The following is a 55,443-nucleotide window of genomic DNA, read 5'->3' on the forward strand; positions in this document are numbered from 1 at the left end:
AGAAAATAATAAAATATAATAATAATAATAATAATAATAATAATAATAATAATAATAGCTGTATAGGCAAATAGGTCGTTTATTTATAATTTAATTGTATTTTGTATTCTGTTAAATCTCTACAGGTGAGCTTGCAGTCGGAGGGGGGATTCTGTTCACAGCACTGGCAACCCACGCGCTTCGCCTTTCTCGCGATGTTTTGCGAGAGTTCCGAGTTCAGCGCTCCATGTGGATGAGGTTCATGACTAGAAGAAAAAGAGCTGGAAGTCAGAGAGAGGAGCCGCTTCAGCACCATCGCCTCGAAACTCGCCTGTTCAGAGAGCAGCGCTGACCCGGGAGGGAGGGACTGGCGTTTTTAATGGAGTAACAGCAGGAGCGGAGCGGGACATGCTGAGGATTGTTCAGCAGCTTCATGTCTTCACCAGCCAGGGCTTCAAACCAGCTCTCCCAGTCCGAGGTGGGTTTCCACTGCTGCTGCTGCTCTGCTCCCAACTAATTAGACCAGCTGATCAACCAGTGTAGGTGTGGGTTTAATGATTTAGTTAATCTTCCAACGTCAATCAGCTCGCTGAACTAGCTGGTTGACCAACCTGGACTAGACTACCAAGGTGGTTGACCAGCCTGGACTAGCTGAGCTAGGTGGTGGACCAGCCTGGACTAGCTGAGCTAGGTGGTTGACCAGCCTGGACTAGCTGAGCTAGGTGGTTGACCAGCCTGGACTAGATTACCAAGGTGGTTGACCAGCCTGGACTAGATAACCAAGATGGTTGGCCAGCCTGGACTAGATAACCAAGGTGGTTGGCCAGCCTGGACTAGATAACCAAGGTGGTTGACCATCTTGGACTAGACTACTAAGGTGGTTGACCAGCCTGGACTAGATAACCAAGGTGGTTGACCATCTTGGACTAGACTACTAAGGTGGTTGACCAGCCTGGACTAGATTACCAAGGTGGTTGACCAGCCTGGACTAGATAACCAAGATGGTTGGCCAGCCTGGACTAGATAACCAAGGTGGTTGGCCAGCCTGGACTAGATAACCAAGGTGGTTGACCATCTTGGACTAGACTACTAAGGTGGTTGACCAGCCTGGACTAGATAACCAAGATGGTTGGCCAGCCTGGACTAGACTACTAAGGTGGTTGACCATCTTGGACTAGACTACTAAGGTGGTTGACCAGCCTGGACTAGATAACCAAGGTGGTTGGCCAGCCTGGACTAGATAACCAAGGTGGTTCGCCAACTTGGACTAGCTGAGCTAGGTGGTTGACTAGCTTGGACTAGCTGAGCTAGGTGGTCAACCACCTTAGACTATCTGAGCACAGTGGTTGACCAGCCTGGACTTGATAACCAAGGTGGTTGACCAGCCTGGACTGGATGACCAAACTAGTTAACCAGCTTGGTCAAGTTGGTCATGCTGATAGACCAGCTGAACCATCATTCTTACATGAAAACATAAGCGTGTCCAGCTGGTTTACCAGCATACGTTTTCACTTTGGTGACCACCTTGACCATCAAAGACCAGCTTAGACCATCTGAAACCAGCAGCCAGCAAAAGCTGGTCTTGAGCTGCAGTGTTCAGGCGGGTTGTCTATGTGCTGTGATCTTCTGTGTGCTCCTAAAGGTTGTGGCCCCTCAGAAAGGCTCTGTGGCTTTCTTGTGAAGTGCGCGAGGAAGAGGATGATGATGGCGGCAGAGGGGCAAAACCCAGCTCAGATCCCTGTGCTGAAAAGAGCACCAGACAGCCCTGTTGAGGAGAACGATCACCAAGTTAAGAAGCTGAAAACGGATGATGACCAGGCTTCGGATGAGAAGAGGTTTCCGAAGAGGAAGGTCGTCCTCCTCATGGCGTATTCGGGAAAAGGGTATTATGGAATGCAGGCAAGTCGGTGATGCTGAGATGATTGGCTTGTTTGCTTGCCTGCTTGCTTTGTGTTAATTCTCCTGCTATTTTTTTTTTTTTTCCTTTAGAGAAATTCTGGAAATTCACAGTTTAAAACCATAGAGGATGAGCTTGTCACAGCACTTATCAAAAGTGGATGCATCCCGGAGAACCATGGAGAAGATATGAAAAAGATGTCTTTCCAGAGATGCGCGAGGACCGACAAGGTGAGGATTTGAAACGATGCGCAAATCCCTCCATGTGGTGTGTCCAAAACCATGCAGTAGCTTCCAGTTCGACAAATGCAGCTAGTTTAGGGTTCCCCCAGCCCACTGCTGACACTCAGTATCTCCAATAGAATGGCGTGGGCTGGAGGAGCTGCATATGGGCCTCAGTTTAGCAGCTTGCCCAATAGCTTTACTTGCCCAACTTACCTTGGAGGGTGTAAAGCCTCCCAGCATTGTCCTGTGGAGCATTGGAACTGTGTACTGTGGAGCAACGGGGCATCTTCTAATACTATTGATCATCTAGCATCACTACATGGCCTTGATGGCTCTTGTGTTTGCATGCAGTCAGATGCAGTCTCCAGACCTTTGAACATTCAGTGTATGTGAGCTAAGAGACTTTGTCATTATTCTCTGCAGGGTGTTTCTGCAGCAGGTCAGGTTGTGTCTCTAAAGCTGTGGATGATCGACGACATTCTGGAGAAGATCAACAACCATCTCCCACCGCAGATCAGAGTTTTAGGTAAGGTGGTCAGTAGTGCTGGACAATTCAGTGTTACTGTTTTAAGGTTTTACACGTGTATCACAGTACATATTGCTAGTCATATGTGTATACGAGTGTTACAGATATTTTTTCAACAAAATAATTGTGGTATTAAATGTCCAGCAAAGATTGGATTGACCCAAGGTGACCCCAAACTGGATTCTTACTTATCTGGCAGGGGTGATGCCATGATCACAAAGGTGGTTCGCCCTTGCGGCTGCATAATTTGGGGTAGTGGGGTACTGCATTTAAGCTCTTCCCTGAAAATGTATACAGGCAGTGGTGGCTCAGCAGTTAGAGCACAAGGGGCTATTGATGACCAGGTTGTGGGGTCGATAACCAGGATTGACAAGCTGACAGTGTTGGGCCCTTAAGCAAGGCCCTTAACCCTCTCTGGTACCTGGGCATCGCAGCAATGGCTACCCACTGCTCTGGGCATGCATGCTTACTTTCCACCGTGTTTGTTTGCTCGCTCGTGTGTGTGTGTGTGTGTGTGTGTCTCTCTTCATTGCTCGGATGGGTAAAAGGCGAAAAATGGGTGCTAATTAATTAATTTATTTATTTGTTTGTCTGTCTTCTGGATTAGGTTTGTTGAATGAGGGAAAACACAAAAATGGACGGGGTGTCTTGGCTAGACGTCCATAGCAGCCCATAGTGCAGCAGAACTAAGCACAGCAGCATGTGTGGAGAGAAATGACTGAAACAATGACTGAGAAATGACTGTGGTGTTGTGTGTAAATGCACCCTGCTCACTTAGCACTGGGGTTTGCATCCAAGAAATACACAGTTTGTTTGGACAAACAAATGTCTGAATTACGGGGTTGTTTAAAAGTCAATCATAAACTAAATTGTCATTTTTATGTTGTTGTCTAAGAACATGGTTCTTATAATCTTATAGTCTTATAATGTTCACCTGATTGGGATGTGAAACCCCTCAAATTAAGCTGACACTTCTGACAAGGCACACACTTATATTATTTAAATATATATTTAAATGCTGATATGCTGCTGTAGACATAATTAAAGAATTAAATTGATGTCCAAATATTTTTTAAAATAATCTGATTTGTATTGTGTGTAAACCAATACGAACCTTCTATAAGTAACCTAATTATAAAGAAAGCATGCGTTTAGCATCCCTGGGGCTTTAACCATGAGGTGTTGTGAATTGTAAAGTAAACAACAGTGTAAAGTTTACAGGGGTAGACTGTAGGCTGCCTGTCTACAGGGGTAATGCTGCTTGCCTGATATAATGCTAATGCCGCAGTATGTCACGCCCATGGATCAAATATATTGGTAACTTTGAGAGTCAATATTACTGAAGATCACGGCATATCCAATATGGACGATACGTCCTCCAGCACTTCTGTGCTGTTTCGCTATTTTTCTGATTTTGTCTCCTTTATTGTCTCGTCATCTGACAGGATACAAGAGAGTCACAGGAGGCTTTAACTCCAAAAACAACTGTGATGCCAGGACGTATTCCTACATGCTGCCCACAGTGGCTTTCTCTCCAAAGGACCATAACCAAGAGGACACGTCCTTCCGCTTGGACACGGAGACTTTTCAGCTGGTTAACAGGCTGTTCGCTCTCTACAAAGGCACCCACAACTTCCACAACTTCACCTCGCAGAAGGGTCCGCGGGACCCTAGTGCCAAACGCTACATCACCCACATGTCCTGCGGGGATCCTTTCGTAAGGCAAGGAGCTCAGTTTGCGGTCATAACTGTGCGAGGGCAGAGCTTCATGATGCACCAGATCAGGAAGATGATTGGTCTGGTGATCGCGGTGGTGAAGGGCTACGCGAGAGAGGAGATCATCGAGAGAAGCTGGGGGGAGGAGAAAGTTGACGTGCCAAAGGCTCCTGGACTCGGCCTGGTGCTGGAGAGGGTGCACTTTGACCGCTACAACAAGCGCTTTGGAGGAGACGGCCTTCACGAGACCCTGGAGTGGACCCAAGAAGAAGACGCCATTGCTGCCTTTAAGGAGGCCCATATATACTCTAGTATAGTGGAGACTGAGTCTCAGGAGAAGTCCATGGTCAGTTGGATGGCAACGCTGCCCATTCATGACTTTGAGGCCACTGAAACAGGCAAGCAGGAACGCAAGGTGGGTATTAAATATGGTGTTTTTGTTTTGTTTTGTGTAGATATGGGCAATCACATCTGCGGCAAACCTACAGATGGCATTAAGTGTAGTCGTCCAGTCTGATACGAACAAATGAAAATGAATAAAATGTCTGTTTTTTCCACAACAAATAAATATTATGCTTTTTTTCAGGATGAAGATGAAGATGGAAATGCGTCTGACTAAATCATTTGAAGAACAACCTTCTTTATTTAAATAAACCTATGTTTTTATTTTCCCATACCTCTGTGTAAATGATTTAGTTCCACTGTTTGCTATATATTACACTTTTGAAATAAACTTTTTATTTTATTGGCGTTGTATATTTCATGAGGGAGAGAGAGATACAGAGACTTTTATTTTGCATATTCACTGTTGGAATTATATGAGGACTCAGTCGTCCAACAGGAAAAACAAATACATCAAATAAGTGGCTTAAATTAAGATTAATAAAATATTTCTAAAGTAGATGATCAAAATTAATGTCTTAATAAAGTTATAGAAATTGATAATGTATACTTTCTGTTTTAATGCTTGATAGAATCAGGCAGTGGCTATTAATGACAAGGTTGTGGGTTCAATACTGGGCAAGCTACCTTGATCAAGGCCCTTCACCCTCCATGCTCCCTGGGTGCCACAGCAAAGGCTGCCCACCACTCTGGGCATGTGTGTTCACTGTCACTGTGTGTGTTTGATCACTAGTCTTTGTGTGTGGGTTTACTGCACGGATGAGTTGAAGGGAGTGGCAAACACAGATGGTGAATATGGGGGTCTGTCTGTCTGCATGGACTTGTTCTTCACCTGATTTACTTTTTTGAATGACTAATTTTTTTTTCAGTAAAGTTGTTCTTTGCTGTGAACTACAACCATGGCAGTTGGGCTCAGTGGTTAAGAGCACTGGCCTTCTTTAAGGAGAGCTCTGGAAACTGCCAGGCTATGTAGGTCTATGAACCTTAAGTAAATGTCTATACTTAAGGTTTTATTTATTAGGTAATCTATTTTTTACACTGCCGTGTCTTGATCTTTCACAGAATAAGGTCTTTATTTTCTAAACAGGTTTAAAAATTGCTCAGTAAATGAATTATGAATGATTGAATGAATGAATGGTTGGTGTGGTGTGGTGTGGTGTAGTGGATAACTACACCATCTTCTACATGACAGACTGGGTTTTGACTCCAATAAGAGTCCTCGATCAGGACCCAGGGCATGCTCAAATTACGTGGCCGCTTTGGGCCCCAAAGCCACCTGGGGCCGAAACGGTGTCACACAGCCTATGGAATGATGAAGCGTCTGGTGCTGAGGTGGTGGTATGGAGGGGCCCCAAATGCAAATCTGTTCAGGGCTCCATAAAGACTTGGGCCGGCCCTGATTAACCTACCTGTGTAACATTATTCTAATAGAAATGTATGGATTATTGTGTATATCAAACTAAACGCTGATCTTGTGAGTGAAGCTAGCAGATATCCTCCGGCCGCTGGGGGCGCTGCAGGCCGCGCCGGTCAGGCGCTCCAGCGTGGTTCCGCTGAGCCCTGGCTATCATGGCGCCGTCCAGAGAGAACAGCGTGAAACAGGGCGATGCAGAAAACAGCAAAACTTCCTATAAAAAGGCAATAAATGGCAAAACAGAGCTCCTACTCCAGAGCAGAAAACATGCCAACGAGATATTCGACGTGCTGGAGTTCCTTCAGGTAAGACAACAGGAACCTGGGCTGTTTTGAGAGCGACACATGACTGAATTCCTCTGCCTGTGTGTGTGTGTGTGTGTGTGTGTGTGTGTGTGTGTGTGTGTGTTTTTAGTGTTATTAAGAATTGACTGGCTGTTAAAGTGTTGGTTGGTGGTCTCACTTGCAGTCCGAGAAAGAGAAAGAAGTGCTTTTTGCCATCGCAGCCTGTCAGAAGATCTTCTGCGCTTTGTTGGAGAGAGGAGACCTGTATGTTGGGCAGCTTCCCAACGAAGAAGAAATAGTGGAAGGTAGGAAGATCTTCAGGTCTTCACCAAGCCCAAATTCCTACACGTTCCAACTGCTGACTGACACCAGCATAAAGACCAGGGATCCTAGTCTGGACCTCAGTCCTGGGTTCTCCACGTTACTGTACTGACACCTGTACTGTCCCTCATCTTGCCTTTCTGATGAACCAGCTCCCCTGGGTCATCAGGTCCCAGCCATCATCCAGAGTTACTCGAATCTGGTCATATCATCTTGCAAGTTCTCTGAAGAACGTTAGATCTTTGAGCATATAGATGCCAGTAGAGAGACAGTTCTCGTAATGATGTGAAGGGGTGTTCAAATGTTTGTGGACACTCCATCTAATTAATGCATTCAGCTGCTATAAGTTGCACCCGTTTCTGACCGCTTCTGTTTTCCCAGTAGAATAGAGCCCTCTGGAGCAGATCAACATGACCCTATTGGCACCTTGCCTATTGCTAAGCATGGGCTAGAGGGGTGTAAAGTCCCCCAGCGTTGAGCTGTGTATTCTGCAGTGGTGGATGGTGCTCCAACCAATATTTTTGGGGGGTGAAGTGGGTAGTGCTGATCATCCAACACCTTACCCTCGCTGAAGCTCTTGACACTGAATGCAATCAAATCCTCACAACAATGCTCCAAACTCTAGTAGAAAGCTTGCTTGCTTATTTATTTATTTATTTATTTATTTATTTATGATAGTACAGACAGTTAAAACCTAAACCCTTGATTTAGGAAGAAATATTGAAAGAGCAGGCGTCTCAATACTTTTGTCCATGTATCTTGAAAGTGGAAGGATCTTTGGTTGTGTGTTTGAAATGTGATTTATTTTTTTTTGTACTGCACACCACTTCACTGCCCTTGTGAGCCAGCACGGGCAGAAAGTGATCAAGGCAGCCACCTTTTGTTTTGGACGCAGCCTGAGAGTAACAGCACTAGTCCAGTAACATGTGCAGTAGTTTATACTACTGTGTGTATACCAGTGATTGTCCTGTTACAAGCATGATGCATTAAAAAGGCAGTGTATGGACATGTCTGCAGTTATTCTAATAAGCCCACACACCAGTAATAGCTAGCAGTCTCAAATTCTGCTCTAAATGTCTCTAAAGTGCATACTCCATTGCAACAGTAGGACATTATCCCTGAGTTTTTATGGGTTTTGCTTTTTAATCATTTCAGGAGATCGTAATGCAGATGAGAAGTACCACATATTTGTCAGACATCGCTACAACAATTGTGTGGAGTTCCTCCTGGAGAACATTGGTCATGAAGCGTTCCAGGTCAAGGTGAGTGAGCTGAGCTGCACTGATCATCATGCCTGAGATGATCTAGGTCGTTCTTGTCAGTACATTCATCTTTTTTTTTTTTATTGTAGGAGGCTGCTCTTTGTGCCCTAATGAAGTTTGCAGCAGCTGAGGGGAAACGCCCTCTCCAGAAGCTGGAATGGAGTGAGCACTACAACTTCCCCATAGAGCTTATACTGGTGAGTCCTCCAGTGGCCTGCATGTGGAGGTGTGGGTGTGAATGGGTGTTGTTTACTCTGGAGTTTTACACTGAGTGTTTATTTGCAGGCAGTGGTGCGCTGTCTGCTCTCGGAGACGGAGGACATGGCTCTGCTCATCTCCAGGTTCCAGGAGTTCCTAGAAATGGATGATGTGCGCTACTATGTGATGAGCTCTGTCCGTGACAGCATAACCAAAGTCATGGAGAAAAACAAGCGGGTATGTTGTATTATTTAGTTCTCTGTATTTTCTGCTCTGTGGTTTATGTGGATGGATTAAACGAGAGGTTGTCTGTTGTGGTTCTAGAGGATTGAAGCCCAGCACAGTTAGTTGGTTCAACACCTGATTGAACTTCAGTTACCGGTAGAGCCTGATGCTGAATGATAATGCAATGATAATGGACCCATTTATTTATTTATTTATTTAATTTTTAATAAAAGACATGATTGACATTTTTATACAAGATTTGGCATGTTTTAGGATCCTGGCAGGGCTTTGATCCTATGTCCAAATGTGACGCCCCTTCAAATGAATGCATTCGGCTACTTTAAGTTGCACTAATTTCTGACACAGATGTGCAAATGAGCAGATCTCTAGAGCAGATAAACATGAACCTTTTGGTGTCATGCCTAATTGCAGGTGTAGGGTAGAGGGGTATAAAGCCCCCCAGCATGGAGCTGTGGAGCAGTGGAACTGTTCTCTGGAATAATGGATGACGCTCCAGCCAATACGTTTTTGGGATCCAACATCCTGACCTCTAACACATTTGTCACATTTACATCCTTACAGCAATGCTCCAAATTCTCCAAAGTCTCAAAAAGCCTTTCCCCCAGACAGGATAAACTTTTTAATACCATTGATTTGAGAAGAAACAACGAAGGACCGGGTGTCCTAATACTTTTGTCAATACAGTGTATTTTCTGGGCTTTGTAGATTTGTAAATGTGTTGAATCAGAGAAATTCTAAACATTGTTGGAATTCCTGAACTGGATTTAGTTGGATTAGATGAGACTTTCCTTCTAACCTTTTATTATTATTATTATTTATTTTATTCATATATATTTTTAAGCTTTAAGACAAAATCAATAGAAGAGAATGTAAGCCTCATTATCTATCATTTCTAGGCTGTGATGCCCGTGTACCAGACCAACGTTTTTACATTGCTCACGAACATCACGATACCCAGCAAGAGTTCAGACATCAACAACTTCCTCATCAAGCAAGACAGTGAGTTCTCAATTCTGTGCAACAATGATTTAATCTTTCCTTTAAATGCTTCCGAACAAGCTAACACTGTTACCTTTTCAGCCAAACAAGAAGACTGGAAAGCTGCCAAACTGAAAGTAAGTGGAAGCTCTTAAAGCGGTCATTGTTCACCATGTTGTGTCTGAAGTGACCCAAAACTTGACTGAATTTTTTTTTAAACCTTTTCTCTCCACCTCCTCGTGAAGGAGCAAAAGCGAGCATTTGAGCAGATGTGGTTGACCTTTCTGAAGTACAAGGTAAGGTCAAACACCCATACGTTGGCATTAGTATTAGTGCGATGAGTGTGGTCTCTGCTAGGCTTTGAGGATGAACACTCTGTAACCAGGCTTTATGCTTTCTTGCAGTTGCCTGGAGGCATGTATAAAAAGGTGCTGGTCATCCTTCACGAATCCATTCTGCCCCATATGAGCGACCCCACATTGATGATAGACTTTTTGACCGCAGCGTATGATCTTGGTGAGTCCATAGTGGTGAGACTACACTGGGCTGAACACATGGATGTTTTCATTTTTAAATGCTGAGTGCAGTGTAATAACTTAATGATATGTAAGAAGTCACAAGCTATTATTAAGGTCAATTATCTAAGATTTTGAGGGTTTTTTTTCTGTGAGCTCATGACTGTATGTTCGGCTCATTAGTGTTGTAATAGGCCTCTTATTAAACTGTGCTTGTGTGTCTGTGTTTGACTTCAGGTGGAGCAGTCAGTTTACTGGCACTGAATGGACTGTTTGTCCTCATCCACAAGCACAATCTGTAAGTATTTAAAGCAACAATATGTAAGTAATGCCTTCAAAATGCCTTCTAATAGGGAGAATAGTGTCTGTATTGTTGGCAATGTTGGGCTTAACATCTGGCTAACTGCACTATGTAACTTTGGGGAAGCGCTGCATAACCCAAGTCTGTGTATGTTTGTGTGTAAAAATGTTATTCTACACCCTTCTTTCACTTTAAGTGATGGTTCTGTATCTTTTTAAAGTCCAGAAATGCATGCAAGCGTGTCGGTTGCCGCTTCCCACCTGTACAGGGAGCCCAAATGCTACTTTAAACCACCCAAATTAAACCGTGTATTGTAAATCCATTCTTTTCTGCTCTCGATTGTGTTTCTTCATAGTTTTCTAATAGGTCATATTAATAAACTGATGATTTTCATCATTTAAAACAGAGATTATCCTGATTTTTATAAGAAATTGTACAACCTCCTGGACCCTTCAGTGTTCCATGTGAAGTACAGAGCACGGTTCTTCCACTTGGCCAACATCTTCCTCTCCTCAAGGTAAATCCGCTCCCTCCAACCCTTCAAAGTGACAGTGCCAGCTGAATACATTGTAGCTAATCTTATAAACACTGCATGGTCTTATCATTTGCTCTGTTCCCTTGTTACATGTTACATTTGGCTTTGTTTCTACAGTCATCTGCCAGTATATCTTGTGGCTGCTTTCGTCAAGCGACTGTCTCGCCTGGCATTGACGGCGCCTCCTACTGCCCTGCTCGTAGTCCTGCCCTTTATTTACAACCTTATTCGTAGACACCCGTCTTGCAGAGTGCTCATCCACAGACCCAGCGCAGCTGATGGTATGTATCTGAAGTTAATTACTTATTACACTAATCGCAAAAAGGGATCTATACAGTACTAATAATGTTTTTAGAGCTTGTTTATGACTGGCATTAACATACATTTTGGGTCTGAATCTACTGGTTCTGACCGGGTTCTGATTACGCTTGTCACTAAAATGAGTTCCTAGTGTGACCAGATGAGATGCGATCTGATCCGATCCGATCCAATAGGACAAACTCGGTACTACTCTGTAGTAAGTGCACAAGCACTTGCGCGCACCCAGCGCAAGGGGGATGGAGGGGGAGAGAGAAGCCAAGATTAAAATGACTCCATTTGACTATTTAAGCTTTTATTGGACGCCGTATTTTTGCTTGTCTGATGAAATCCGATCACAGATAACACATTCAAATGTGGACGAGATCTGTCTCTGACCACCCCTGAATGTGGATTGAATGCTCTTATTCTAATCCAATCACCGTGCGTCTTGAGGGTGTTTATCCGAACGTGGTCCGATCACCAAAACGCATTAGTACAGGTGTAACCGGCTCTGTGACTGTTTGGTTGAAAATAGAACAGCCTACAAAAGCTTCTTCCCACCAATCTGAAGAAACTTTTATCCATGTAAGGAACCATTTAAGTATTTAAAGGTTTCACAAGAACAATATAAAAACTCTACCTTTACTAAAAAACCCTTTTTAACTTTTTAAGAGTACTTAACTGAATTGCAGTGTTCTCTTTTCCTCAGCCTTGTAATTGCTGACAGATGCCACATCAGGTTATATGAAGAATGTTTGACAGACTCTTGTGCTTGTGTTTCTCAGAGCTCTGTAATGACCCATATGTGATGGATGAGGAGGATCCTGGCGAGTGCCATGCTCTAGAGAGCAGTCTATGGGAACTACAGGTGAATTAACAGCGTCTTATCTCCTGTTCTTGTCATACTCTCACCCTTCACTTATACTCTCATGAGTATCTGTGTATAAGAATGAATGCAAGCCAGCTTTGATTACTGAATATGAATGCAGAGGGGTTACGAGCCAAATTTACATCAAGCACCTCTCAGTCTAGCTTTATTCGCCCAACGTTAAATTATTTATCTTGACCCGTTCAGACGCTGCAGAAGCATTACCATCCAGATGTGTCCAAGGCAGCCAAAGCAATAAATGAACCTCTATCAAGGCAGGAAGAAGATATCAGCGAGCTGCTGGAGCTGTCCACTTTTGAGGTGAGTGATGAACAGTAGTAGTCATCCTAATAATTAAATGCTTCATAGACACTGTCTGCATTATTTTGCATGTAAAATAATGTTTGTTTTTTTAATAGCTGATGGAGCGAGACTTGAAGAGCCAGGTTCAGCCAGTGCCACTGGAGTTTGACCCAGCCAATGGCCTTCTGCAGAGCGCCAGAGAGGTTCTGGGAGTGCACTTCTGTCTGGAGTAGGCACCTAGTCTAGCAGTATCTGGATTACTCCCTGTTTGACACTTTTTCTCTTATTATTGTAATGTTATTTTTTTTCTCTCTGATATTTTTCAATGTTTTGTACATGGAAATATGTTTCCCTGTGTGAATAAATCAGTTGGAAACATGTGTTCATTGACTGAATCGAGTAAGTGGATTTCCTTTATAGTCTGGATAGCTTTTTTTAGACTGCTGATTTTGTATAAATATGTGGAAGTGTAAACATTTTTAAGCTCTTTTGGTGACTTTATTAAAATCCCTTCAGTAAAAGGAAACATGGTGTCGTATGGCACTATGAATATGGAGACCGGAATGGACAGAAAAAAAGATTTACTACATAAAATATTAAAGATGTGGGAGACTTTAGACATTGATGGCAATTATGGGCTTTCAGTGATTTCTGAAGAGTTCTTTTTCTGGGGTAGAATAATTGTACAGTATACAATATGATGCACGGTTTTTATTTTTGGAGCTTCACTACTTTTAAGATGATAAATAAGATGCTCTTCTCTATATGTATTTCCCTCTCATGCATCTTTTTAATAAAAATGTGTTCTTTATCAGAACAGTATCTGGTACGCCCCGTTTCCCACAGTACTTCAGAAGGACGTTGTACTATAAATGCAACATTTGCCATCCTCCTACCTGAAATAAAGGCCAGGATTGACATCTGTTATTCCACATAATTAATGACTTCACTAATTGACATCCTCACTGCTATACTTCTAAACAGCCCCTTTTAATTAACAGTGCAGATACTCAGAATTAGCAGAATGCCTATTTGTTGGGTCTGTCTTTTCTCTATTACTTTACTACACCTACAAGTACTACTACACTTATACAATTATTTGCTATGTAGAAATATCACTTCTACCAAAAACAGTCATTTATCAGGTTAATCACGTTGGACTGCTGTTTTGTTTTTTACCACAACTGTACAATAACAAATATACAGAAAATACACCTAGTACTTGGTTAAACGTTATTCAGCAACTTGTGCCATGACCAGATGCCTATGGTAGCCTTCAACAAGTGCCCGCCAGAGTTCTGGTTGGAAATCTGACCACTCTTTTTGGCAGAATTTTTACTTTCCATCAGGTCAGGACACCTGAGAAGGTGATTCCAAGATCTGGGTTATCTACATTTGATGTGTTTGGGGTCACGGTCCTGTCGGAATATCAATTCACAGAATTCAGGGGTTTAGCTGATTTAAAGGTTTAAGGTTATGTTAACAGAAGAGGTAGTCCTCTCTTATTATTCCATTCACCAAGTCCAAAACAGGCCAGAGTATGTGGCCACCACCACCATGCTTAACAGCTGATATAGCTGTAGTGTTTTTAGGGCTGAATTCCTTTGTTTTAAATATATAGGTTTTACTTATACTATGAAATTGTCAGATTTCTCACAATATTAAACACATTTAAGCACTGTGTGTGTGTGTGTGTGTGTGTGAGTGAATGTCCTGAGCTGGCCTGCGTGAGATCAGCTCCGCTCCGGTAGATGGCGCTAATGCCACACCGGCACCGTCGCCGCAACTGGCAGGTCGCAGCAGTTGTGCAGTGTGTGAGAGGAGTGTGTCGTGTGTGTCGGGTGTTTTGAAGTGTGTCGGTGTTTCTGCTTCTTATTCCTGCTCTGTGTTCAGTAATGGCTGCTGAACGACTCTCCACAATCCCAGAAGCTGATATTGACCCGAGCGGCGTGTTCAAATACGTCCTCATACGAGTTCACAGCACAGAGGAGGAGGCCTATGTGGACATAGTGCGAGGCTACAGCTGGGCGGAGTACCACGGTATTTAACCAAACTTTACACCCTTTATTAAACCAGCATCACTGAATACGAGCTTCTGCCTTCATCAGAATGATCGACCAGGCTCTGTGTGGTTATCCTGCTCCAGCAAATCAACTCATACATGTCTGTTCATTCATCAGGTGCACTGAGTTTCCCCCAAAGCCTCTTAACACAAGGATGATGGATTAAATGGTGGAGAAAGCATCAGATTATACACTCTCTCTCTCTCTCTCTTTCTCTCTCTCTCTCTCTCTCTCTCTCTCTCTTTCTCTCTCTCTCTTTCTCTCTTTCTCACTCACTCTCTCTCTCTCTTTCTCTCTCTCTCTCTCGCTCTCACTCACACACTCACACTTTCTCTCTCTTTCTCTCTCGCTCTCTCTCTCTCGCTCTCACTCACACACTCACACTTTCTCTCTCTCACTCACTCACTCACTCACTCTCTCTCGCACTCACTCACTCTCTCACACTCTCTCTCTTTCTCTCTCTCACACACTCACTCACTCACTCACTCTCTCTCACACTCACTCACTCTCTCTTTCTCTCTCTCTCTCTCTACCATTCCCACCTGCGGTCTATCAGCTGGGTCAGTTAGCTCACACTGGACCCAGATTAGCAAACCTATCTCAGTCTTTCCAAACTTCCCACCCTCTGTCAGATTATTATCATCATAAAATCCAGCTCAAAACCAGCCTGACCTCTGGTGACAGTTGTGTAATAATGGCAATTGTGGGCTAGAGGAAAATATAAAGCCCCCCAGCATTGAACTGTGTTCTCTGGAATGATGGTTGGTGCCCCTTCCAATACTTTTGGGATAAGTTCGGAAGTTGGGGATGATGAGGTGGGCTGGTGATCATCCAACATTCTGTCGCTGATTGTCCTCATATCCTCACAGCAGTGCTCAACAATCTAGTAGGAAGCCTTGTTCCCTGGACAGTAGAGACAGTTACTCCAGCAGAAGCAGGATACACTCCTATTTAATACCCCTGAGTTTAGAGGAAACAGTGAATTGGCAGGTGTCTCAATATTTTGTCCACATAGTCTAGGGTCCTACAAACAAGAGGATGAAACCATGGGTTTCCAAGTGGGAACCAAGAACCAAGTCTCAGAAGGAGAAGGCCCTCTCCTCAGGTTGACACCAGATCACAAAACAACAGCTCTGTAATTGAAATATTGGCCAAGTGAGTCTGAACATTAGACATTGTTCAGATTGACCACGGCTTATCTAACAAGAATCATCATTTAAAGACATGATTGCTACGAGGGTGTGGTGGTATGAACCGGTAAGGAGGACGAGTGTACCTGTTTTAGCCTAAGATCACCTGTAGACAGACTACAGACACAAAAGACACAGAAGATCCAGGTCTGTTAGATACACACCATAGCTGCATAGCTTCTGAAGATGTTTCTCTGTGTTTCCTTTTAAAGCTGATATCTATGACAAGGTTTCTGGGGATCTGGAGAGAGCAGGTGGTGTGGACTGTGAGTGTATAGGCGGTGGAAGGATCAAGCATGACAGTGCAGAGAAAAAGATCCATGTCTATGGCTACTCCATGGTAAGTGAATCTCCTATCAGCTAACGTTAGCTCACACTGGTGAGCCCAGATTAGCAAACCTCTCTCAGTGTCTTCCCAAACCCAATATTTACCCACTCTCTGTCAGATTATTATGCTAATAAAATCCAGCTCAAGACCAGCTTTTGCTTGTGATTGGTTTCAGATGGCCTAACCTAGTCCTCCATGGTCAAGGTGGTGGAAAAGCTGGTCGTCCAGGCGAAAACATATGGTTGACAAGCTTAGCCGCTGATCAGCATAATGGATGTTTTTCATTCGATGGTTTAGCTGGTCAATCAGCATGGCCAGTATGACCAAGGTAGTTGACAAGTTTGGGCAAGCTGGTGATGCTGGTCTTGTCAGTCATCCAGCTTGGGGTCATGCTGGATGCTAAAAACCGCTTGGTGATAATGGTCCTGTTAGTTAACCAACTTGGACTAGCTGGTTGACTGGCTTGGTCAAGTTGTTCATGCTGGTAGAAAGGGTGGCTAGACTGATGGGAGTTTCCGTTTTCGCAGTACGTAGTTTTTATGTGATTTGATGAGTTCAGACAAACAGACGAAGGAAAACGGTAATTGTCACAAAAACGCTGTGATTTTTACGGTTCTGCACTAAATCCAATGAAACTGCACTAATTATAGCCTCTTAACTCTGTTCAGATTGGATTAGTTTATCACGGTGGAGCCAGTAATAAATGTTTTACACATCTCCTCAGTGATAACACTCTCAAATCCGGATGGCAGTAAAATCGTTCCAGGGCAGGCAAGTTTCTCATGGGTCGTATTATCTATGAACCCAGATGTTTGGGTCATGGGTGGTCATGTGATCAAAACTAAAAACTAGAATTTGATGATGTAGTGAATATAAAGTCATTTATAAAGTGGTTTATAGCTGTAGCTGCCACTATTATCTCCCCTTCAATCAGCCTGCAGGATCTGGCTTTTCTTTTTATTCCTGCTAATGTTCTGCCAGGGTAGAGAGGGTGGAGGTGAGGCTTCCCAATGCATCAATCCTTTAGCAATACAAGAATTCTGTAATATGGATATATGTGCATTAGGAGACTACAGCAAGTAGCAGCAGTCAGGAAGCTTTTCTTATTCAATGCCAGACAACATCTGGCTGGAGAAACATGGAGATGTAGGAATAACCACCCTTGGCTCGGATGTCACTAGTGAGACGTTGTGGCATGGACTGTATTAGGTGAAGGAAGGTGTTTATTACAGAGGTTAACTGCTCCACAGTGGTGTGCACAATTGCTCTGCACCACTCCCAAGAGTCATTGTTCCCCTCAGTCATCACTGTTATGCTGTTGGGAGGCACCCAATGTGCTGCACACCCTCACTACGGCAGCTGTAGAGCTGTAGAGTTAGCTCTTTCCGAGATGCTACCACCCTTTGCCCACTGTTGCAGTCATTTTAGAATATTATGACCACCCCTGGTTTGGCATAAATTCAGCCTGGGTAGCATATAAGAAACTGCTGACTTCATGGGATGTTCTAGAGCTGCTGTAGTAAAGGTGTACCGAGAATGGACTTCTTGCGCATGCTCCAAACGTCATGACCGTGGTGCCCCAGAGGAGAATGGCCACTCCAGCGTCTGGTACAGAGCAATAAACGATGGGACCTGTTGACCTCTATAATGAACACCTTACGTCACCTAAGACGGTCCGTGTCCACGACCTCTCGCTAGTGTCATCCTAGCCAAGGTTGGTTCTCCCCACTTTTAGGTAGGTGGTCATAATATTCTGGTAGGACTTTGTGTAAGCATCATGCCACTGCTGAGTTTAGTATCAGATCCAGAAGAAACCCAGCCAAACCAGTCTTTTGGAATGAAGCATGCTCATATGATTAGTGGTGACAGTGGTGTAATCATCACCATTGTCCTCTCTTATTACACAGCAATGTAGTTTCTTGAATATTTTGTCCCACAGAAGGTGGACGATCTGCTGACTGAACTGTCTCTGTTTTCAGGGTTTTGGACGAGCAAATCATGCAGTTTCTACAGAAAAACTGAAGGTGCGATACCCAGACTATGAGATTACCTGGGCAAATGAAGGCTACTGATTGTGACAGGTCAAGATTTTATCATCCTGGTCAGTCCAAGGACAGCCCGTTCTCTGGGAGATCGACTGTTCATACGAAAACAGAGCCTTTCTCAGCCTGCAAAGGAGCGCAGAAGTACTCACACCACATGTTTACACTGGATGGAGCCAGTTTCTCATCATCAACTGCTGAATTCATTCTGAACCTTATCGACACTCTTATTTATATCGGCACTGTCACACCAAAAGCTTGCATGTCCAAAATGTCAACTTTGAATAAGAGGATTTTTTTTTTGTTTCTAAACGTTTAATGGAAGTTAGTGTAAAATGATTTTATTCCAAGTCATTTGGAATTTCTTTTGGTCCATTCATCATGAAGTTTTGACACAATGTAAAATAAAAAACTCTCTGATTCACAATATGTCAACTGTAGATGTGGAAACACTGCGAAATTGGAGATACAAGGTTTTTGTGTGACAGAAGCAGTACATGTTTTGTTTACAGCTAAGCTGCCTTTTCATTTTGACATTGACCACAATAACAGCTTGACACATTTTTGGAAAGTGATCTTGCGATGTGATGAAGATGCTAAGTGGCTAGGCCAGCGGTGAAGTGTTAGAAGTCATTGACCAGCTTAAAAAAAAATGAAAACACTCATGTTGTGCAACAATGAGCCACTTTAGATTTAGAGTAGAAAGTGTTTCAGTGCAGATCACCACTGGCATTGTGTTTTAGTCAAGCATTAGAGCCATATTCCTGTATGGGCAACTAACTAAATCAGTTCCTGAAGAATAAACTGTTAATTCATGAGTGTTTCAGTACTTTAATAACACAAATGGAGACAAATGGGTACACTGTGATATACTCTCTACACATTGATAGGACAGGAAAAAGTCAATTTTTTACAGTGGACCTGTAAGCTATTGGACAATACACACCGGCATGTAATGCAGTGCTGAACCATGGACCGATTCTTTTAAGGAATCGTAAATGGCTGTAAACCTGAGGAAGTTGCAAAATGAATTGAATGGTTTATATCTATTCTGTCAGCAGTTTCAGCAGGAAGTCTTATCACATTCATCCGGTCCTATTTTACTCCGGCCCAATCTGAAGGTTATCTTTGTGTCCGTAACAACAGCTTTTAAAGCTTGCCAAGGAATCCAGCCTATAGACTAATTAAAACCGAAAACAGATTAGTGATTTTAATGGTATTTTCAAAGTGCTTAATTGTACTTTTGCAACTATAGTGACCCGAATCATCTGCAGTGACCCCTTCAATAAACATTTATTTTGCTTTCCACACCAGTGTTTTCTTCTCATTGCATGCCTCCGCATGCCTTAACCTGGCCTTAGATCCAGCTCTTTGACAGTGGTAGTGACGTTGGACGTCCCTGTACATTGCCCAAGCAGTGAAGAGTCGGCGGTGTGTTTTAGCTGGGAGATTTACAGCAGTTTTATAGCAGGACAGCCAATGCAGCTGTGTACTTAAGGGTATCAAGTCCAGGTGTTATCTATGTGGAGAAGCTGGAGGAGCAGATGAAGGTGGCCTGCAGAGCACACAAACACAGTGTCTCTACAGGATGAAGGGGGAATGCATTCAGCTCCTGGCTCTGCTGCTGATTGTTCAACAGGGTGAGTTATTCTTCCAGGTGTGGGTCCTTTTTAGCAGTCAGACAGAGCAGTGTTCGCTGTTTTAAGGGCAAATCTGCTGAATTGAGTATCATAAGTGGTTAATGTTTTCTGAAGAAGTCTCAGTTAAGATATTTGTCTGTAATTGTTGAGTAATTATGGACGTAGGGCCACTCTTGGACCAAGACTAGGCCTACGCCTCGATTAAAAAGGGTTTTATTAGTAATGTATATCAAGAATTTATAAATAGTTACAAGTGACTAGAGGAGGATGGGACCCCTTATGAGTCCTGGTTCCTCTCAAGGGTTCTTCCTCCAGCTGTGAGGTAGTTGTTCCTTGCCACTGTCGCCTATGGCAGCTCACTGGGGATCTTAGGTTTTCATGTCTTGTTGATCTCTTGTCCTCTAACTGATTACTGGTCGTGTAAAGTTGCTTTGTGACGATACCAGTTGTGAAAAGCGCTGTACAAATACATTTGATTTGATTTTGAATGGTGAACCACATTGCCATTGCAGTTTAGTCCACATTTGAATCATGTATGGAGAAACCAGGTGAAGGGCTACTTAATAAAACCACGCTGTTTACTGCCCTTACTGTAAGTCATCCTGACCTCATCTGCCTGAGCACCACTGATATAAGCTGTTCTATCAGAGAACTTTGACTGGAGCTTTTCCAGTTGTGGACGATCTGAACTTTGAAACAACCTGTCTGGAAAGTTCCCAGTCTTTCTATACTTGTGGTACATTCATATCTGTGGGACAGATACAGTATATTTCATTAATTCATTTTTATCAATATATGTTTTCAGTGCTTATTAGCTTAATATACGATTATTCAATATATAATTTTAGCTAAAATTCTGACCTGAAAAAATGAATTGTTTTGTAAAATAAGGTCGAATTAAACATGGCTCATTTATAGCTCTTGTGATTTTCTGTTATTAGCAGTTATTATCTTAATATAGAATTACTATATAATCATTCTGTAAGAAAAATCATTTTCTGCTAATAACCTTACCTAATCAAATCAAATAAAATAAAAGCCTTCGGGATGTGGAAGGGTTTGTCACAATGTTCCTATCACACATGATGTCATTTCCTTCAGAACCACTAATTAAATGTTCACAACTTATATAAAAAGAAAATGAGCAATGTAAGAAAATGCAGTTCCTGGGATATCACATGCCAGCTAATTCCAGGCTTCTGAAATATTAAAAATGTCAACTATGTTACCCAGCAGTAAGGAAAGGTAAGGTAACACAGAGGACTTTAAGTTATTACCTCTTTTTCTTTACCTTTTAAGGCATTGAAATAATAAATATTGATGAAAATGCCTCAAAATTATATCCCATTAAAATTATATGCATATTAAAGTAACCTACATAATGATTATTCTGTAACTTAATGTCTAGCAAATCAGACAATATTGCTCAAATGTCTTTTAAGAGCTCAACATTTGACATAACACAGCAATGGTGACAAAAAAAATGGGCCCTAAAAGTAGTGGATCCTGCTGTAGTGAGGTCATCTTTGAAATAGTGGCTGACACACAAAACCTGTCTTTAAAAAAAGGTGTTTAATTTCCAATAAAAGTTAAAAAAAATATGTAATTATAAGTTTAAATGATATATTCCAATTAACTGTGGAATATTTAGATTGGTCCATTCATGTAAAAGAAACAACTGCCATATCCACGTCCAGTCATGTAAAAAAAAAAGTGAAAAACCCAAAAGAATCATAGGGTTAAAATCATCTTGGCTGGTGGAGAGTGTGTTCAGGATGATGCTCACTGTACCATCTTTGCACTGAGGTACTTTTGGGAACGCCAGCTCAGATTATTCAGTGGAAAAGGCATTTTTACTTCTACTATATTGTCACTGATTGCTTTGGAAAAAGGTCATGAACTCTAATATTCTCTTCTAATCATCGCTGTGGATGATGATGATATAACTAATAAACCAGTATTTGCTCTAGTGTCTGATCTTCTATAGATGAAGCTGAGGGACAAGGCCTGATTACATGCTGGATTAACGCCTCTGTTTGTTTCTTCTTCACATATTCATTGGTAGCCGTTGCTCTGGAGAGCCGAGCGTGTGCAGGGCCGAGATGTGATTTTGTGTGTGACTGCACAGACTGCAGCGATGAGCAGGACTGTGGTGAGATACGAAACCATCTCATATCTGAAACCAAATGATGTGTGTGTTGGTGGCGGTGTTTCCTGAATCTGAAGGAACTCTCTTCCTCTGTCTGTGGTTTATGCCCTGCTGTGGGGGGGCAGGTTATCGGGTGAACGATTTTGCGTGTGATTTTGAGGATGCTGGAGCGTGTGGCTGGACAGACAAATCGATTGATGCCAGCTACAAGTGGGAGAGGCGTCAGAGGGGAGACCACCTGCCCAACAGTGGACCATCCTCTGACTACACTGTTGGCACTTCTGCAGGTAGACACATCCACCACAGTGCCTCATTATAACACTGTTAAAGATTCAAGAAGCTCCTCATCTCACTCTCCAGTCCATGCAGTCCACTCCACCTTGATGTTTTAGAGCTGTTTAGGTGATGCTAACAATGCACAGTATGTCCAAATGTTTGTGGACACCCCTTGAAAATGAAAACATTCAGCTATTTGCATGCATTGCTGACACAAACACACAGCTTGTTTAGACCCTGTAAAGAGGCACTGCCAATAGAATAGGACTCTCTGGAGCAGATAAACATGAACTTATTGGCACCATGCTGCCTAATCCCAGGCATAGGCTACAGCATTGAGCTGTGGAGCAGTGAAACTGTGTTCTCTGGAATGATGCTGCACCATCCAGTACTTTTGGGATAAGGAGGGGAGATTGGGATGAGGTGGAGGTGGTAATCATCCAACATCCTTATTTAAAGAATAGTGGGTTTTTTAATAATTAAAAAATGGTTTTAAAAAATTATTTGTCTGATGTTATGCGCATGAAAAATTTGGAATATGGTCAATTTATTCCTTTGTTGTGATTAGGCTGGTTCATGGCGGTGACGGCAGTGAAAGCAAACTCTCCCAGCACTGCTGTTCTGATGTCTCCTGTGATTAACCAGTCCGCCCACACCTGTCGCCTTCGCCTACGCTACTTTATATGGGACTCAGGTATACACACAGACTAGCAATATCATCTTCTGATTTTATCATTTGATTTGTGTGTGAATGTGTAGGCCAGTACCAATAATTGACTAATATTGTATTCATATATATTCAGTGAAATGATATTCATAACTCTGATAATCCCACTTCCAGAACAAAATCTTGTATCTCCTATTTTGTGTGGTTCCCCAAAAATGACTTGTGTTCCATTAGAAATTATGCAAAATCCATTACTGCCTCTATACTCAGTTCCATCTTCATTTACTCTTCTTATTAAAGACTTAATTAAGTTATAAGTCCAATAATTATACATTTCTGAGCTACCATGTTGACCAAGCAAATGAAAGCACAGAAGCTTGAGAAATGCATAGATAATTGAGGCTGTGCGAGTAAGTTGTTAATTAAATAGACATTACACTGCTTAAGCCATCCTTTATCCTTTAACTGCCTGTTCCAGGTTATACAGGCCTGGGAGACAGCTTTCTCTGGGCGTCGGTGTGGCAGCCTGATGGACAGCATGCGTTAATGTGGAGGCCAGAGAACACAAGTGTCCGTGCGTGGAGAGAGGCCACCATCTTCTTGGGTCGCATCGCCGGCCCCTTCTACATACAGCTTCACTCACAGCGCCAAGAGGGTAGGAGTGGAGATATAGCCATCGATCAGCTGGAGTTCCTGGATTGTGCTCTACCAGGTAAAGCAGGACGAGGAGGGAGAACGCAGGAGTGTGTTGTGGAATATAGCAGTGGTTTCAGAATTCAGCTGTACACATAATTATACATTGAGTTTACACAATTTCTCATTTTTAACAGCTAATACATGATTATTGTGGTATTTAGTTTAGACTAATGATATTAATGCAAGCGTATACCCACCAGCCAGTAAATACTTTGCATCCCAGAATCATCACACACTTACCACAAATGAAGTAATCCTTAAAAGACTTGCTTATGTTGTGTCATTTTCCAAGTGAAACACATCTTTCTATGTATAACAATTTGCTTGATTTTAATTTGCTAATGTCTGTAATTCCATATTTTGGGGCCCACTGTAAAGGTGGCTCAAAAAAACTCTGCCCACGACTTTATACAGTCTATACATCTGAAACTGCATTTTAAAAACACCACAGTTTGACTCGAATATGGAACCTGAAAACACTGCTTACATTTACATTTAAGGCATTTAGCAGACGCTCTTATCCAGAGCAACTTACAAAGTGCTTTGCTATTTACCCAAGAAAGACCATAGCTAGTTTGAATAGACTAATAATTCAAAGATACCTCTAAGCTTTAGACTCTACTAAACACAGGTCAATAAGGTGACCATAGTACTCTACTATTCGTCCAAGTACTCTCGGAAGAGGTGGGTCTTCAGTCTGCGTTTGAAGACAGCGAGCGACTCTGCAGTTCGGACACTCAGGAGAAGCTCGTTCCACCACTTTGGTGCAGGACAGAAAAAAGCCTGGACGCTTGTCTTCCGTGGATTTTGAGGGATGGCAGGTCGAGCCGAGCCGTACTTGAAGCTCGAAGGGCTCTTGGTGCGGATCGGCTTTTGACCATTGCCATCAAGTACGGAGGGGCTGGTCCGTTCTTGGCTTTGTAGGCCAGCCTCAGGGTTTTGAATCTGATGCGGGCAGCTAGAGGGTGCTAATGGCCCCCACTTGTGGAAAACCTTCAGCCTGCTAAGCATGAGTGAGCTACAAGCAATTCTGGAGTGGATAATCGGGAGAGTCAGGAGAATGTGTAGTGGGCCAGAAACATTTTTGGGTCGTTCCCTGTGAGCTGACATATAAATCAACACATATAAACACAAGAACGCTCAAACAAACTGTACATCTCAGTTTAGGATTTTAATTAGCACTCCCCACCTCAAGACAGGACATATGACTCCTACCGTGTCTTTAAAGGCAGCACCTTGAAATTCAGTTTGAGGAGTGGTGTGTGGGGTGTGTGATGTGTGGGTAAGTCTCATTTACACTCTCAGTCTGTCTCTCAGTTCCTTCAGTAAGTGGAGTGTGTGGTGAAGACCATTTGCAATGTAAACGGGGAGGCTGTGTGGAGCGGCATGCTGTTTGTGATGGGACAGACGACTGTGGAGATGGAACAGATGAACAGAACTGTGGTTAGTGCCCTGATTTGTGCAGCCTCTTGCTGATGGTAGATTCTGTACTTTCACATCAACTGTAGCTGGAGCTCCTAGTAGGTCCCAAGATGGTAGTCTAGCATTGGTTAAGACCGCTTTACATATATTGGGGTCTGCTCTTGGGCCTGACTCGGCCATGTTCTCCACTTGTAAATAAATCCTCTGGTTTTTTGATTGCAGAACAGTACATGAGCTGTGACTTTGAGGCTGACTTGTGTAGTTGGCACTTAGCGTCACTTTCATCGCTGAAGTGGACAAGAACCAATCAGTTGAATTTTACCACATCTGAGCCTCTAAGAGGACCTGGGAGGGACCACTCCACCAATTCTGCTTCAGGTACTTGCACTGCAGTCTGATCATTTAGATGTGCTGTGGAAGAACGTTTGTGTTATTGTATACTTGTATGTATTTGTACTCGTAGGTCATTTCCTGTATGTAACCAAGCCAGCTGTGTTGACGAGTGATTGGGCATCTTTTCAAAGCCCTCGTCTTGCACCAACCAATAGCACACACCCTTGTCGTGTAAGTTCCAGGACCTTGTTCTACATTTTATTTTGTATATATAATATTTGTATGAGATCCACTTGGAGATCCATTTGGAACAGTGTATGTACTAAAAATGGACATCATTCATTTTTATTTGACGTTAATATTTCATTTTTTGACTTCACAGTTACCTCAAAATTCCTTAATTTGTGCAGCAATTACTAGATATATAGATAACTTTCTTAATCCCAGAGAGAAAGTCAGGTAGTACAGCAGCACAGAAGTACAGTGAAAAGCGAACAAGAGCAAAGTAGCCTCTCATTTATGTACAAATTCTAATAAGAATATTACAAAGCAGTTTACTCAAAGTGGAAGATGCAGTAAGGCGCATAAATATTATGCAGATGACAGTGCAGTAATCCATTACATGTACAGAGTATACCACCCTGGACTGGTGCCACCCTACCGTTTTCAGCAGCTGGTGTTATTGTTGGCAGATGGTGATGTACTCGCACCAGTTTGGTGGTGTGTCTGGGGGTCTGTCAGTACTGGTGGCAGAGAGAGAAATCTACCCAGTTTGGCAGCGCGGAGGCTCACTGGGTGATTTGTGGGTAAAGGCGGAAGTGGAATTTGTCGTCAACAGCACATTTCAGGTACGTGGTCTAACTTGCCACTATTTGCCACTGTTTATTATTAAAAAGTGTTGGGAAATAAATATAGTTAGAGTCAAACTTTTAATGGCCCTAGAATGTCAGACTGTATTTTCCCTGGCATAGGTGAATAATGAGAGGATACACAGATGGAATTTGTCTTTCGCCTTTAACCTATCTGTGCAGTGAACACACACATACACACAGTGACTGGGAGCACACATGTGGTGGGCGAGGAGCAGAGAGGGCTCAACAGTGGCAGCTTTCTGTGCCAGTGTCCACAGATAAAGGAATATGTAATGTAAAATGTAATATTATGTGAACTGTCATAGTTCTGTAAACCAGACAGTAAAATAGAACTTAATAGGCAAAATAACAGGGTGGTAAATAGGCATTTAGCATCAGATCTGAGCACTTTTCACCCCAACCGAAGTCACATACTTACTATTTATACCTGAAAACTGAATAAATAAAATACTGAATAAATGCATTATATGGCTCCTGTAAGATTTGTTCTTTGAGGAGGAAGTCTTTTCTTCTTTTTTACAATTTATCCACAGTCTGGCGCACAACATTTACATAAACAACAAAATGATTAAGTAGTGACCATAGATATAACAATAAAATCACAAATTATACAAGAAATGCTGATTTACAACATTTTTCCTTCTCATATAAAGTTAGCATCTGACAAATTGTCATGATGTAAACAGTAAAGTGAATAAAATCAAAAGTACTGTTTTTTCCATCTGTATTTTTTACCCTTCTACCATCTTTCCCTCCCCTTGTCTCTCGCTTTCCTGCAGATATTGTTTGTGGCTGCTATTAGGGACCAGGCATATGGAGGCATTGCTGTTGATGACCTCACGTTGTCCCCAGAATGCCGCTTGTCTAATGGTAAAAAACTCTACCTACAGTCTCCTCTGGAAAAATGCTGCTCTAATGTTGACTCACTGACATTAAATCTAACCCTAGCCTTGTTTATATCCTATACAATGGGGCCTGGTTAACTGACATATAACATGCACAAAATAACCATCCAGTTTAATCGAAATAGGTCCAGTTTGGTGATGTTCCAGGTGATGTTCCCTTTTCTCTTTTACATTAATCTCAATCTCAATATCTCTGCTACCAGATTCAATGCCAACGCCATCTTTCCCAAAACCACCCAGTCACCCCTGTGCAGAGGCCAGCAAGATCTGTGACTTTCAGAAGGACTGCACAGATGGAGAGGATGAATCACAATGTGGTGAGTGTATTAAATAAATAGTTAAATCACAAACCAACAAATACAGTGTGAATAATCTACAGTACATGCTATTGGTAATATTCGATTGGTATGTCTGTGATATTAACAATTTAAATCTCAGATGGATTTAAATATGATTTGTGTTTCATGATGCCTATAGGGGACTTTTCCTATGAGCAGGGTAGTACAGGCTGGACAGACGTGAGCATAGGAAGCCAAGGCTGGAAGCTAAACCAGGAACCCAGTAATGCCACGGGTAACACAGGTAAGTGTAAGTCTAGAGAGATTCAGTAGTTTAGAAACAGTGTTCTAAGCTGAGGTACTCTTTATTGAACACTACAATTGGCCATTTTTCTGCCTCTCTTTGATTTGAACAAACAACCTTGTACCTGCTGGTTTACCTCCATGTGCTGGCTCACCTCTCTTACCTGCCTTCTACCATGACCAGAAAGTTGTGGGTTCCATTCTCTCAACACTATATAACAATGTATATAGCTGTAAGAGATTTGAACCCACAACTTTCTAGTTACTTGATTACCTCTTTTACCTCACCTCTACCACAACCAGAGGGTTGTAGGTTCTAATCTCGCGACACAATATATACATATATATCTGTTAGAGATTTGAACTCTTCATCTTCTAGTTGCTACTCTTAATCTTCTCTTTCACATTCCCTCAACCACAAGCAGAGGGTTGTGGGTTCAGATCTCTCAACACTATATGTAAATGTAAGAGATTTGAATTCACAACAATAGCTCTGTTACCACTATATAAAATAGATATAATTTTTAATATTTGAGAGCTTGTTAACTGTACAGGTTTCATATAATTTAAAGAAAGCTGTATGAATGTAGGAGCATTTTCAGAATGATAAACAGAGAAGTGACTGGGAAAGCTCTAATACAATTAAGGTGAAATATGTCAAAAGGGTAATAGACTGACAAAACGTATTGTAAATAATAATTACAGAATATTATTTAATTTAATTTAATAACTTATTGTTGTTACAGAAGTACGTGAAGTATTAGAAATATTTAAAAATCAATTATTTTTCATTATAATACAGTGAACATAATGTTATATATGGTAATCTACTCTGTAACAGCTGTAAATATGACAGTAGACATGCAGTAGTATGGTTTTGTGTGTGTGTCTGCTTGTTGTCAGAGGTGTTCTTGTACGTGACTGATGCCCCTGGTCAGCAGCTGACAGAAGCCCAAACCCGTACTCCTCTCCTGGGCCCCTCTGGCCCAAGCTGCACCCTACAGTTCTCCTACAGCCTCACAGGCAGCAACCCACACACAGGTACTCTGCACCCAACTCTCTTGCACTACAGCAAATGCACTGCATAGATCGTTTTTTGTTTTTTTGTTTTTTTGTTTTTTTTTTTGGGGGGGGGGGGGGGCTGATTAACTGTTCCTTCTCTATCATTTGAAGTGTGTGCAGGTGTATTGAACAGTCTGTGTGCTCTCTCACTGCAGGTGAACTGTCTGTAGTTGTAGTAGACAGCGTGTTGGGCACTCTGCCTCGACTGTGGGAGTTCAGTGGGTGGACAGGGCAGAACACTTCCACATCCTGGGTAAAAGAGGAGCTCTATATTGGAGCCAGAGATCACCGCTTCCAGGTGCTGACTTTTCAGATTTTCCATATTTTTATGTGTATCTTTCTGCCTGAATTTTATGTTGATATGGTTGAAATAAGTTGATGGTTCCCAGCCGTGGTCCTGGAGGACCCCCTGTCCTGCACATTTTAGTGGTTTCCTGCTCTAACACATCACATGTACATTTACATTTATGGCATTTAGCAGATGCTCTTATCCAGAGCGACTTACAAAGTGCTTTGCTATTTACCCAAGAAAAACCTTAGCTAGTTAGAATAGACTAATAATACAAAGATACCTCTAAGCTTCGACATTACTAAACACAAGACAATAAGGTGACCACAGTACTCTATTCGTCCAAGTACTCTCGGAAGAGGAGGGTCTTCTGTCTGAGTTTGAAGACAGCGAGCGACTCGGCCGTTCGGACACCCAGGGGAAGCTCGTTCCACCACTTTGGTGCCAGGACAGAAAAGAGCCTGGACGCTTGTCTTCCGCGGATTTTGAGGGATGGCGGGTCGAGCCGAGCCGTACTTGAAGCTCGAAGGGCTCTTGGTGCGGATCGGCTTTTGACCATTGCCATCAGGTACGGAGGGGCTGGTCCGTTCTTGGCTTTGTAGACCAGCGTCAGGGTTTTGAATCTGATGTGGGCAGCTACAGGAAGTCAGTGGAGAGAACGCAGCAGTGGAGTGACATGGCATCACCTTCAACTCAGGAAGAGCTCGTTATTTATCTGATTTGTTGGAACAGGTGTGTTGGGAGCAGGGCAAACAATAAAATGTGCAGGGCAGGGGATCCTCCACAGGAACCACTGCTACTTTTGGTTCCCTACCTTTCAGCGAATGGGTCTTTAAAGAAACACTGCAGCTTATTTTAACCTAATGTGTGTCTTAGATCGCATAACACAGACAACAATTTAGGTGCGTTTTCAACTCAAAACACATCAGCCGAAAAAGAAAAAGCCAATTCAAATATTTTAAATGTTTCCTTCAACAGGTAAGAGGTAAATGTTGTGTTTTCTATAAATAGGTCATATTTGGGCGCCCCACTAAAGTAAACTACTGATACATTATCCTGTTTTTATAAAAGTCTAATTTCCATTTAATTTTATAACAAATTCCAAGGAGAATCTTCATTCAAGATTTCATATTTTTGTGCATAAACAAGCTGCACTCTTTTTTTCCCCTCCATTTACTTTTGCCAAGCCCATGAATTGCATCCAAAACATCTAAAACAAGAAGCATCCATTTATTCCATCCATTATTCAATGCCATATTTGCTGCTGTAATGAGTTTGGATATAAATATGTTCAAAAAAGCCTCTCTGCACCACCCAAATGGTGCCTAGCTGAAAGACTGAAGCATCTAAATTATTGTTTGACTCTTTTAACACAATTCAAATGATTTTTAACCCCTAAAAGCACATAAGACTCACCAGCTGGCTGAAAGTGTTATTACAAACCTCCACCAGTTTGTACAGACGTCCTTGGAGTTACTGAGTAATGCGCTCTAGTGTGTAATAAGCCGGCATCAGCCTGAAGAATGTAGGATGTTCTGTAGTATTAAGGTCATACAGTGATCAGGACTTTCTCTGCCTTTGCTCCTGCAAGCTGGAGTTCAGAGCTCGTGCTCAAGAGCTGGCCCCAGACACCAGAATAGCAGTGAAGGATGTTTACTATGTCAACTGCCACCAATGGTATATCCCTTCTACTTCTGAAGGTGAGGGCTGATCTCATATATATATATATATATATATATCTTTACATATTTGTGTAAAACATATGACACTTTAGTGCATTTATGTAAAATCATCAGTGTTTAGGGATTTAGGGATGGTTAGTGGTGATTTATTTTCCTTTACCTTTCTCAAACAGGACTGTCCTGTAACTTTGAGACTGATTTATGTGGATGGTACCAAGACCAAACAGATAACTATGACTGGAGTGTGAAGGATGGAAACGATCATACGATTGGCAACGGTACGGATAATATTCTACAGCACACCCATTAAAACTTTTCTTTAAAAAAAAAAAAAGATGTGGTACGTTGTGGTGAAACGGCACTGTAACTAGTTTCTTTAGGGCAGTATTAACATTATTTTAATTTTTCCTTTACGTAAATTTTACACTTAATTAAAGCCCATAGTGTTTACGCCACTCGCAAATACAGGGTTGCTACTTGTATAAGCTTTTTGTGCATTTTTGTTTTCATCACTAATTGAATGTGTGTGGTCTCAGGGAGAAGTCTGGTGGTGGATATGTGGAGTACTACACTGCGTGGTCTTTCTGGTCGTCTTCTCTCACTCAGACAGAATTCAGTGACTGAGCACTGTCTCCTTTTCTTTTACAAACTCTATGGCCCCCAGACAGGTGAAAGGCAGAGATATAGTCTTGCTGTATTTTTGTATACACAGTTGCAGATTAAAAAATAACCTTTTAGGAATTAAGAAATTCAGATGATTAAGAGGAATGCCGTGTTCACCTGCAGGTGCTCTCAGTGTCAAAATACGGCATGCGGACGGTGCAGAGGAGGTCTTATGGACCCGTGTGGGTGCTCATGGAAACATCTGGCAGGAAGGACACTGTCCAGTTCCCCAACAACTTACTAGCTACCAGGTACAACTTTAGCAAGCTGAATATTCAGAGCCAGAGTTACAAAGTTCTCCATGTTATATATATATATATATATATATATATATATATATATATATATATATATATTAGATAAAATAGAGTGAATTTACCACACTTACAAAATGGTTAAGTCTCTAGGTACTGACTGCTGATAGAAACATAAATTTCTAAATTAGACAGATAATAATTCAGTTTTGATTTAAAGTTTTGATTTTGATTATTATTGAGTAACAGATACAGTTGAATAATTTTGATATTCCTTCTGGTCTTCTTACGTTGTTTTTCTGTATTTCCTTTTAAAAAGGTCTGGATTTGCTTGATCACATTTTTTTCTTCTCCATTATTCTCTCTACCTCTCTCTCTCTCCCTCTCCCTCTCTTTCCTTTTCTCTCTCAGTTGGTGTTTGAGGCAGTGCGCTCAGGATTTGATGGCCAGGTAGCCATAGATGATGTGGCATTTGTAGAAAGATCATGCTCTCTGCCGACTATGTGCTCATTTGAGGGCCACAAATGTGGCTACAGCAGCAGTAGTGCTGCATTTTGGATCCTACAGAACTGGGACTCCTCCAGAAAGGGCCCAATGACTGACCACAGTCTTGAAACACAGATGGGTAAGAAAGGATTGATGGGCATTAGTAGTAGATAGTAAAAGAACTTGGAAGAATAGGACTAATACTCTGGACGTATGGATGGATGGATGGATGGATGGATGAATGGATAGGCACTAGTAGTAAATAGCAAAAGAAGAATAGGACTTATACAATGGATGGATGGATTGGATGGATTGATGATCAGTCATTAGTTGTAGAAGAACTTAAAAGAACAGGACTTGTACACTGGATGGATTGATAGATGGCTAGTAGTAGGTAGTAGAAGAGCAGGACTTTGATGGATGGATAGGCATACACTGGATGAATAGATGAACATTATTAGTTAAAGAACAGGACTTTACACACATAATAAAAACCAAACAATGCATTAAAATGTAAAAACATTAAGAAGATGATGATTTTGTGTTTACTGCACTTGTCTTTAAAGTCTGTGTAGAATGAATCAGTAACATTGCATGTCTTCTCAGGTTACTACATGCTGGCCCACAGCAGTGTGGAGGTCCTTCCTCAGGGCAGTGTGATGACCTTGACTTCTCCTGTACGCCATGGTGTGGCATCCTCTCAATGTCTCTACTTCTGGTACCACACCGGGGGAGATAACCCAGGTTGAACAGCACAGTCACATACAAATACACTGTGTTAGAGCAACACTCCCCTCACAAGCCTATTCTAACATGTGTGTATGTGTGTATGTATGTGTTCTGTATGCATGTCATACAGGCACTCTGAGTGTGTATATGAAGCCTGTCAAGGGAGAAGAGACCACACTGTTCTCCAGCAGTCTGAGTCAGGGGAATGTGTGGCGACTTGGAATGAGCAACATCAGCTGTAATGAAGACTGGCAGGTAGGGTCTTAATTACTGAACCACCAGTCTGCAAACGTCCACTGATATACAGCATTTTGCATTGCTCAAAGGTCAGAAACCACCTGTCAATCATTTCATTTCCAATCAAAACATCAAATGTTAGCGTTTTATGTGTCTACCTTTCCTGTGGTCAGATGCTGACTAATGATAAATGGGGTAGATGGCAACAGCCAATAGACTACAGTCTATATATTGTCACAAAACCTTGTACCTCTAAAACAGCAACTTAACAGGAGAAGGAAATAAAAACCTTCTTAACTTTTAGTGGAAGTCAATCTCAAATAATTTTATTCCAGGTCTATTTTCGAGCAGTTCTATTGGTCCGTTCATCAGGACAAATTCCCAGATTCATATTATTTAAATAGAAAAAAATAGGTTTTTGTATAGTGTAGTGGAATTATAAGGTAGATGACCTTCGTAAAGTAACCTTCTAATAAAGGGGATGTGGAGCATGTAATATTCCTGCTAATGATGCAAACTATTGAACGTCTGAATGGTTTATCAGCTGCAGTTTGAGGTGACGGGAGCCGGAGGGATAGGCACTTATATTGCCATTGATGACATCATCTTCTCCAGTCATAGCTGTCCTTCTACAGGTTTGATTAAAATCTACACTAAAAAGTTACAGAGAAATGAAAGCATGCCTAACCAATAAACACGCGTGCAGGCCTGATTCTTTGTGACGCAAATGAACTCTGAACTTTTCAGGTCACATATGTGATCTGGAGCGAGGTCTGTGTGGGTGGACCAACACTCAGAGCCCAGAACGGGACCGCCTAGACTGGGAGCTGAGCAGCCTGCTGTCTGAAACCCACTACCCCACACCACCACACGACCACACACTGGCAAATGAGAGAGGTAGTCAGTTATCTGTTATCAGTTTTCTGTGGATTTCTGTGTCATTTTAGTCTGTTCTCCAGGACTGCCATGAACAATTTGACACATCAACATCAATCATGTTGTGATTAATTTGCTTCTTTCTAGGTCACTTCTTGTTCCTTCCACACACACTGCGGGACACTGCTGGTCAGAATGCCTGGCTGCTCAGTCCCCATTTACCTCCCACCAAAGGCACTTGCCTGCGTTTTTGGGTTTATCAGTCTGTTGCTGGTAAGATCATAGTTATATTCTCATTGAAGTTAATATTAATCCCTTAATCATTCTGTCTCTTCTCAGCACCATGATACTTAATTTTTTTTTTAATTCACCCTTTGACCTCATATGAGGACAAAACGAGGCACAAACGGCTTCCTCTACAAAGACTAAGTTTAGTTCTTGTACTTGTTAGGCCCTACTAATCCCAAATAGGAGAAATTAAAAATGCACACCAAGCAAAAGTCTGGGTATCATGGGGATAAACGTAAGACTGCTCATTTGGTAGCTACTTAAATAACAACTTAAAATAACCCAATACTTAAATAGCTGTAATGACTCATTCAAGATAGGACACAAGACACCCATATCCACCATTAGTGTTGAACACAGATGGAATTTGGTCTCCGTCTTTAACCCATCCATGCAGTGAACACACACAAACACCCTAGTCATCAAACACACACAGTGACAGTGAGCATACATGCCCGGAGTGGTGAGCAGCTATCGCTGTGGTGCCCGGGGAGCAGAGAGGGTGAAGGGCCTTGCTAAAGTATCTATTGTGACATTCAGTGATTGTAATGACTTATTAAAAAGCTACTGTGACGACTATGATGTAGCTACTGTGACGTATTTAGTAACTGTAATCACTTGTTAAGTAGCTACTATGACTTATTCAGTGTCTATAATGATTTATTCAATGGTTACTATGACCTCAGTAACTACTATTGTGACTTATTAAGTAGCTACTATGACTTATTTAGTAACCACAATGACTTATTCACTAACTACTATGACTTAAGTAGCTACTATGACTTATTTAGTAACCACAATGACTTATTCACTAACTACTTTGACTTATTAAGTAGCTACTATGACGTATTAAGTAGCTAATATGACTTATTTAGTAACCACAATGACTTATTCAGTAACTACTATGACTTACTCAGTAACTACTATGACCTATTTAGTAGCTAATATGACTTATTTAGTAACCACAATGACTTATTCAGTAACTACTATGACTTACTCAGTAACTACTATGACTTATTAAGTAGCTACTATGACTTATTTAGTAGCTACTATGACTTATTTAGTAACCACAATGACTTATTCAGTAGCTAATATGACTTATTCAGTAACTACTATGACTTATTAAGTAGCCACTATGACTTATTTAGTAACCACAAGTACTTATTCAGTAGCTCTGACTTATTAAGTAGCCACTATGACTTATTTAATAACCACAATGACTTATTTAGTAGCTACTATGACTTATACAGTAACTACTATGACTTGTTCAGTATCTGTAATGACTTATTTAATGGCTCCTATAACTTCAGGACCTACTGAAGTGCTCTGAGTTACGCATTAACTTCAATGTTTTTTTCAGTGGCTGCTATTACTAATTCACTAAAATTCATCTAACTTCATGAATGGCTACAGCGAACATAATATAAGTTATATAGTCATGTGCTGGGCTTAGTGTTTGAGGTTTTATCACACTGTTTAATTGTAAAATAAAATAATGCCTGCTCCCCCTGGACTGTGCTTATTTCCTGATACGTCCAGCTCTGGCTCTGTATGTAATACTGTCCAGGTAACTGTTGGTTGGGCCATTAACACCTGTAATGCTTCTTCTGCAGGCGACAGCAGGTTGGTGGTTTGGAGGCTGTCTGGAGTGAACAAGCATGAGCTCTTGAGCCTGACTCACGCTGGGGAAACCTGGCGATCATTCCGGGTCAACATCACCTCAGACAAAGAGTATCAGGTGAGATCATCAAATCCTACGTAAGGCTTAAAATACATATATCCTGATTTAGATAGTGATGTATGTGTTATGCAGTGTGATGTGAACTTCAGTTAACTTCAACTCTATTTATCTGTGTGTGTGTTTGTGGATGGATGGATGACTGTATGTGCAATAGATTGTGTTTGAGGGCTTTAAAGGAGCAAAGGGTGTTCTTGCTCTGGATGACTTTGGCTATACAGTTGGGGTCAACTGTGATGGGGGGCAGACAGACCAGACCAGTAAGTGCCCAGCTTTATTTATAGGAGATCATATATGAGAAACATTGCTTATGAAAATAAAACAACAGCTTCTCTTCTTTTTATTTAAGCATCACCATCGTCTAACAAAACAGGAGCAGTAGTTGCAGCCGTGATACTCACCATTCTGCTAGTGGTGGCAGTGTGTGGCTTATTGGTATTCTACCTGAAAAGACAGGCTATTGCTCAGGAACCAAGTCCAACACCGACATCTAATACAGGCTTTACAAATGAACTGTATGACTCTAATCACACGGTAAGTGTCTGTCCAGCCAGCTTGCAAGAACTTAACAGTAAATATGCGTGTTTATGCGTGAGAATTAAAGGGTATGGTAGCAATCCCAGAACACAGTTTGCATTTGTACAGGCTTTATGATGGAGTGGGCAGCAGACTTGCTAAGAAAAAGTCAGCAATATAAAATATGAGGCCTTTATTAACACCTTATCACAGAAAGGCTTATTACACACTAAGGTGTATTACTCAGTAACTACAGGGACTTCTACACAAATCGGCGAGGCTATTCTTTAGTAACAGAAGTTTGTAATAACACTTTCGCCCCATGTGCTTTTTAAGGGGTAAGATCCTTATCTACTGCTGTCATTTTTTATCCCCAGGAGGCTCATGTGTCTGTTCCTACTATCTCTGAAGGGGTGAGTGATCTATTCTTAAATGCCTTTGTACAAACCTGACTGGAAGCTTGTGCAGAATATACAGGATACACGGCTGTTGCGTCTCTGACGTCTTTGATGTGCTTGTCTGTAGTTGCAGGACGAGGTGTCATAGGTTGCCCTGGTGACGGTGCCGTCTGGTGGTGGTCTTCATGCAAATCGTGTAGTACTGCTGCTGGAGAACGGCTTATGTTGCTTTGTAGAGTCTGACATTTCATTAGTACACACACACACACACACACACACTCATGCTGACACCTAGCAAAAAAGTGTTACAATACACATATTCATATTCATTATTTTTAATGAATGAGTGTTGTGAGACAATATGAGCTGTGAATAGAAAACAGATTGTAGGCTGTACTCTGTGCAATTAGAGGTACTGATATTAATTATTATATGAAAATTATTGAGAATTTCTCCACTGTGGGACTAATAAAGGATTATCTTATATAATTATTATATGGTTCCATTGTTCTGTTAAAATTATTGTTTTGTTGACTTTGTTAATATGCAGTGGTCAGTACCTACTAAAAGTGATCCAATGAACTATAGTCGGTGAACCGGGCAACAGGGTCATGGGCACCTAAGGCTCATTGAAGCAATACATGGAGGCCGCACCTCCCAACTTACAGGACTTAAAGGATCTGCTGCTTTTTAAGGTCTCGTGAAGTCCATGCCTTGACTGGTCAGATCTGATTTGGTGGCACAAGGGAGACCTACTCAGTATTAGGAAGGTGTCTCAGAAGTTATGGCATGTGTGTTGTGTCTTTCTCTGTCTGTCTCTCTCTCTCTCTATATATATATATATATATATATATATATAGAGAGAGAGAGAGAGAGAGAGAGAGAGAGAGAGAAAGGGAGAGAGAAAGAGAGAGAGAGAGAAAGAGAGAGAGATATGGATACTTTTTTCTGTTTATAGAAGACATAAGGATGACTACTCATGACTTAAAATGCAAGATGAGGTGTAGGAGTAAACATGTAATCTGTTCTTATTAAATCTTTATTTAAAAATAAATACTAATGTGTTATGCTTATTAAGTTCATACCAGCTAAGATTTACATGCAAAACACTGGTCATGGTTAGCATTTAACATGCGTTTAATATTTGCAGTGAAGACTTATCAGAAACCACCTCAAGTGTAGAGAATGCCAGGATTCTCCAACCATCACTACAATATTCACACACTAATTAAAAAAGTCATTTAAGAAGGGTGCCCTGGAATGGGAAACTGTATTAACTGTGGCATGGTTGAATAATGAGAGTTCAGTACATGGAAGTTTCATACCATGAACCTCAAAGTCTGTTGACACTTCATTAAAAAGGAAATCCGACAGCTTTAGATCTTTTTGTTTATGGACCCTAAATCTTACATACACCCAGTCTACTAGCTTAAGCCTTTTATTCCTAAAAGCTGCAAAAAGAGTAAAAGTCAACAGCGGTTTTGGGAGTATATGGTGTTTTTGATTCTTTCAGTCAGTTTTCTCAAACAAGCAGCACATCACCATGAGACTCTAAGCCTGGCCAACCAGCTTCTACTACCTCAGACTGGAGCTAACCACACATCAGACAGGGAAAAGTGCAGCATGAGTAAGTCTAATCCTGGGAAGCAAGTGAGTGTTAACTGGGTTCTAGGCTTAAAGCTAAACTGACTACAATCTCTTCAGCCAGCTAAGCACACACAATAATTACAGCGTTTAATTTATTTCACAAGACCAACAATAAAGGGAAAATCAATGTGTTTCATTCAGAGGTAAATATGCATATAAAAGCATATAAAAGTCACATTCTTAGCTGCAGTCGGCTACTTTAAGTTGCATCTATTGCTGATACAGATGTTCAAATGCATCTCAAATGGGCTAGAGGGGTATAAAGTCCCCCAGCATTGAGCTGTGGAGCATTGGAACTGTGTTCTCTGGAAGGATGGTTGGTACCCAGTACTTTTGGGATGAGTTGGGGAGTTGGGGATGACCTCCTGACATCCTGACCTCACTAATGCTGTTGTCACTGAATGCAATCAAATCCTCACAGCAATGCTCCAGAGTAGAATGCTAGTAGAATGCTTTTCCTGGGTGGTAGAGGCAATTACTCCAACAAAAGCAGGATTGTTTTTCCAGTGTAGATTAAAGAACCTTAACTACTCAAGAAATTCAGTCTATGGCTTTTAAATAAATGAAATGTGGTTTGAATCCATAGTAAAATCCTAGGGTTCAGTTCCAGCCTGTGTTTCTCTGAAACACACATTTTAGACGCATCTTCAAGACTGCCCTCGTTCCTGAGACTAACGTACGACTGGAATTTTAGTAAATAAAATGTTTCCATGCTGTTCAAACAGGAGATGCTCAAACACAAAGTGCATGACGACACTGCGCCATAGCAACGGTCTCCACGGCAACGTCTCCTCATTGAATTTGTCTGGTCCCTCTCAGACAGCGCGGACTGCAGCGTGAGGCTTATTCACAACGAACTGCAGGTGATGGGATTAATACACTGAAACCTCAGGACGGTGACTGGTGGTACCCTGTCAGAGCAGAACCCGGCTGAGAGTGAGAGAGTGGCTCTAACTTCATGCGGGATTGTTCATTAGCGAGAGAGGAGGACCGCATGCTTAGGATGGGCATGCAGAGCTGGTAAACACAGTCTTGTGTTATTTTTCCCACCCGTATTCACACACGTCACGCCTCCTGGGCTACTGTGTGTACTTTAGAGCCACCAGCTTTGCCTGTTCAAAAGAAGGAAAAAACTCTGATACCCAGTAAAATGTTATGAAATATTATAATATGTTTTGTGTTCTTCTAAAACCGGGAGCATTCTGTGTCCTTTATTTAGGCGTTAAAATAAAGGTGCACGTATTTGTCACTGTAAAGCGAAATGTGTCCTCCGCATTTAACCCATCTGTGGTAGAGAACACACACACTAGTGAACTAGGGGCAATGAGTACACACACACCCAGAGCGGTGGGCAGCCAACTCCAGCGCCCGGGGAGCAGAGAGGGTAAAGGGCCTTGCTCAAGGGCCCAACAGTGGCAGCTTGCCGAGCCCGGGAATCAAACCCACAACCCTGTTATCGATAGCCCGGCGCTCTAACCGCTGAGCCTCCACTGCCCATTCATAATTAAGTTGACCATAATTTTTTTTTCTACATGTGTCGTTGGTTCCTCAGCACAAATGAATTAAAGTTGCCACAAGATATTATATCATTAAATGTTCAGTATTTTAAGTAATTCTTTAAGGTGTATGTAGGCAAAACATGCTCAGATGCAGCTTTACAAGCCTATTTACAACCCTGTTATTTTTGCCTGAAAAAGAAACACGCTGAAAAAACCATTTTTAGCACTGATCTGATTGGCTGGTTTACAGCACTGGGAGCTGCATAGCATAGCATTACCTTAATTCCCATTAAATAATGGACGGGGGGGGGGGGGGGGGGGGTCATCTATGTTTATTTTGTGTAAAACGACAGGAGAAGCGACAGTGAATTTTTATAGCTGTCTTTAATACAGAACATATATATATAGTAAAGACAGTTTTCTATATAGTATTTATATATATATATATACAACTGCCTTTACACTATATATATATATATATATATATATATATATATATATATACACACACTAACATTTTATATATGTACATACAACTGCCTTAACACTATATATATTGGTATATCTATATATATAGTAAAGACAGTTTTATTTATATATATATACACACAAACTAACATTTTATATATACATACAACTGCCTTTACTATATATTACGTTACTAGCCAATCACAGCGCAGGAAGGCGGGACTTTGTCAGAAAACGGGTGGGAAAAACACTTCCACCGTCTGTCTCTCTCTCCAGACTGCCAGTGAGAGACCCTCCGCTGCAGCATGGACCCCGCCGTGCTCATCTTTCTGCTCTATGTGATGATCGCGCACGAGCTGGTGTGCGGTCTCGTACAGTACCGGAGACAAGCGGCACGGCCACGCAAGCGCGCGCTGCCTCTGCCCTTCTGCTCCAGGTAAAAGGGGGTGTGTGTGTCTGTGTGGGTGGGTGGGGTGGAAATCAGATGTGTGCGCGTACAGGCTGTAGTGCTGAAGGTTGGTGTGGCTATGGAGAACTTCCACAGGGATGACCCACAGCTTCAGTGGGACAGTTGGAAAGACAGGGCTGCTCCTATATTTAAAACACCCCATCTGGACCCCAACGTCAAAAGACGCTGATAGACGTCTGATGCCAACGTCAGTTTGACATAGAATAGTGACGACAGCTGACGTTGATGTTTGGTGGTTTTTCAGTTGTGATGTTAAGTAACCAAAATCCAACGTCATTTTGACGTGAAGACATTCAGTTGTAAGGTATTTTGACCCAAACCCAACGTCTACTAAACAGCCACACAAGGTGAAATTCTAACGTGGTTAGACGTTGATATGTTCTTTTAAGTAATGGTTCTAAATAACAAATAATCAACATCTGTCTAATGTTGGAGCTTGATCTCAAACCGGTGCTGGTTTTTGACGGATATGCGACTTTGATTTCCATCCAGAATTCAACGTCTGTGCAATGTTGGGTTTTGACACTAACCACTACTTTCATTTTCAACTAAAATTTAACGTCAGGTTTGACATTAAAGCCCAACGTCTTTCTGACGTCAAGCTGATGTCCAGTGCCATGTCAGTATACTACCTAGATAGCCGACGATTCTGAGTTGATATCAAATACGACCCAGTTAAGGCCCTTATTGGTCAGTTACAGCAATGGCAAGAGTATTGTGGGCCAGAACTGGCCCAGCTGGAGCCACATTTTGACCAGTTTAGACCTTGTGAGATGCTAAATTGCGCCCAAACTGGTCCGACTGTATCCAGCCGCGGCTGGGTTCTGGCTCTCAGATTCAGGCAAAGTCATCATGGTCATTCCTCAGTGGTGTGTGGGCCGGTAAAAAGGGTAAGGATGGGACAGAACTGGGCCATGACTTGACATTTACTATTTGGTGACGGTGAGCTGCTTGACGCTCACCACTGTGGTCAGATTAATCAAGGACAGCAACAAGTGCAACACTGTCCCACTTAACCTGTACTCGACCTGCAGCATGATGGTGTATCTGTGGGTATGTGCACATGGTTTTGATTGGCCCATAACTTTCACCCCTCCAGTTCCCGTGTGTGTCATGGCACGTGGAGGGTCAGCAGCAAGTCCTTTAGAGCAGATGGACGAGACTGGAAGAAAAGTGTCCGCATTGTCAGGAAGGCTTGAGAAAGCGAGAAGGGACGCCGTGAATGGAGCTCAGGCCGACTCTGAGCTGTAATACTGAGAGTATGATCATACTATGCTACACCTTACCTCTGTACCTTAACAGATGGACAATGACTGCGACTGGTCGTCTTCATCAACAGGGTGACGTTTACATGTTGTTAATATGATTGCATGCGCATTGTTTATATTTGTAAGTCATATTGTGTGATGTTATGTCCCCTTAGCCCAGTGTGTGTTGTATTTGACCAGACAGCTGCTATTTTTCTCTATGGAAAAGATGTGGAGGTCAAATGGATTTCTATGCTTGATGGCTTTGGGTTAAATACAGTAATGTGCTCTGTTTGAAGAGGAACAGTGACTGTGTTTTATGGAAGTTCACATACCCCCCTATGTTGTTTAGGAAAGCATCCAGTTCCAGGGTATGGAACATTTAATAAAATGGTGTCTTGAGACCATAAGGGAAAAAGTTGTATTGTCGTGCATTATTAAAACAAAAACACCCAGAATACCATGAATGATCCACCACTCAAATAATATCCAGTTAGTGATGTTCTTCTGATGCTCCAGAGGTGATAGATATGCAGCAGTAATATATACAATGTAGACCAAAATATTGGGACACCTACACATTACACCTACAAGAGCATTTATGACATCCCATTGTAGCTCCATAGGCATTAAAATGGAGTTGGTGCCCCATTGCAGCTCTAACAGCAGGTTCATGGCTAAGGTGCTGTGGTTCCTGAACGCTTTCACTTTTTTAATAATACCATTCATAGTTGATGGTGGAATATCTAGAAGGAAAGAAATTTCACCAACTGACTTTTGCAAACATAGCTTCCTCTTCCAGTACAGAAAAAGTGGGTACTGTTTGGGATGAGGACCATTCTAACCCCATATTTTTTCTGGAATTGAGCATTTCACATCTAAACATCATGACTGCATTGTTTACACCACAATAAAAAGTTATTCAGAAGCCTTACAGGTGTCTCCTTAAAAATAAGGATACCAAAAAGGGTTTCTAGAATCAATGCAACAGATTAACCCTCTTATGAATGGAAATTCAATATTCAAAATTCAAGTTAACCCCTTAAAAAGCCTATGGCCTGCTGGCAGACTGAAAGTGTAATTACAAACGTCTATTACCAGAGAATAGCCCCACCGCTTTGTACAGAAGTCCCTGTAGTTACTGAGCAATACACCTCGGTGTATAATAAGCCTTTGGGTGTTAAGGGGTTAATTTTTATAGCGCTTTTACAAAAGGTGTGAAAAAGCAGCATTACAGAAATCCAGGTCTGAGCCCCAATTGACAAACCAATGGTGAAGATGGTAAGGGAAATCTCCATCAGATCAACAGGAAGAAACTTTAAGAGGATCCAATACTCACGATCGTAACCAATTACAAGTGTGGAGAACCTTTTCTAAAGGTCAGGGCAGATAACCAATGCATCTCAACCAATGATGACTTTCAGAGCCCAGCTCTGCACAATGTTGAAAACTCTGAAATCATACAAGTTGCAACCAAATTTATTATTATTATTATTAATTATATTATTATTATTTATAAATTTACAAATCTCCAGATTCAACAAAAAAGCCACTTTTCATGACGACTGCAGTCTCTAAATTATTCCATTTTGCATTAGACCTGCTGCAATGCATGGGAAACATAGCCAGACACCAGCTTCCACCAGATTTTTAGCCCATTGCTCATGGGCAGTGGCCTCCAGTTCACTAATATAATATATATATATATATTTGTGTGCTCTAACCTTCCTCAAATTCCAGCAAAGGTTTTTTTTTTATGGGGTTCAAGTCAGGCAACTATGACAGCCACTTTCAGGATCTTTCAGGACTTCTTCTTAAACTAAGCCTTGGTGGACTTTGAGGTTTGCTTGGGGTCATTGTCCTGCCGGAGAGTCTTATGATGCTCAAGCTTTAGTTTCCCTACTGAAGGCATGACGTTTTCTCCTGAGATTTCAATTGCGACAATACTGATCTTTATTTTGTTCCATCTCATGTATTTGAGACATGTACATAACAACTGGGTCTACTGTTCTACTTCCACACAGTCACTGTGTGCCACTGTGGAAGAAATCCATGGTGTCATGCCTAAGTGACTACCACCCACTCACTCCTGCATTAGGGAACACTAGGATGGTGATGGCTCACATCCTCTGCACTCTTCCCATGGAGTTAATGAGTGGATCTGTGAATAATACCGTCCCTTTAGCCCTGTCCTCTGACTGCTACTGGATGGTGTAAATGGGCAATTACTCTTCATCATCCCTTCTCATCCTGAGGGCTGACGCTTCCCAGAGCTGCTGCCTCAGCTCGGTGCTGACCTCACTGCATTAGCCTGCAACAGCACTGCAGAGCACAGAATCAAATCTGCTGATGGCACCATAGTAACAGAGACGAACAGCAATGATGAGAAACGAGGGGCCCAATGAGATGAGCTGACGGGGCAGTTTCACATGAATGATCTGGTCCTGAACATCAACAAAGCAACATGCTGAAGACGCCTGGCCCTGATTGAGTCATGCACTGATCAGTTCTCATGAGGCCCAGAGCGCCAGCCCAATTGGAGTCAGCAGCTATAACCAGCTTATGGGGCATAAATAAGCAGACATCTGTGGCCTGCTACAGCATAATTGCGAGAGTCTGACAATGTCCTTCCAGAGTTTGATGATTTCTATGATCGAATACATCTGGTTTAACCCAGCTGTTAGTTACCAACTTCAGTGGGTGTGTTGGAGCAGGGGAACATACCACCAGCCCTTCAGGACTGGAATTCGAGACCCCTGGGGCACCTGTAATTGTGCTACTACTATAAATAGTGCACCTATAGTGGAAGAAGTAGGTGGGACTTATTAGGGTCCAAAAGTGGTTCTTACAGGGCTGAGATGCTTAATCTTATACACTATGCACAAAGGGTTGATGTGGCTCCACTATTTTAACTGTAACCAGCAGGAGCACATCAGACTTCAATTAATCAATTGATCTCAGTGTTCAAACAATCAATAAGATTGGGTACTCCTGTTTGACTCTCTCCAGGTACCTTTACTGTTAATAATGTGGCAAACAGTGGCAAATGTACCAATAATAACTCCTGCAATTATGCTGTAGCAGGCCACAGATGTTTGCTTATTCATGCCCCGTAAGCCCATTGTACCTGCCTACTCCTACTGGTCTGGTGCTCTGGGCCCTGATCAGTGCATGACTCAGTTTAAGGTCCACCTACTTCCACTATAAGTCCACTATTTATAGTGTTTGTACAATTACAGGCTGAAGCCCAGGGTCTCAAATTCCAGTCCCGAAGGCCTGGCTTTTCTGGTGATTTTTGACCCTCCAACACACCCACCAAAGCTGGTTACTAACCGCTGGGTTGAATCTGGTGTATCCGATCTGAGAAATCATCAATCTCTGCCTGACACTGGCCTTCTTGAGTTTGAGACCACTGTTCTAGCCCCCTCTGTTGTCTTACACAATCAGCCTGCCAGCCTCCATCCATCCATGGTCTGGGTCGCGGAATCATTTGGAGCATGGCAGGAATTGTCTGCCAGCCTCCAGCTTATTATTCGCTGGTTCCATGCCAACAAAGAGCTTTCCAAGAACTGCACATTCAAGCCAAGAACCCTTTAGAAACCTTTGTTTTAAAAGGTGCATGGCTGCAGTACCGCTCAGCAAGTTGTTAGGATGAAGGGACGAGGTGTTCTCTGCAGAAGAATGTCACAAAATGTGATCTTAGAATCTCTGCTATGCCTGTATTGTAATGTCATGTAATGTAATGTAATTGTAATTGTAATGTGTTGTATGCCTTATGGTCCACTATATACTGTAGGTGCACAAGTACAGACTGTAGCTCAGTAGTCCCTTGTTCTGGGAAGCCAATGTACTGAACAGTTTGGTGACTTTCCTGCTTATACAACCTGCTGAAGTGAATCAATTGAGTTTGAGTAGACATCAGCACATCTGCACTCTCAGGGTGTTTTTTCACAAAATAAAGGTTCTACAGTGTCATTGAAAGAACCACTTTTTTAACTCACACACATCTCCACAACAAATGCACCAGATGGTTTGTCTATGGCATTTTTCAAATAACCTTTTGTAGAACCTTTATTTTTTGTGTTGTTCTACACATCTGTCAGCCACTCTTTGTTTTTCATACGTTCTTGTTCTAACAAATGCAGAATCAGCGATGGTTAAATGGTTAAATGGTAAGGCAGCCATCGCCTAAAGGCTACAGAAGCAGGCTTGGGACCGGACGCTTGCTTGCTCAATCCCCTATACAGACAGGAAGTGGGGGTGGTGTAGTGAAGGAACACTGTATTCCCTTCCTCAATGTTCATGGCTAAGGTGACCCTGAGGAAGGCACTAAAGCCCCAGTTGCCTCATGTGTGCTGAGGTGTGTGTTCTCACTACCCTAATCAATAGTGTGTGTATGTGTGTTCCCTGCCCTGACTGGGTTAAATGCAGAGGTTGGTCAAAATATTAACTATAATATCAGCAGAAAGAAGCGATGCCAGTTCAGTTGAACAAGCACTGCTGCCTTCAGCAGGGTAGAATGCTGAACTGTAAAGTGAAGATGGACAGGACTTAATGAATAGTTCGGACCCTCTGCGGCCCCTGTGTGTTTCCATGCCTGCTTCTGCAATGAGGAAGAATTAAAGAGAGCTCTCTCATCATTCTGAGCAAGTGTCAGAACAGTGTGTAATTGTGTGCTGGAAAACTGGGGTGGATAACTGGCCTCAGCAAATTAGGGTAATCTGTATTTCAGCTGACGGCCATGCATCAGTGTGTGCATTTCCCACAAGGATTCATGTGCACTGCAGAACCTAGTGAGAGCTTGTTTTTGACTTTGGTGTTGTGTACATCTCTGTACGAAAGCAGATACAGGATGTTTATTCTTAGAATTATTTTTTTTAACCCCTTAAACCCCTGTACGCAGGGTTACACTTCAGTTCTTCAGTCTTATAACTACATTACTGCTACAATTAGTGACAGTTTCATATGCCCTAACACAGAACCCTGTGGGACTCCACAAAATGTGTTAAAAAACATTTACCCAGTAATTCATAATGATTTCTGCCTGGGGTTTTATGTATTTAAGGGCTCAACACATGTCCTAACTTCATTGTAGTGGTTTAATTTCAAGATATCCTATTTACTCCTCCTTCCATACATCCATTTATAACAACTAAACTGCAGGAACATCACAAAACCAACACATTTTACAGCACATTTACAGCCTATAGCATTTTAGCCTTGCCCATTCACACTGATTTTGCCACAAATACACACATATTTGAAACATATCATCAATGAAATGTAGAATATTTACATTTTAAGGGCATTTAATGGCTATGATGAAGAAATTACAGACTATTTGCCTCTTAAAAGGAAATAAGTTATGATCTTTCATGAGTAGACTGCCTATTTAGTTCCTAAAATGTGGTAGATATTCAGATTGGAAGATCTTGCATTGAAAAGTAGTGGTATTAGGGATGCTTTACCATAAGTTGCGCTTTGTGCTGTGCACTTCACTCACTCACGCTGTAATTAACCTGCAGTAGGTGTTCCCTTTGCGTCACAGGGGACATTTAAAAGTAGCATTCAGCATCTCAAACAGGTTGTTACTAATTGATCAGAGCAGGACCAACAATAAGACGGAGAACAACCAAGCCTTTCATAACTTATCATCTCTCGTAAGGTAAGTGTGCTCTTATAATGGTGATCTAATGATCTAATGTACGGTACTGTGTAGAGGTTTTAGGCATGTGATAAGGGAGCTTTTGCTTCTAAAAACTCCAGATTGCATTAGAACACACTGGAATATAGATAAATACAGTCAAAAGGAACAAGAGTTTCTAATTTTGAAGGAAGTAGTTGAGCTCCTTTGAGCAAGTTTGAAGAAAAAAGAAAGGTTCCAGGTTTCTCCTGGACTTCTCCAGCCAGCACAGCGTGGATGTGTTCAATTTTATCAGCAGCTCACCTGATTTACCATCATTAAGCACTGATTTATCAAACCAGGTGTTGGATGATCACTATAAATAATACTAGACTCCCATGAGGAGAAGTTTGAAGAACACAGTGATGTAAAATTAATACGTTTTATATTAATGTTGTTTGTATATCAGAATATTTTACTACATTTTCAAAGAACTATTTTTTAACAATTTGATGATTTGCAATGATTTGAAGACTTTTATTGAAGTCTTTTATTATTTGAAATGTGCTGTTTTATTTTCTACTAAGTACAGAAGCAGAACATGAAAGAACATAGCATAGCAATGACTTGAACCCTCCAGGGTGCAGTGCAGTACTTAGCAATTACCTGTGCAACTGCCAAAATACAGAGCCTGCAGCCCTGTTGTAGATACAGATGTTTCAAGAATTTACAGAAATTCTATCGTAATATAAAACCTGTTGTCTTTAATGGCTGTTTTTTCACAGAACGGATACTAGGGTCCACCGCAGTCCTCTCAGCCTCTATCATGTCATCCTCCATGTCGGCCAGCTCTCAGCTGAATAAGACTGTGCGCTCCCACTACCTCAGCCTTCCTCAGGGAGGGCTTTGTCAGGTCACCTATGTCTGGATTGATGGTTCTGGGGAGGGTCTGCGCAGTAAGACTCGAACCATGGAGTCTGAACCCAGTGGTATAGAGGGTATTTGTTTTTCAGTACTTTTAAAATCTAGAAGAAAATCCATATGTTTGCAATGATTCACGTATGGACATGATAGATAGATAGATAGATAGATAGATAGATAGATAGATAGACAGACAGACAGACAGACAGATAGACAGATAGACAAACTTATAGATAGATAGATAGATAGATAGATAGACAGACAAACTTGTAGATAGATAGATAGATAGATAGATAGATAGACAGACAGACAGACAGACAGACAGTTAGACAGATAGACAAACTTGTAGATAGATAGATAGATAGATAGATAGATAGATAGATAGATGTTAATGTTAATTACATGTTAATATGCTTTCTTTGTAATAGTTGATGTATTTTGTGGTAGATATTCCAGAGTGGATCTTCGACGGTTCTAGCACGAGCCAGGCCAGGGATACAAACAGTGACATGTTCCTGATTCCAGTGCACATGTTCAGGGACCCTTTCATTCTAGACCCCAACAAACTGGTGCTGTGTGAAGTGCTCAAGTATGACCGTCAACCTGCTGGTATGAATGATTGTATAGACACCCTGTGGTAATTAAAGATCATCAGCTAGTTCAACATTATCTTCATTCATAGACCCTTAGAATCATTCTAGTTTTCCCCCTATATGGCCTAAGAGAGTACAGAAAACTGTGATCCATTGGAGCCAATGTGCCATTTTTTTATTTAGGAATAATGTGAATCTGGCAGCTGTTTTTTTACATTTTGCCAATACAATATAAATGCTCCAGATGAAATTCAACAGCAACAATGTTCATGTCAACTTTAACGAATCTTTAATTCATAACTGTTACTGAATAATACATAGTAGTTCATGAAAAAGTTATTGGTTATTGTGTATGCTGATTTTTACTGATCTTTAGACACTAATCATCGGCACGCCTGTAAAAAGATCATGGAGAAGGTGAAGGATTTCCACCCATGGTTTGGAATAGAGCAGGAGTACACTCTGCTGGGAGCAGACGGACATCCTTATGCTTGGCCATCAAAGGGCTTCCCTAAACCACAGGGTGAGAGAAAGAGCCCCTACAAAAGTAGTGTTTGTTTAAGCGTACATAGAATTTAATGCTTTAAAAATCATTTTGTATTTTTAGGAAAGTATAATGCCACAGTTGCCATACAGATATAAATCCACTATATGTCCAAATATTTTTGGGCTAGAGGAAACTAAACCTTGGCACTAATGTGCTGGTCATAAGTATTGTTTTTTCCATTTCTGTCTGTCTTAGCTATATTTTTTCTCTGTCCCTCTCTGGTCAGGTCCATATTACTGTGGCGTGGGGGCAGACCGAGCCTTTGGCCGAGACATTGTGGAGTGTCACTATAAAGCCTGCATGTACGCAGGAATCAAAATCAGTGGCTCCAATGCAGAGGTCATGCCCGCTCAGGTAATCTTCTACTGATCTCTCATTGGTCTATACATGACTGACAAACAGAGACAAGCAGCAAATAAAAGAAAAAAAGAACATAATGTGGATTAGTAAGACGTTAGACCACCATGACCCACCAGAACAGCTTCAGCATCCCTGGAACTGTACTGGAGGGGATGAACCCCAATCTTCTAATATTTATGGCCTTAGTTATGACCTAATAAATGACCATAATTGAGTCATAATTGACCCGCTGTGCACTGTGGACGGATGCTTTGTCATCGTAGAAGAGGCCACTTTCATTTGGGAATAGATACACTGGATGTCCACATATTTGTGGACACTCCTTCTACTGAATGCATTCAGCTACGGTCCCTGTAGAACATTACTGCCAATAGAATTGGGCTCTCTAGGACAGCCTATTGCCTCCATGTCCTAATGCCAAGTGTGGGCTAGAGGGGTATAAAGCCCCAGCATAGAGCTGTGGAGCAGGGGAGCTGTGTTCTCTGATGGATAAATGATGGATGGTGCTCCATCCAATATTTTTGTGGAATTGAGGATGAGATGAGGTGGCGATCATCCTGACCACACTAACATTTGTTGCAGTGAAAATCCTCACAGCAATGCTCCTTCAAAATCTAGTTGAAAGGCCTCCCTGGACAGTAGAGACAGTTACTACAACAACAGCGGGGAAAACTCTTTTTAATACCCTTGATTTCAGAAAAAGCAATGAATGAGTAGATGTCCAAATACTTTTGCCCATACTATTGTGTGTATGCATGTATGTATGTGTTCAGCAAGACTGTGGGTTCTGAGCTAAAGCAGGGCTGAGGTTAGGCTAGTTTTTATGTGCAAAGGTATTACGAAAGCATTCATGCTTTTAATGCAATAATCTTTGATTGTTATGTTGCTTAGCAACCACATTATATTGTCTATTGGACCAAATGCTTATAGTGGTCATTAAAATGCTTCTCAGGCCCTGATTACTGTGCACTTACGTCCCAATACTGTGCAACAGCTGTGACACACTGGCACTGTATAAAACAGCAGAGGACGGATGCAGATCACGCTCTGTGAGGTTCAGTGATACACATCACTGAACATCTCCATGCTCTGACTGCTGAAAGCTCTCCGTGTTCTGAATACTTGGTTAAGTTTCTTTGCGTGTCTGTGCAGTGGGAGTTCCAGGTGGGCCCATGTGAAGGGATTGAGACAGGAGACCACCTGTGGATGGCGCGCTTCCTGCTGCACAGAGTGTGCGAGGACTTTGGTGTGATCGCCACACTGGACCCCAAACCCATGGCAGGGAATTGGAACGGGGCAGGCTGCCACACCAACTTCAGCACTGATGCCACCAGAGCTGAGGGGGGGCTGGAGTAAGTACCACTGAAGCATTTGCACACAATGCAATGAATTCATCAATATGCTTTCTATGTATCTATCTACACTATGTGTCCAAATGTTTGTGGACACCCCTTTTAATCAGTGCATTCAGCTACTTTAAGTTGCACCCATTGCATTGTACTGCAGATTGAATGCGACTCTCTGGAGCAAGTAAGCATGAACCTGTTGGTATAATGTCATGCCATGGGCTAGAGGCAGGGGTGCTGTATAGGGGTAAATGTTATGGCAAATCTAAGAGCCTGTGATTGACAGTAGCCCTAAGAAATATATTCTTCATGAGCTCCGAAATCCCTGGCATTATTATTTACTAGTGATTCAATCAAGCAGGTTGTCCACATTGACGTTCAGGGTAGGGTGTAGGGCTGTCAAAGGTACATAGGCACAGGAAAGGCGTGTGGGTGCCACATGGCCTGCAAAAGGTCACCCTATTTAGTATACCTGTTCACTTTTAATGGTTAGACAACCACAATTAGCTGAGAATACGACTATAGGACACTAGAGGACATGCAAATGTGGGAAAAGTCTCTTGGTAAATTTTTTCAACCCTGAATGCTGCTTCTAAATACTAAGGTGTTATTATGCACACTGTAGCCCATTTCTTGTCTTCTTGTCTCTTGTCCCCTCTCCCCAAATCTTCATCATGTCAGACACATCGAGAAGACCATAGAGAAACTCCGCCCGAGCCATGCTGAGCACATACGACTCTCTGACCCTCACGGGGGTCAGGACAACCAGCGGCGGCTCACAGGCCTCCACGAGACCTCCTCGATCCATGAGTTTTCTGCCGCAGTAGCTAACCGAGCAGTCAGCGTCCGCATCCCCCGCCAGGTGGCCCAGGACAAGCGGGGCTATTTAGAGGACCGCCGTCCGGCTGCCAACTGTGACCCATATGCTGTGACTACAGCCATCGCCCGTACCTGCCTGTTGGAGGAAGAAGAGGAGGGAGACATTCTGAGTGATTTAGAGATTAATGAACTGGAGTAATATACTGTAGTACACTAACAAAGCGAGAGGCCTATTACCAGGCCTATTAGATTGTATTTCTGTAGATGCAGATGTAGTAGCATTAGAGCCTGTAATTTGTGGTGCATTTATTGACAACATGGAGATATTACTGATAAATCTTGGATACTGTTTGATTGCATGTATCTGAGCTCCAGACACAGTGGACTCCCATGACAGCAAGGGTGCTCATGCAGTTAGTGCAGAAACCACCAGGGTGCAGCAAATGCAAGCACTGAACTGCAGTTCCTCTGGGGCAGTTTAAAATGTGGGCGAAAGAGAGAGTAATCAATCGATCTATGGTCAATCATTTATGAAGTTATTCATTCAGTTCATTCTCATATCATATTTGTGTGCTGATGTTTGTTTCTATGCATGAACATGGCAGCTCATGGTCTTACTTCTCAGCCATTAATGGCCAATGTAAGGAAGCAGGCAGCAGGTGTAAGAGAGTTTGTACATTTTAATCAATTTGCCCACAACCAGCACAACCCAACTGGTCAGTTCCCTCAACTGGGATTATGCCTAGTTATGGAATATGCATATTTCTAAATAGAGAGTCTTCGTAGATAGTAAACTTGTCCACTACTTTGCTTAATCAGTGTCCAGTAAAGTGACCCAGTATGCTTATTGACATCTAGATCAGGTCCTGGAGGACCTCCTACCCTGCACATTACCCAGCTCCCAAAGCACCTGATCCAGCTAATCAGCCAATATACATTAATTGAAGGTGGCGTGTTACAGCAGGAAACCACTAAAATAAAGAATCCTCTAGAACCAGGATTGGGAACCAGGGTTGGAAACCACTGATCTAAATATGTTCCATTGGTTTGCAGTGATGTGGGCCTACACATCCTCTACCATATTATATATGAAGATCATTTTCATTACTTTCTTATAAGCCAATCAGGTTACAGAGGAAGGGGGATGCAGTGTTAGAAGCCTGATATATCATGGTGCTCATTTTTTCCTACACTCTTAAAAATAAAGGTGCTACTAAGGGTTCTTTAAGCAAATCCATAGAACAACTACTTGGGGTTTCATAATGAACCATGTTCACAAACACATTGCTTTGAGACACCTGTAAATTCACCAACTTCCTTAACACTATGGCCTTTGGCACGCCCAAATGCAGCAACATTCACTGCACTGCACTGCACTTCACCACCTCTTCTCAACCTATGATCCCATCACACACACCCTGCAGGTAATTACAGCCCGGTCATCCTCACGGTGCAATGCAAGTTACTACCACCTTAAATACGCGAGGAGAACTTGGTACGTATCAGAATATGCGAGTATACAATTATTTCATCGACGCTCCACCACCTGCCATTATAGCGGTAATATCATAACTGGTACAGTATAATTACAACCATCCAAACATTTCAAGCATCTCTCTGTCATAACTGCAGTGGATGGCACTGTAGGAGCATTCCTGATGGACAGCCAAGATTGCTAAACTGCCTCTCAGTGACTCATCATATTGTAATGTGAACTTTTCCTATGTGTAGGCTTACAGCATCTGTGGATGTCTGGCCATGTCTACTGAAACCTGTAACACTATGAGGCTTTATTAACCCGAGCCTCTTATACAACGTATTGGTTTATCTGATTTTGTAGTTAGTGTCTGGATGAGGATAAAAACCTGCTGGCTCCCTGGACGACAGATCAAATCAGCCATTGACCTCGGGTAACATCGACCTCTCTTTCTCTCTCTCTCTCTCTCTCTCTCTAACAAATGGTAGAGCAAGCTCTCATCTCTCAGCTCTGTAATGCCTGCAGAAGACATGAATAAAAAGTCTGTCCTGTCACATTTCGGCCTCCGTTAGTTTGAACTGAATGCTGACCGCCTTAGCCGGGCCTTCTCAAATCTTCTGGAGACACACACACTGCTGCAGGGAGCGAGCCCAAGGGACAGGGGATGGGAGGAGGGTTAATGTTTTCAGGAAAGAGGGGTGGAGGAGGTTAAAACACATTGTGTTTTCATGTGATTTCCCCTAAATGTGTGTGTGAGTGTGTTTGTGTACATGTGTGTGTGTGTGTGTGTGTGTGTGCTTTAGTGTCTCACAGTGTCACACCTAATCACGACTGACTGACGACATGACTGACGACATGGAGAACAGAGGAATGGGTTCCTGCTTTAGATTCAGGTGAAGATCGCATAGGGGGAGTTAGAGGGTTAGAGTGGAGTGTGTATGTGTGTGTGTGGGTGGCTGTGGTGTATATGTACAGCCATGTGCAAAGGTTTTGGCACCCTACCAAATTACATATTTTAAATAAGTTGCTTTATGTAACGTATTGAGCAGTTTGGGGATTTCTGCTCCTCAAGGAGACCTTGTTCAGCTGCTCAGCTACTAGCAGGTTCTGTTGGTGTGTAAGCGAAGCCCTCAGCCCTCAGTTCCACAACATTGATCTACACAGACACACTTCTGCACATTCTGAAGCATAGTTACTGTTCAGAAGCCTAATTTACATCCATCCTTCCATCCATTCGTCTTCCTATCCGCTTCTCCCTGGTCAAGGGCCGCAGTGGGTCTGGCACCTACCCAGAATCGTTGCACGCAGGGCAGGGATACTCCCAGGACAGGCCACCAGTCAGTCACTGAGTACCACACACACACCTATTTCTCCATTTACGCACACACTCACACCATTAATCATGGCTAATTCACCTACCATGTGTTTTTGGGAGGTGGGGGGAAACCTGGAGAACCGGGGTGTGGAACACACAACCTCAGACCCCTCGAGCTGCTGCCGCCTCTTTAATTTAACATATATGACATAAAAAACATTAAACATTAAATGTGGTGTGTGCAAAAGTAATGGCACCTGAAATGATTTAAAAATGTATTTAAATTCAGAACTTTGTTTAGTTTTAGTTTATTTACGACTTATTTACAGTTTGTTAAGTTTACATGTATTTAAGTTTATTAACATTTGTATTGTTTTTATTTAGTTATTTAGGTTTGAGATGTTTAGCACATGATTAAAATGTAAAATAAAATGTATATATATGTAATCGATTTCATTTAT

At 42.0% G+C, this 55,443-nt stretch overlaps 5 protein-coding genes and 1 pseudogene across 6 annotated transcripts; all 6 read left to right on the forward strand.

Annotated features, from left to right (window-relative positions):
• Nucleotides 1-242: 242 nt before the first annotated feature.
• pus1 (pseudouridine synthase 1) lies at nt 243-5,087 on the forward strand. 2 transcript variants are annotated; one of them, XM_072662092.1, is made up of 6 exons: nt 243-457; nt 1,622-1,878; nt 1,969-2,106; nt 2,524-2,626; nt 4,072-4,757; nt 4,929-5,087. In XM_072662092.1, the coding sequence occupies exons 1-6, from the start codon at nt 388-390 to the stop codon at nt 4,959-4,961; spliced, it is 1,287 nt and encodes a 428-aa protein (XP_072518193.1). In that variant the 5' UTR covers nt 243-387; the 3' UTR covers nt 4,962-5,087. The 2 variants fall into 2 exon arrangements, with proteins under 2 accessions (XP_072518193.1, XP_072518194.1); XM_072662093.1 differs by having other exon boundaries at nt 1,663-1,878.
• On the forward strand, nt 2,811-2,910 carry LOC140539983 (U1 spliceosomal RNA; annotated as a pseudogene).
• Nucleotides 5,088-6,312: 1,225 nt separating the features above from the next.
• On the forward strand, nt 6,313-12,987 carry noc4l (nucleolar complex associated 4 homolog). The gene is made up of 15 exons (XM_072661884.1): nt 6,313-6,463; nt 6,627-6,747; nt 7,919-8,025; nt 8,115-8,222; nt 8,311-8,460; nt 9,366-9,468; nt 9,550-9,584; nt 9,693-9,743; nt 9,852-9,963; nt 10,200-10,260; nt 10,670-10,780; nt 10,916-11,079; nt 11,884-11,966; nt 12,174-12,287; nt 12,386-12,987. The coding sequence occupies exons 1-15, from the start codon at nt 6,314-6,316 to the stop codon at nt 12,500-12,502; spliced, it is 1,587 nt and encodes a 528-aa protein (XP_072517985.1). The 5' UTR covers nt 6,313; the 3' UTR covers nt 12,503-12,987.
• A 1,079-nt stretch (nt 12,988-14,066) lies between these two features.
• Nucleotides 14,067-19,200, forward strand: phpt1 (phosphohistidine phosphatase 1). The gene is made up of 3 exons (XM_072662386.1): nt 14,067-14,309; nt 15,735-15,862; nt 17,830-19,200. The coding sequence occupies exons 1-3, from the start codon at nt 14,165-14,167 to the stop codon at nt 17,920-17,922; spliced, it is 366 nt and encodes a 121-aa protein (XP_072518487.1). The 5' UTR covers nt 14,067-14,164; the 3' UTR covers nt 17,923-19,200.
• Nucleotides 19,201-19,276: 76 nt separating this feature from the next.
• mamdc4 (MAM domain containing 4) lies at nt 19,277-37,109 on the forward strand. Its single transcript, XM_072662387.1, has 29 exons — nt 19,277-19,532; nt 21,598-21,684; nt 21,807-21,968; nt 22,526-22,651; nt 23,103-23,336; nt 24,638-24,763; nt 24,965-25,120; nt 25,206-25,306; nt 25,768-25,923; nt 26,727-26,817; nt 27,056-27,169; nt 27,330-27,434; nt 28,337-28,474; nt 28,651-28,793; nt 30,376-30,484; nt 30,640-30,744; nt 31,003-31,134; nt 31,253-31,380; nt 31,795-32,008; nt 32,476-32,613; nt 32,729-32,853; nt 33,380-33,470; nt 33,583-33,732; nt 33,859-33,984; nt 35,613-35,737; nt 35,895-35,997; nt 36,087-36,271; nt 36,631-36,666; nt 36,779-37,109. Exons 1-29 carry the CDS (start codon nt 19,481-19,483, stop codon nt 36,797-36,799), a joined length of 3,579 nt encoding a protein of 1,192 aa, XP_072518488.1. The 5' UTR covers nt 19,277-19,480; the 3' UTR covers nt 36,800-37,109.
• Nucleotides 37,110-48,252: 11,143 nt separating this feature from the next.
• On the forward strand, nt 48,253-54,319 carry LOC140538998 (glutamine synthetase-like). Its single transcript, XM_072661586.1, has 6 exons — nt 48,253-48,602; nt 48,973-49,134; nt 49,495-49,641; nt 49,892-50,019; nt 51,178-51,377; nt 52,053-54,319. The coding sequence occupies exons 1-6, from the start codon at nt 48,431-48,433 to the stop codon at nt 52,387-52,389; spliced, it is 1,146 nt and encodes a 381-aa protein (XP_072517687.1). The 5' UTR covers nt 48,253-48,430; the 3' UTR covers nt 52,390-54,319.
• Nucleotides 54,320-55,443: the final 1,124 nt, after the last annotated feature.

This window comes from Salminus brasiliensis, chromosome 18 (genome assembly GCF_030463535.1).
Source record: "Salminus brasiliensis chromosome 18, fSalBra1.hap2, whole genome shotgun sequence".
In the NCBI taxonomy this organism is placed as follows: Eukaryota; Metazoa; Chordata; class Actinopteri; order Characiformes; family Bryconidae; genus Salminus; species Salminus brasiliensis.

What these genes read in the sequence shown, in the direction of transcription:
- phpt1 (XM_072662386.1), top strand. Translation starts at nt 14,165, where the DNA reads ATGGCTGCTGAACGACTCTCCACAATCCCAGAAGCTGATATTGACCCG. An exon ending in CAGCTGGGCGGAGTACCACG is followed by an intron (nt 14,310 to 15,734) that starts GTATTTAACCAA and finishes TTCCTTTTAAAG; the next exon opens with CTGATATCTATGACAAGGTT. An exon ending in ATGTCTATGGCTACTCCATG is followed by an intron (nt 15,863 to 17,829) that starts GTAAGTGAATCT and finishes CTCTGTTTTCAG; the next exon opens with GGTTTTGGACGAGCAAATCA.
- noc4l (XM_072661884.1), top strand. Translation starts at nt 6,314, where the DNA reads ATGGCGCCGTCCAGAGAGAACAGCGTGAAACAGGGCGATGCAGAAAAC. An exon ending in ACGTGCTGGAGTTCCTTCAG is followed by an intron (nt 6,464 to 6,626) that starts GTAAGACAACAG and finishes TCTCACTTGCAG; the next exon opens with TCCGAGAAAGAGAAAGAAGT. An exon ending in GACCGCAGCGTATGATCTTG is followed by an intron (nt 9,964 to 10,199) that starts GTGAGTCCATAG and finishes GTTTGACTTCAG; the next exon opens with GTGGAGCAGTCAGTTTACTG.
- mamdc4 (XM_072662387.1), top strand. Translation starts at nt 19,481, where the DNA reads ATGAAGGGGGAATGCATTCAGCTCCTGGCTCTGCTGCTGATTGTTCAA. An exon ending in CACTGTTGGCACTTCTGCAG is followed by an intron (nt 21,969 to 22,525) that starts GTAGACACATCC and finishes TGTTGTGATTAG; the next exon opens with GCTGGTTCATGGCGGTGACG. An exon ending in GGTTTATCAGTCTGTTGCTG is followed by an intron (nt 33,985 to 35,612) that starts GTAAGATCATAG and finishes CTTCTTCTGCAG; the next exon opens with GCGACAGCAGGTTGGTGGTT.
- pus1 (XM_072662092.1), top strand. Translation starts at nt 388, where the DNA reads ATGCTGAGGATTGTTCAGCAGCTTCATGTCTTCACCAGCCAGGGCTTC. An exon ending in GATGCGCGAGGACCGACAAG is followed by an intron (nt 2,107 to 2,523) that starts GTGAGGATTTGA and finishes TATTCTCTGCAG; the next exon opens with GGTGTTTCTGCAGCAGGTCA. An exon ending in CAGGCAAGCAGGAACGCAAG is followed by an intron (nt 4,758 to 4,928) that starts GTGGGTATTAAA and finishes GCTTTTTTTCAG; the next exon opens with GATGAAGATGAAGATGGAAA.
- LOC140538998 (XM_072661586.1), top strand. Translation starts at nt 48,431, where the DNA reads ATGTCATCCTCCATGTCGGCCAGCTCTCAGCTGAATAAGACTGTGCGC. An exon ending in CAGAGGTCATGCCCGCTCAG is followed by an intron (nt 50,020 to 51,177) that starts GTAATCTTCTAC and finishes GTGTCTGTGCAG; the next exon opens with TGGGAGTTCCAGGTGGGCCC. An exon ending in AGAGCTGAGGGGGGGCTGGA is followed by an intron (nt 51,378 to 52,052) that starts GTAAGTACCACT and finishes TCATCATGTCAG; the next exon opens with ACACATCGAGAAGACCATAG.